Source organism: Orcinus orca, chromosome 1, assembly GCF_937001465.1.
Source record: "Orcinus orca chromosome 1, mOrcOrc1.1, whole genome shotgun sequence".
NCBI lineage: Eukaryota > Metazoa > Chordata > Mammalia > Artiodactyla > Delphinidae > Orcinus > Orcinus orca.
Genome location: NC_064559.1, coordinates 89,019,195 through 89,088,157, shown reverse-complemented (window position 1 = coordinate 89,088,157; position 68,963 = coordinate 89,019,195).

Below are 68,963 nucleotides of genomic sequence, written 5' to 3'. Positions count from 1 at the left end.
GGGTGAGGGGAAGGCTTCGGGGAAGGGTTAGGGTTAGGGTTTGGGGACGGGGACGGTTTAGGGTCCAGGTGAGGGTATGACAACGGTTTAGGGGGAGCGTACGTGTGAGGGCATGCGTTAGTGTTAGCGTACGGGTTAGGATTAGGGGACGTGTGAGGGGAAGGCTTCGGGGAAGTGTTAGGGTTAGGGTTCGGGCTAGGGTTAGGGTTACGGGTCAGGGACGGTTTAGAGTCCAGGTGAGGGTACGACAACGGTTTAGGCGGAGCATACGTCTGAGGGCATGGGTTAGTGTTAGCATACGGGTTAGGATTAGCGGACGGGTGAGGGGAAGGCTTTGAGGAAGGGTTAGGGTTAGGGTTCGGGCTAAGGTTAGGGTTAGGGGACGGGGACGATTTAGGGTCCAGGTGAGGGTATGACAACGTTTTAGGGGGAGCGTACGTGAGAGGGCACGGGTTAGTGTTAGCGTACGGGTTAGGATTAGGGGACGGGTGAGGGGAAGGCTTAGGGGAAGGGTTAAGTTTAGGGTTAGGGCTCAGGTTAGGTTTAGGTGACGGGCACGGTTTAGGGTCCAGGTGAGAGTACGACAACGGTTTAGGGGGAGCGTACTTGTGAGGGCACGGCTTACTGTTAGCATACGGGTTAGGATTAGGGGACGGGTGAAGGGAAGGCTTCGAGGAAGGGTTAGGGTTAGGGTTCGGGCTAGGGTTAGGGTTAGGGGACAGGGACAGTTTAGGGTCCAGGTGAGTGTATGACAACGGTTTAGTGGGAGTGTACGTGTGAGGGCACGGGTTAGTGTTAGCGTACGGGTTAGGATTAGGGGACGGGTGAGGGGAAGGCTTCGGGGAAGGTTTAGGGTTAGGCTTCGGGCTAGGGTTAGGGTTAGGGGACGGGGACGGTTTAGGGTCCAGGTGAGGGTACGACAACGGTTTAGGGGGAGCATACGTGTGAGGGCACATGTTAGTGTTAGCGTACGGTTTAGGATTAGGGGACGGGTGAGGGGAAGGCTTTGGGGAAGTGTTAGGGTTAGGGTTCGGTCTAGGCTTAGGGTTAGGGGACGGGGACGTTTAGGGTCCAGGTGAGGGTACAACAACGGTTTAGAGGGAGGGTACGTGTGAGGGCACGGGTTAGTGTTAACGTACGGGTTAGGATTAGGGGACGGGTGAGGGGAAGGCTTCGGGGAAGGTTTAGGGTTAGGGTTCGGGCTAGGGTTAGGGTTAGGGGACGGGGACGGTTTAGGGTACAAGTGAGGGTACGACAACAGTTTAGGGGGAGCGTACGTGTGAGGGCACGGGTTAGTGTTAGTGTATGGGTTAGGATTAGGGGACGGGTGAGGGGAAGGCTTCGGGGAAGTGTTAAGGTTAGGGTTCGGGCTAGGGTTAGGGTTAGGGTACGGGGACGGTTTAGGGTCCAGGTGAGGGTACGACAACGGTTCATGGGGAGTGTACGTGTGAGGGCACGTGTTAGTTTTAGCATACGGGTTAGGAGTAGGGGACGGGTGAGGGGAAGGTTTCGGGGAAGGGTTAGGGTTAGTGTTCGGGCTAGGGTTAGGGTTAGGGGACGGGGACGATTTAGGGTCCAGGTGAGGGTACGACAATGGTTTAGGGGGAGCGTACGTGTGAGGGCATGGGTTAGTGTTAGCGTAAGGGTTAGGATTAGGGGACGTGTGAGGGGAAGGCTTTGGGGAAGGGTTAGTGTTAGGGTTCAGGCTAGGGTTAGTGTTAGGGGACGGGGACGGTTTAGGGTCCAGGTGAGGGTACGACAACGGTTTAGGGGGAGCGTACGTGTGAGGGCACGGGTTAGTGTTAGCGTACGGGTTAGGATTAGGGGACGGGTGAGGGGAAGGCTTCGGGGAAGGGTTAGGGTTAGTGTTCGGGCTAGGGTTAGGGTTAGGGGACGGGGACGGTTTAGGGTCCAGGTGAGGGTACGACAACGGTTTAGGGGGAGCGTACGTGTGAGGGCACGGGTTAGTGTTAGCGTACGGGTTAGGATTAGGGAACGGGTGAGGGGAAGGCTTTGGGGAAGGGTTAGGGTTAGGGTTCGGTCTAGGGTTAGGGTTAGGGGACGGGGACGGTTTAGGGTCCAGGTGAGGGTATGACAACGGTTTAGGGGGAGTGTACTTGTGAGGGCACGGGTTAGTGTTAGCGTACGGGTTAGGATTAGGGGACGGGTGAGGGGAAGGCTTCGGGGAAGGGTTAGTGTTAGGGTTCGGGCTAGGGTTAGTGTTAGGGGACGGGGACGGTTTAGGGTCCAGGTGAGGGTACGACAACGGTTTAGGGGGAGAGTACGTGTGAGGGCACGGGTTAGTGTTAGCGTACGGGTTAGGATTAGGGGACGGGTGAGGGGAAGGCTTCGGGGAAGGGTTAGGGTTAGTGTTCGGGCTAGGGTTAGGGTTAGGGGACGGGGACGGTTTAGGGTCCATGTCAGGGTACGACAACGGTTTAGGGGGAGCGTACGTGTGAGGGCACGGGTTAGTGTTAGCGTTCGGGTTAGGATTAGGGGACGGGTGAGGGGAAGGCTTTGGGGAAGGGTTAGGGTTAGGGTTCGGTCTAGGGTTAGGGTTAGGGGACGGGGACGGTTTAGGGTCCAGGTGAGGGTACGACAACGGTTTAGGGGGAGCGTACGTGTGAGGGCACGGGTTAGTGTTAACGTACGGGTTAGGATTAGGGGACGGGTGAGGGGAAGGCTTCGGGGAAGGGTTAGGGTTAGGGTTCGGGTTAGGGTTAGGGTTAGGGGATGGGGACGGTTTAGGGTCTAGGAGAGGGTACGACAACGGTTTAGGGGGAGCGTATGTGTGATGGCACGGGTTAGTGTTAGTGTACGGGATAGGATTAGGGGAAGGGTGAGGGGAAGGCTTCGGGGAAGTGTTAGGGTTTGGGTTCCGGCTAGGGTTAGGGTTAGGGGACGGGGACGGTTTATCTTCCAGGTGAGGGTACGACATCGGTTTAGGAGGTGGGTACGTGTGAGGGCACAGGTTAGTGTTAGCATATGGGTTAGGATTAGGGGACGGGTGAGGGGAAGGCTTCGGGGAATTGTTAGGGTTAGGGTTTGGACTAGGGTTAGGGTTAGGGGACGGGGACGGTTTAGGGTCCAGGTGAGGGTACGACAACGGTTTAGGGGGAGTGTACGTGTGAGGGCACGGGTTAGTGTTAGCGTACGCGTTATGATTAGGGGACGGGTGAGGGGAAGGCTTCGTGGAAGGGTTAGGTTTAGGGTTCGGGCTAGGGTTAGGGTTAGGGGAGGGGACTGTTTACGGTCCAGGTGAGGGTACGACAATGGTTTAAGGGGAGCGAACGTGTGAGGGCACGGGTTTGTGTTAGCGTAAGCGTTAGGATTAGGGGACGGGTGAGGGGAAGGCTTCGGGGAAGGGTTAAGGTTAGGGTTCGGGCTAGGGTTAGTGTTAGGGGACGGGGACGATTTAGGGTCCAGGTGAGGGTACGAGAACGTTTCACGGGGAGTGTACGTGTGAGGGCACGGGTTAGTGTTAGCATACGGGTTAGGATTAGGTGACGGGTGAGGGGAAGGCTTCGGGGAAGGGTTAGGGTTAGTGTTCGGGCTAGGGTTAGGTTTAGGGGACCGGGACGGTTTAGGGTCCAGGTGAGTGTACGACAACGGCTTAGGGGGAGCGTACGTGTGAGAGCACGGGTTAGTGTTAGTGTACGTGTTAGGATTAGGGGACGGGTGAGGGGAAGACTTGGGGAAGGGTTAGGTTTAGGGTTCGGGCTAGGGTTAGGGTTAGGGGACGGGGAGGTTTTAGGGTCCAGGTGAGGGTACGACAATGGTTTAGGGTGAGCGTAAGTGTGAGGGCATGGGATAGTGTTAGCGTACGGGTTAGTATTAGGGGACGTGTGCGGGGAGGCTTCGGGGAAATGTTAGGGTTAGGGTTCGGGCTAGGGTTAGGGTTAGGGGTCTGGGACGGTTTAGAGTCCAGGTGAGGGTACGACAACGGTTTAGGGGGAGCGTACGTGAGAGGGCACGGGTTAGTGTTAGCGTACTGGTTAGGATTAGGGGACGGGTGAGGGGAAGGCTTCGGGGAAGGGTTACGGTTAGGGTTAGGGCTACGGTTAGGTTTAGGTGACGGGGACGGTTTAGGGTCCAGGTGAGAGTACGACAACGGTTTAGGGGGAGCGTACTTGTGAGGGCACGGGTTAGTGTTAGCGTACGGGTTAGGATTAGGGAACGTGTGAGGGGAAGGCTTCGAGGAAGGGTTAGGGTTAGGGTTCGGGCTAGGGTTAGGGTTAGGGGACAGGGACAGTTTAGGGTCCAGGTAAGGGTATGACAACGGTTTAGGGGGAGCGTACGTGTGAGGGCATGGGTTAGTGTTAGCGTACGGGTTAGGATTAGGGGACGTGTGAGGGGAAGGCTTTGGGGAAGTGTTAGGTTTAGGGTTCGGGCTAGGGTTAGGCTTAGGGGTCAGGGACGGTTTAGAGTCCAGGTGAGTGTACGACAACGGTTTAGGGGGAGCGTATGTGTGAGGGCACGGGTTAGTGTTAGCGTACGGGTTAGGATTAGGGGACGGGTGAGGGGAAGGCTTCGGGGAAGGGTTAGGGTTAGGGTTTGGGGACGGGGACGGTTTAGGGTCCAGGTGAGGGTATGACAACGGTTTAGGGGGAGCGTACGTGTGAGGGCATGCGTTAGTGTTAGCGTACGGGTTAGGATTAGGGGACGTGTGAGGGGAAGGCTTCGGGGAAGTGTTAGGGTTAGGGTTCGGGCTAGGGTTAGGGTTACGGGTCAGGGACGGTTTAGAGTCCAGGTGAGGGTACGACAACGGTTTAGGCAGAGCATACGTCTGAGGGCACGGGTTAGTGTTAGCATACGGGTTAGGATTAGCGGACGGTTGAGGGGAAGGCTTTGAGGAAGGGTTAGGGTTAGGGTTCAGGCTAAGGTTAGGGTTAGGGGACGGGGATGATTTAGGGTCCAGGTGAGTGTATGACAATGGTTTAGGGGGAGCGTACGTGTGAGGGCACGGGTTAGTGTTAGCGTACGGGTTAGGATTAGGGGACGGGTGAGGGGAAGGCTTGGGGAAGGGTTAGGGTTAGGGTTCGGTCTAGGGTTAGGGTTAGGGGACGGGGACGGTTTAGGGTCCAGGTGAGGGTACGACAACGGTTTAGGGGGAGCGTACGTGTGAGGGCACGGGTTAGTGTTAACGTATGGGTTAGGATTAGGGGAAGGGTGAGGGGAAGGCTTCGGGGAAGTGTTAGGGTTTGGGTTCCGGCTAGGGTTAGGGTTACGGGACGGGGACGGTTTATGTTCCAGGTGAGGGTACGACATCGGTTTAGGAGGTGGGTACGTGTGAGGGCACAGGTTAGTATTAGCGTACGGGTTAGGATTAGGGGACGGGTGAGGGGAAGGCTTTGGGGAAGGGTTAGTGTTAGGGTTCAGGCTAGGGTTAGTGTTAGGGGACGGGGACGGTTTAGGGTCCAGGTGAGGGTACGACAACAGTTTAGGGGGAGCGTACGTGTGAGGGCACGGATTAGTGTTAGCGTACGGGTTAGGATTAGGGGACGGGTGAGGGGAAGGCTTCGGGGAAGGGTTAGGGTAAGTGTTCGGGCTAGGGTTAGGGTTACGGGACGGGGACGGTTTAGGGTCCAGGTGAGGGTACGACAACGGTTTAGGGGGAGCGTACGTGTGAGGGCACGGGTTAGTGTTAGCGTACGGGTTAGGATTAGGGAACGGGTGAGGGGAAGGCTTTGGGGAAGGGTTAGGGTTAGGGTTCGGTCTAGGGTTAGGGTTAGGGGACGGGGACGGTTTAGGGTCCAGGTGAGGGTATGACAACGGTTTAGGGGGAGTGTACTTGTGAGGGCACGGGTTAGTGTTAGCGTACGGGTTAGGATTAGGGGACGGGTGAGGGGAAGGCTTCGGGGAAGGGTTAGTGTTAGGGTTCGGGCTAGGGTTAGTGTTAGGGGACGGGGACGGTTTAGGGTCCAGGTGAGGGTACGACAACGGTTTAGGGGGAGAGTACGTGTGAGGGCACGGGTTAGTGTTAGCGTAAGGGTTAGGATTAGGGGACGGGTGAGGGGAAGGCTTCGGGGAAGGGTTAGGGTTAGTGTTCGGGCTAGGGTTAGGGTTAGGGGACGGGGACGGTTTAGGGTCCATGTCAGGGTACGACAACGGTTTAGGGGGAGCGTACGTGTGAGGGCACGGGTTAGTGTTAGCGTACGGGTTAGGATTAGGGAACGGGTGAGGGGAAGGCTTCGGCGAAGGGTTAGGGTTAGGGTTCGGGTTAGGGTTAGGGTTAGGGGATGGGGACGGTTTAGGGTCCAGGAGAGGGTACGACAACGGTATAGGGGGAGCGTACGTGTGAGTGCACGTGTTAGTGTTAGCGTACGGGTTAGGATTATGGGACGGGTGAGGGGAAGGCTTCAGGGAAGGGATAGGGTTAGTGTTCGAGGTAGGGTTAGGTTTAGGGGACGGGGACGGTTTAGGGTCCAGGTGAGGGTACAACAACGGTTTAGGGGGAGCGTACGTGTGAGGGCACGGGTTAGTGTTAGCGTACGGGTTAGGATTAGGGGACGGGTGAGGGGAAGGCTTCGGGGAAGGTTTAGGGTTAGGGTTCGGGCTAGGGTTAGGGTTAGGGGACGGGGACGGTTTAGGGTCCAGGTGAGGGTACGACAACAGTTTAGTGGGAGCGTACGTGTGAGGGCACGGGTTAGTGTTAGTGTATGGGTTAGGATTAGGGGACGGGTGAGGGGAAGGCTTCGGGGAAGGGTTAAGGTTAGGGTTCGGGCTAGGGTTAGGGTTAGGGTACGGGGACGGTTTAGAGTCCAGGTGAGGGTACGACAACGGTTCATAGGGAGTGTACGTGTGAGGGCAAGTGTTAGTTTTAGCATACGGGTTAGGAGTAGGGGACGGGTGAGCGGAAGGTTTCGGGGAAGGGTTAGGGTTAGTGTTCGGGCTAGGGTTAGTGTTAGGGGACGGGGTCTGTTTAGGGTCCAGGTGAGGGTACGACAATGGTTTAGGGGGAGCGTACGTGTGAGGGCATGGGTTAGTGTTAGCGTACGGGTTAGGATTAGGGGACGGGTGAGGGGAAGGCTTGGGGAAGGGTTAGGTTTAGGGTTCGGGCTAGGGTTAGGGTTAGGGGACGGGGACAGTTTAGGGTCCAGGTGAGGGTATGACAACGATTTAGGGGGAGTGTACTTGTGAGGGCACGGGTTAGTGTTAGCGTACGGGTTAGGATTAGGGGACGGGTGAGGGGAAGGCTTTGGGGAAGGGTTAGTGTTAGGGTTCAGGCTAGGGTTAGTGTTAGGGGACGGGGACGGTTTAGGGTCCAGGTGAGGGCACGACAACGGTTTAGGGGGAGCGTACGTGTGAGGGCATGGGTTAGTGTTAGCGTACGGGTTAGGATTAGGGGACGGGTGAGGGGAAGGCTTCGGGGAAGGGTTAGGGTTAGTGTTCGGGCTAGAGTTAGGGTTAGGGGACGGGGACGGTTTAGGGTCCAGGTGAGGGTACGACAACGGTTTAGGGGGAGCGTACGTGTGAGGGCACGGGTTAGTGTTAGCGTACGGGTTAGGATTAGGGGACGGGTGAGGGGAAGGCTTTGGGGAAGGGTTAGGGTTAGGGTTCGGTCTAGGGTTAGGGTTAGGGGACGGGGACGGTTTAGGGTCCAGGTGAGGGTATGACAACGGTTTAGGGGGAGTGTACTTGTGAGGGCACGGGTTAGTGTTAGCGTACGGGTTAGGATTAGGGGACGGGTGAGGGGAAGGCTTCGGGGAAGCGTTAGTGTTAGGGTTCGGGCTAGGGTTAGTGTTAGGGGACGGGGACGGTTTAGGATCCAGGTGAGGGTACGACAACGGTTTAGGGGGAGAGTACGTGTGAGGGCACGGGTTAGTGTTAGCGTACGGGTTAGGATTAGGGGACGGGTGAGGGGAAGGCTTCGGGGAAGTGTTAGGGTTAGTGTTCGGGCTAGGGTTAGGGTTAGGGACGGGGACGGTTTAGGGTCCAGGTCAGGGTACGACAACGGTTTAGGGGGAGCGTACGTGTGAGGGCACGGGTTAGTGTTAGCGTACGGGTTAGGATTAGGGGACGGGTGAAGGGAAGGCTTCGGGGAAGGGTTAGGGTTAGGGTTCGGGTTAGGGTTAGGGTTAGGGGATGGGGACGGTTTAGGGTCCAGGAGAGGGTACGACAATGGTTTAGGGGGAGCGTACGTGTGATGGCACGGGTTAGTGTTAGCGTACGGGATAGGATTAGGGGACGGGTGAGGGGAAGGCTTCGGGGAAGTGTTAGGGTTTGGGTTCCGGCTAGGGTTAGGGTTAGGGGACGGGGACGGTTTATGTTCCAGGTGAGGGTACGACATCGGTTTAGGAGGTGGGTACGTGTGAGGGCACAGGTTAGTGTTAGCATATGGGTTAGGATTAGGGGACGGGTGAGGGGAAGGCTTCGGGGAATAGTTAGGGTTAGGGTTTGGGCTAGGTTTAGGGTTAGGGGACGGGGACGGTTTAGGGTCCAGGTGAGGGTACGACAACGGTTTAGGGGGAGTGTACGTGTGAGGGCACGGGTTAGTGTTAGCGTACGCGTTATGATTAGGGGACGGGTGAGGGGAAGGCTTCGTGGAAGGGTTAGGTTTAGGGTTCGGGCTAGGGTTAGGGTTAGGGGAGGGGACTGTTTAGGGTCCAGGTGAGGGTACGACAATGGTTTAAGGGGAGCGTACGTGTGAGGGCACGGGTTTGTGTTAGCGTAAGCGTTAGGATTAGGGGACGGGTGAGGGGAAGGCTTCGGGGAAGGGTTAAGGTTAGGGTTCGGGCTAGGGTTAGTGTTAGGGGACGGGGACGATTTAGGGTCCAGGTGAGGGTACGACAACGGTTTAGGGGGAGCGTACGTGTGAGGGCACGGGTTAGTGTTAGCGTACGGGTTAGGATTAGGGGACGGGTGAGGGGAAGGCTTGGGGAAGGGTTAGGGTTAGGGTTCGGTCTAGGGTTAGGGTTAGGGGACGGGGACGGTTTAGGGTCCAGGTGAGGGTACGACAACGGTTTAGGGGGAGCATACGTGTGAGGGCACGGGTTAGTGTTAACGTATGGGTTAGGATTAGGGGACGGGTGAGGGGAAGGCTTCGGGGAAGGGTTAGGGTTAGGGTTCGGGTTAGGGTTAGGGTTAGGGGATGGGGACGGTTTAGGGTCCAGGAGAGGGTACGACAACGGTTTAGGGGGAGCGTATGTGTGATGGCACGGGTTAGTGTTAGCGTACGGGATAGGATTAGGGGAAGGGTGAGGGGAAGGCTTCGGGGAAGTGTTAGGGTTTGGGTTCCGGCTAGGGTTAGGGTTACGGGAACGGGACGGTTTATGTTCCAGGTGAGGGTACGACATCGGTTTAGGAGGTGGGTACGTGTGAGGGCACAGGTTAGTATTAGCGTACGGGTTAGGATTAGGGGACGGGTGAGGGGAAGGCTTTGGGGAAGGGTTAGTGTTAGGGTTCAGGCTAGGGTTAGTGTTAGGGGACGGGGACGGTTTAGGGTCCAGGTGAGGGTACGACAACGGTTTAGGGGGAGCGTACGTGTGAGGGCACGGGTTAGTGTTAGCGTACGGGTTAGGATTAGGGAACGGGTGAGGGGAAGGCTTTGGGGAAGGGTTAGGGTTAGGGTTCGGTCTAGGGTTAGGGTTAGGGGACGGGGACGGTTTAGGGTCCAGGTGAGGGTATGACAACGGTTTAGGGGGAGTGTACTTGTGAGGGCACGGGTTAGTGTTAGCGTACGGGTTAGGATTAGGGGACGGGTGAGGGGAAGGCTTCGGGGAAGGGTTAGTGTTAGGGTTCGGGCTAGGGTTAGTGTTAGGGGACGGGGACGGTTTAGGGTCCAGGTGAGGGTACGACAACGGTTTAGGGGGAGAGTACGTGTGAGGGCACGGGTTAGTGTTAGCGTAAGGGTTAGGATTAGGGGACGGGTGAGGGGAAGGCTTCGGGGAAGGGTTAGGGTTAGTGTTCGGGCTAGGGTTAGGGTTAGGGGACGGGGACGGTTTAGGGTCCATGTCAGGGTACGACAACGGTTTAGGGGGAGCGTACGTGTGAGGGCACGGGTTAGTGTTAGCGTACGGGTTAGGATTAGGGGACGGGTGAGGGGAAGGCTTCGGGGAAGGGTTAGGGTTAGGGTTCGGGTTAGGGTTAGGGTTAGGGGATGGGGACGGTTTAGGGTCCAGGAGAGGGTACGACAACGGTATAGGGGGAGCGTACGTGTGAGTGCACGTGTTAGTGTTAGCGTACGGGTTAGGATTATGGGACGGGTGAGGGGAAGGCTTCAGGGAAGGGATAGGGTTAGTGTTCGAGGTAGGGTTAGGGTTAGGGGACGGGGACGGTTTAGGGTCCAGGTGAGGGTACAACAACGGTTTAGGGGGAGCGTACGTGTGAGGGCACGGGTTAGTGTTAGCGTACGGGTTAGGATTAGGGGACGGGTGAGGGGAAGGCTTCGGGGAAGGTTTAGGGTTAGGGTTCGGGCTAGGGTTACGGTTAGGGGACGGGGACGGTTTAGGGTCCAGGTGAGGGTACGACAACAGTTTAGTGGGAGCGTACGTGTGAGGGCACGGGTTAGTGTTAGTGTACGGGTTAGGATTAGGGGACGGGTGAGGGGAAGGCTTCGGGGAAGGGTTAAGGTTAGGGTTCGGGCTAGGGTTAGGGTTAGGGTACGGGGACGGTTTAGAGTCCAGGTGAGGGTACGACAACGGTTCATGGGGAGTGTACGTGTGAGGGCACGTGTTAGTTTTAGCATACGGGTTAGGAGTAGGGGACGGGTGAGCGGAAGGTTTCGGGGAAGGGTTAGGGTTAGTGTTCGGGCTAGGGTTAGGGTTAGGGGATGGGGTCTGTTTAGGGTCCAGGTGAGGGTACGACAATGGTTTAGGGGGAGCGTACGTGTGAGGGCATGGGTTAGTGTTAGCGTACGGGTTAGGATTAGGGGACGGGTGAGGGGAAGGCTTGGGGAAGGGTTAGGTTTAGGGTTCGGGCTAGGGTTAGTGTTAGGGGACGGGGACGGTTTAGGGTCCAGGTGAGGGCACGACAACGGTTTAGGGGGAGCGTACGTGTGAGGGCATGGGTTAGTGTTAGCGTACGGGTTAGGATTAGGGGACGGGTGAGGGGAAGGCTTCGGGGAAGGGTTAGGGTTAGTGTTCGGGCTAGAGTTAGGGTTAGGGGACGGGGACGGTTTAGGGTCCAGGTGAGGGTACGACAACGGTTTAGGGGGAGCGTACGTGTGAGGGCACGGGTTAGTGTTAGCGTACGGGTTAGGATTAGGGGATGGGTGAGGGGAAGGCTTTGGGGAAGGGTTAGGGTTAGGGTTCGGTCTAGGGTTAGGGTTAGGGGACGGGGACGGTTTAGGGTCCAGGTGAGGGTATGACAACGGTTTAGGGGGAGTGTACTTGTGAGGGCACGGGTTAGTGTTAGCGTACGGGTTAGGATTAGGGGACGGGTGAGGGGAAGGCTTCGGGGAAGGGTTAGTGTTAGGGTTCGGGCTAGGGTTAGTGTTAGGGGACGGGGACGGTTTAGGGTCCAGGTGAGGGTACGACAACGGTTTAGGGGGAGAGTACGTGTGAGGGCACGGGTTAGTGTTAGCGTACGGGTTAGGATTAGGGGACGGGTGAGGGGAATGCTTCGGGGAAGGGTTAGGGTTAGTGTTCGGGCTAGGGTTAGGGTTAGGGACGGGGACGGTTTAGGGTCCAGGTCAGGGTACGACAACGGTTTAGGGGGAGCGTACGTGTGAGGGCACGGGTTAGTGTTAGCGTACGGGTTAGGATTAGGGGACGGGTGAAGGGAAGGCTTCGGGGAAGGGTTAGGGTTAGGGTTCGGGTTAGGGTTAGGGTTAGGGGATGGGGACGGTTTAGGGTCCAGGAGAGGGTACGACAACGGTTTAGGGGGAGCGTACGTGTGATGGCACGGGTTAGTGTTAGCGTACGGGATAGGATTAGGGGAAGGGTGAGGGGAAGGGTTCGGGGAAGTGTTAGGGTTTGGGTTCCGGCTAGGGTTAGGGTTAGGGGACGGGGACGGTTTATGTTCCAGGTGAGGGTACGACATCGGTTTAGGAGGTGGGTACGTGTGAGGGCACAGGTTAGTGTTAGCATATGGGTTAGGATTAGGGGACGGGTGAGGGGAAGGCTTCGGGGAATTGTTAGGGTTAGGGTTTGGGCTAGGTTTAGGGTTAGGGGACGGGGACGGTTTAGGGTCCAGGTGAGGGTACGACAACGGTTTAGGGGGAGTGTACGTGTGAGGGCACGGGTTAGTGTTAGCGTACGCGTTATGATTAGGGGACGGGTGAGGGGAAGGCTTCATGGAAGGGTTAGGTTTAGGGTTCGGGCTAGGGTTAGGGTTAGGGGAGGGGACTGTTTAGGGTCCAGGTGAGGGTACGACAATGGTTTAAGGGGAGCGTACGTGTGAGGGCACGGGTTTGTGTTAGCGTAAGCGTTAGGATTAGGGGACGGGTGAGGGGAAGGCTTCGGGGAAGGGTTAAGGTTAGGGTTCGGGCTAGGGTTAGTGTTAGGGGACGGGGACGATTTAGGGTCCAGGTGAGGGTACGAGAACGGTTCACGGGGAGTGTACGTGTGAGGGCACCGGTTAGTGTTAGCATACGGGTTAGGATTAGGTGACGGGTGAGGGGAAGGCTTCGGGGAAGGGTTAGGGTTAGTGTTCGGGCTAGGGTTAGGTTTAGGGGACGGGGACGGTTTAGGGTCCAGGTGAGTGTACGACAACGGCTTAGGGGGAGCGTACGTGTGAGGGCACGGGTTAGTGTTAGCGTACGTGTTAGGATTAGGGAACGGGTGAGGGGAAGGCTTCGGCGAAGGGTTAGGGTTAGGGTTCACGCTAGGGTTAGGGTTAGGGGACGGGGAGGGTTTAGGGTCCAGGTGAGAGTACGACAATGTTTTAGGGTGAGCGTACGTGTGAGAGCACGGGTTAGTGTTGACGTATGGGTTAGGATTAGGGGACGGGTGAGGGGAAGGCTTGGGGAAGGGTTAGGTTTAGGGTTCGTGCTAGGGTTAGGGTTAGGGGACGGGGACGTTTTAGGGTCCAGGTGAGGGTACGACAATGGTTTAGGGTGAGCGTAAGTGTGAGGGCATGGGTTAGTGTTAGCGTACGGGTTAGGATTAGGGGACGTGTGAGGGGAGGCTTCGGGGAAATGTTAGGGTTAGGGTTCGGGCTAGGGTTAGGGTTAGGGGTCTGGGACGGTTTAGAGTCCAGGTGAGGGTACGACAACGGTTTAGGGGGAGCGTACGAGAGAGGGCACGGGTTAGTGTTAGTGTACGGGTTAGGATTAGGGTACGGGTGAGGGGAAGGCTTCGGGGAAGGGTTAGGTTTAGGGTTAGGGGACGGGGACTGTTTAGGGTCCAGGTGAGGGTACGACAACGTTTTAGGGGGAGCGTACGTGTGAGGGCACGGGTTAGCGTTAGCGTACGGGTTAGGATTAGGGGACGGGTGAGGGGAAGGCTTCGGGGAAGGGTTAGGGTTAGGGTTCGGGCTAGGGTTAGGGTTAGGGGACGGGGACGGTTTAGGGTCCAGGTGAGGGTACGACAACGGTTTAGAGGGAGCGTACGGGTGAGGGCACGGGTTAGTGTTAGCGTACGAGTTAGGATTAGGGGACGGGTGAGGGGAAGGCTTCGGGGAAGGGTTAGGGTTAGGGTACGGGCTATGGTTAGTGTTAGGGGTCGGGGACGGTTTAGGGTCCAGGTGAGGGTACGACAACGGTTTAGGGGGAGCATATGTGTGAGGGCACGGGTTAGTGTTAGCGTACGGGTTAGGATTAGGGGACGGGTGAGGGGAAGGCTTCGGGGAAGGGTTAGGGTTAGGGTTCGGGCTAGGGTTAGGGTTAGGGGATGGGGACTGTTTAGGGTCCAGGTGAGGGTACGACAACGGTTTAGGGGGAGCGAACTGGTGAGGGCACGGGTTACTGTTAGCGTACGGGTTAGGATTAGGGGACGGGTGAGGGGAAGGCTTCGGGGAATGGTTAGGGTTAGGGTTCGGGCTAGGGTTAGGGTTAGGGGATGGGGAGGGTTTAGGGTCCAGGTGAGGGTACGACAACGGTTTAGGGTGAGCGTACGTGTGAGACCATGGGTTAGTGTTAGCGTACGGGTTAGGATTAGGGGACGGGTGAGGGGAAGGCTTCGGGGAAGGGTTAGGGTTAGGGTTCGGTCTAGGGTTAGGGTTAGGGGACGGGGACGGTTTAGGGTCCAGGTGAAGGTACGACAACAGTTTACGGGGAGCGTATGTGTGAGGGCACGGGTTAGTGTTAACGCACGTGTTAGGATTAGGTGACGGGTGAGGGGAAGGCTTCGGGGAAGGGTTAGGGTTACGGTTCGGTCTAGGGTTAGGGTTAGGGGTCGGGGACGTTTTAGGGTCCAGGTGAGGGTACGACAACGGTTCAGGGGGAGCGTACGTGTGAGGGCACGGGTTAGTGTTAGCGTACGGGTTAGGAATAGGGGACGGGTGAGTGGAAGGCTTCGGGGAAGGGTTAGGTTTAGGGTTCGGGCTAGGGTTAGGGTTAGGGACGGGGACGGTTTAGGGTCCAGGTGAGGGTACGACAACTGTTTAGGGGGAGCGTACGTGTGAGGGCACGGGTTAGTGTTAGCGTATGGGTTAGGATTAGGGGACGGGTGAGGGGAAGGCTTCGAGGAATGGTTAGGGTTAGGGTTCGGGCTAGGGTTAGGGTTAGGGGACGGGGACGGTTTAGGGTCCAGGTGAGGGTACGACAACGTTTTAGGGGGAGCGTACGTGTGAGGCCATGTGTTAGTGTTAGCGTACGGGTTAGGATTAGGGGACGGGTGAGGGGAAGGCTTCGGGGAAGTGTTAGGATTAGGGTACGGGCTAGGGTTAGGGTTAGGGGTCGGGGACGGATTAGGGTCCAGGTGAGTGAATAACAAAGGTTTAGGGGGAGCGTACGTGTGAGGGCACAGTTTAGTGTTAGCGTACGGGTTAGGATTAGGGGACGGGTGAGGGGAAGGCTTCGGGGAAGGTTTAGGGTTAGGGTTCGGGGTAGGGTTAGGGTTAGGGGAAGGGGACGGTTTAGGGTCCAAGTGAGGGTACGACAACGGTTTAGGGGGAGCGTACGTGTGAGGGCACGGGTTAGTGTTAGCGTACGGGTTAGGATTAGGGGACGGGTGAGGGGAAGGCTTCGGGGAAGGGTTAGGGTTAGGGTTCGGTCTAGGGTTAGGGTTAGGGGACGGGGACGGTTTAGGGTCCAGGTGAGGGTACGACAACAGTTTAGGGGGAGCGTACGTGTGAGGGCACGGGTTAGTGTTAGCGTATGGTTTAGAATTAGGGGACGGGTGAGGGGAAAGCTTCGGAGAAGGGTTAGGGTTAGGGTTCGGGCTAGGGTTAGGATTAGGGGACGGGGACGGTTTAGGGTCCAGGTGAGGGTACGACAACGGTTTAGGGTGAGCGTACGTGTGAGACCATGGGTTAGTGTTTGGGTACGGGTTAAGATTAGGGGACGGGTGAGGGGAAGGCTTCGGGGAAGGGTTAGTGTTAGGGTTCGGGCTACGGTTAGGGTTAGGGGACGGGGACGGTTTAGGGTCCAGGTGAGGGTACGACAACGGTTTAGAGGGAGCGTACATGTGAGGGCATGGGTTAGTGTTAGCTTACGGGTTAGGATTAGGGGACGGGTGAGGGGAAGGCTTCAGGGAAGGGTTAGGGTTAGTGTTCGGGCTAGGGTTAGGGTTAGGGGACGGGGACGGTTTAGGGTCCAGGTGAGCATATGACAATGGTTTAGGGGGTGCGTACGTGTGAGGGCAAGGGTTAGTGTTAGCGTACGGGTTAGGATTAGGGGACGGGTGAGGGGAAGGCTTCGAGGAAGGGTTAGGGTTAGGGTTCGGGCTAAGGTTAAGGTTAGGCGACGGGGACGGTTTAGGGTCCAGGTGAGGGTAGGGTTAGGGTTAGTGGGAGCGTACGTGTGAGGGCACGGGTTAGTGTTAGCGTACGGGTTAGGATTAGGGGACGGGTGAGGGGAAGGCTTCGGGGAAGGGTTAGGGTTAGGGTTCGGGCTAGGGTTTCGTTTAGGGAACGGGGACAGTTTAGGGTCCAGGTGAGTGTACGACAACGGTTTAGGGGGAGCGTACGTGTGAGGGCACGGGTTAGTGTTAGCATATGGGTTAGGATTAGGGGACGGGTGAGGGAAAGTCTTCGAGGAAGGGTTAGGGTTAGGGTTCGGGCTAGGTTTAGGGTTAGGGGATGGGGACGGTTTAGGGTCCAGGTGAGAGTAAGACAACGGTTTAAGGGGAGCGTACGTGTGAGGGCAAGGGTTAGTGTTAGCGTACGGGTTAGGATTAGGGGACGGGTGAGGGGAAGGCTTCGGGTAAGGGTTAGGGTTAGGGCTCGGGCTAGGGTTAGTCTTAGGTGACGGGGACGGTTTAGGGTCCTGGTGAGGGTACGACAACTGTTTAGGGGCCGCGTACGTGTGAGGGCAAGGGTTAGTGTTAGCATACGGGTTAGAAATAGGGGACGGGTGAGGGGAAGGCTTCGGGGAAGTGTTAGGTTTAGGGTTCGGGCTAGGGTTAGTGTTAGGGGACGGGGACGGTTTAGGGTCCAGGTGAGTGTACGACAACGGTTTAGGTGGAGCGTACGTGTGAGGGCATGGGTTAGTGTTAGTGTACGGATTAGGATTAGGGGACGGGTGGGGGAGGGCTTTGGGGAAAAGTTAGGGTTAGGGTTAGGGTTAGGGGACGGGGATGGTTTAGGGTCCAGGTGAGGGTACGACAACGGTTTAGGGGGAGCGTACGTGTGAGGGCACGGGTTAGTGTTATCGTAAGGGTTAGGATTATGGGACGGGTGAGGGGAAGGCTTCGGGGAAGGGTTAGGGTTAGGGTTCGGGCTAGGGTTAGTGTTAGGGAACGGGGACGGTTTAGGGTCCAAGTTAGGGTATGACAACGGTTTAGGGGGAGGGTACGTGTGAGGGCACGGGTTAGTGTTAGCGTACGGTTTAGGATTAGGGGACGGGTGAGGGGAAGGCTTTGGTGAAGGGTTAGGGATAGTGTTCGGGCTAGGGTTAGGGTTAGGGGACAGGGACGGTTTAGGGTCCAGGTGAGGGTACGACAACGGTTTAGGGGGAGCGTACGTGTGAGGGCACGGGTTAGTGTTATCATAAGGGTTAGGATTAGGGGACGGGTGAGGGGAAGGCTTCAGGGAAGGGTTAGGGTTAGGGTTCGGGCTAGGGTTAGTGATAGGGGACGGGGACGGTGTAGGGTCCAGGTGAGGGTACGACAACGGTTTAGGGGGAGCGTACGTGTGAGGGCACGGGTTAGTGTTAACGTACGGGTTAGGATTAGTGTACGGGTGAGGGGAAGGCTTCGGGGAAGGGTTAGGGTTAGGGTTTGGGCTAGGGTTAGGGTTAGGGCACTGGGACGGTTTACAGTCCAGGTGAGGTTCGACAACGGTTTAGGGGGAGCGTACATGTGAGGGCATGGGTTAGTGTTAGTGTATGGGTTAGGATTAGGGGACGGGTGAGGGGAAGGCTTCGGGGAAGGGTTAAGGTTAGGGTTCGGGCTAGGGTTAGGGTTAGGGAACGGGGACGTTTTAGGGTCCAGGTGAGGGTACGACAACCTTTCACGGGGAGCGTACGTGTGAGGGCATGTGTTAGTTTTAGCATACGAGTTAGGATTAGGGTACAGGTGAGGGGAAGGCTTCAGGGAAGTTTTGGGTTTGTGTAAGGGGTAGGGTTAGGTTTAGGGGACGGGGACGATTTAGGGTCCAGGTGAGGGTACGACAACGGTTTAGGGGGAGCGTACGTGTGAGGGCATAGGTTAGTGTTAGTGTGCGGGTTAGGATTAGGGGACGTGTGAGGGGAAGGCTTCGGGGAAGTGTTAGGGTTAGGGTTCGGGCTAGGGTTAGGGTTAGGTGTCAGGGACGGATTAGAGTCCAGGTGAAGGTACAACAACGGTTTAGGGGGAGCGTACGTGTGAGGGCACGGGTTAGTGTTAGCATACGGGTTAGGATTAGCAGACGGGTGAGGGGAAGGCTTCGGGGAAGGGTTAGGGTTAGGGTTTGGGCTAGGGTTAGGGTTAGGAGACGGGGACGGTTTAGGGTCCATGTGAGTGTACGACAACGGTTTAGGGGGAGCGTACGTGTGAGGGCACGGGATAGTGTTAGCGTACGGGTTAGGATTAGGGGACGGGTGAGGGTAAGCCTTCGGGGAAGTGTTAGGGTTAGGGTTCGGGCTAGGGTTAGTGTTAGGGGACGGGGACGGTTTAGGGTCCAGGTGAGGGTACGACAATGGTTTAGGGGGAGCGTACGTGTTAGGGCATGGGTTAGTGTTACCGTACGGGTTAGGATTAGGGGACGTGTGAGGGGAAGGCTTCGGGGAAATGTTAGGGTTAGGGTTAGGGCTAGGGTTAGGGTTAGGGGTCTGGGACGGTTTAGAGTCCAGGTGAGGGTATGACAACGTTTTAGGGGGAGCGTACGTGAGAGGGCACGGGTTAGTGTTAGCGTACGGGTTAGGATTAGGGGACGGGTGAGGGGAAGGCTTAGGGGAAGGGTTAAGTTTAGGGTTAGGGCTCGGGTTAGGTTTAGGTGACGGGGACGGTTTAGGGTCCAGGTGAGAGTACGACAACGGTTTAGGGGGAGCGTACTTGTGAGGGCACGGGTTAGTGTTAGCATACGGGTTAGGATTAGGGGACGGGTGAGGGGAAGGCTTCGAAGAAGGGTTAGGGTTAGGGTTCGGGCTAGGGTTAGGGTTAGGGGACAGGGACAGTTTAGGGTCCAGGTGAGGGTATGACAACGGTTTAGGGGGAGTATACGTGTGAGGGCACGGGTTAGTGTTAGCGTACGGGTTAGGATTAGGGGACGGGTGAGGGGAAGGCTTCGGGGAAGGGTTAGTGTTATGGTTCGGTCTAGGGTTAGTGTTAGGGGACGGGGACGGTTTAGGGTCCAGGTGAGGGTACGACAACGGTTTAGGGGGAGCGTACGTGTGAGTGCATGGGTTAGTGTTAGCGTACGGGTTAGGATTATGGGACGGGTGAGGGGAAGGCTTCGGGGAAGGGATAGGGTTAGTGTTCGAGCTAGGGTTAGGGTTAGGGGACGGGGACGGTTTAGGGTCCAGGTGAGGGTACAACAACGGTTTAGGGGGAGCGTACGTGTGAGGGCACGGGTTAGTGTTAGCGTACGGGTTAGGATTAGGGGACGGGTGAGGGGAAGGCTTCGGGGAAGGGTTAGGGTTAGGCTTCGGGCTAGGGTTAGGGTTAGGGGACGGGGACGATTTAGGGTCCAGGTGAGGGTACGACAACGGTTTAGGGGGAGCGTACGTGTGAGGGCATGGGTTATTGTTACCGTACGGGTTAGGATTAGGGGATGTGTGAGAAGAAGGCTTCGGGGAAATGTTAGGGTTAGGGTTCGGGCTAGGGTTAGGGTTAGGGGTCTGGGACGGTTTAGAGTCCAGGTGAGGGTATTACAACGTTTTAGGGGGAGCGTACGTGAGAGGGCACGGGTTAGTGTTAGCGTACGGGTTAGGATTAGGGGACGGGTGAGGGGAAGGCTTAGGGGAAGGGTTAAGTTTAGGGTTAGGGCTCAGGTTAGGTTTAGGTGACGGGGACGGTTTAGGGTCCAGGTGAGAGTACGACAACTGTTTAAGGGGAGCGTCCTTGTGAGGGCACGGGTTACTGTTAGCATACGGGTTAGGATTAGGGGACGGGTGAGGGGAAGGCTTCGAGGAAGGGTTAGGGTTAGGGTTCGGGCTAGGGTTAGGGTTAGGGGACAGGGACAGTTTAGGGTCCAGGTGAGGGTATGACAACGGTTTAGGGGGAGTGTACGTGTGAGGGCACGGGTTAGTGTTAGCGTACGGGTTAGGATTAGGGGACGGGTGAGGGGAAGGCTTCGGGGAAGGTTTAGGGTTAGGCTTCGGGCTAGGGTTAGGGTTAGGGGACGGGGACGGTTTAGGGTCCAGGTGAGGGTACGACAACGGTTTAGGGGGAGCATACGTGTGAGGGCACATGTTAGTGTTAGCGTACGGTTTAGGATTAGGGGACGGGTGAGGGGAAGGCTTTGGGGAAGGGTTAGGGTTAGGGTTCGGTCTAGGCTTAGGGTTAGGGGACGGGGACGTTTAGGGTCCAGTTGAGGGTACAACAACGGTTTAGAGGGAGGGTACGTGTGAGGGCACGGGTTAGTGTTAACGTACGGGTTAGGATTAGGGGACGGGTGAGGGGAAGGCTTCGGGGAAGGTTTAGGGTTAGGGTTCGGGCTAGGGTTAGGGTTAGGGGACGGGGACGGTTTAGGGTACAGGTGAGGGTACGACAACAGTTTAGGGGGAGCGTACGTGTGAGGGCACGGGTTAGTGTTAGTGTATGGGTTAGGATTAGGGGACGGGTGAGGGGAAGGCTTCGGGGAAGTTTTAAGGTTAGGGTTCGGGCTAGGGTTAGGGTTAGGGTACGGGGACGGTTTAGGGTCCAGGTGAGGGTACGACAACGGTTCATGGGGAGTGTACGTGTGAGGGCACGTGTTAGTTTTAGCATACGGGTTAGGAGTAGGGGACGGGTGAGGGGAAGGTTTCGGGGAAGGGTTAGGGTTAGTGTTCGGGCTAGGGTTAGGGTTAGGGGACGGGGACGATTTAGGGTCCAGGTGAGGGTACGACAATGGTTTAGGGGGAGTGTACTTGTGAGGGCACGGGTTAGTGTTAGCGTACGGGTTAGGATTAGGGGACGGGTGAGGGGAAGGCTTCGGGGAAGGGTTAGTGTTAGGGTTCGGGCTAGGGTTAGTGTTAGGGGACGGGGACGGTTTAGGGTCCAGGTGAGGGTACGACAACGGTTTAGGGGGAGAGTACGTGTGAGGGCATGGGTTAGTGTTAGCGTACGGGTTAGGATTAGGGGATGGGTGAGGGGAAGGCTTCGGGGAAGGGTTAGGGTTAGTGTTCGGGCTAGGGTTAGGGTTAGGGGACGGGGACGGTTTAGGGTCCATGTCAGGGTACGACAACAGTTTAGGGGGAGCGTACGTGTGAGGGCACGGGTTAGTGTTAGCGTACGGGTTAGGATTAGGGGACGGGTGAGTGGAAGGCTTTGGGGAAGGGTTAGGGTTAGGGTTCGGTCTAGGGTTAGGGTTAGGGGACGGGGACGGTTTAGGGTCCAGGTGAGGGTACGACAACGGTTTAGGGGAAGCGTACGTGTGAGGGCACGGGTTAGTGTTAGCGTACGGGTTAGGATTAGGGGACGGGTGAGGGGAAGGCTTCGGGGAAGGGTTAGGGTTAGGGTTCGGGTTAGGGTTAGGGTTAGGGGATGGGGACGGTTTAGGGTCCAGGAGAGGGTACGACAACGGTTTAGGGGGAGCGTATGTGTGATGGCATGGGTTAGTGTTAGTGTACGGGATAGGATTAGGGGAAGGGTGAGGGGAAGGCTTCGGGAAAGTGTTAGGGTTTGGGTTCCGGCTAGGGTTAGGGTTAGGGGACGGGGACGGTTTATCTTCCAGGTGAGGGTACGACATCGGTTTAGGAGGTGGGTACGTGTGAGGGCACAGGTTAGTGTTAGCATATGGGTTAGGATTAGGGGACGGGTGAGGGTAAGGCTTCGGGGAATTGTTAGGGTTAGGGTTTGGACTAGGGTTAGGGTTAGGGGACGGGGACGGTTTAGGGTCCAGGTGAGGGTACGACAACGGTTTAGGGGGAGCGTACGTGAGAGGGCACGGGTTAGTGTTAGCGTACTGGTTAGGATTAGGGGACGGGTGAGGGGAAGGCTTCGGGGAAGGGTTACGGTTAGGGTTAGGGCTACGGTTAGGTTTAGGTGACGGGGACGGTTTAGGGTCCAGGTGAGAGTACGACAACGGTTTAGGGGGAGCGTACTTGTGAGGGCACGGGTTAGTGTTAGCGTACGGGTTAGGATTAGGGAACGTGTGAGGGGAAGGCTTCGAGGAAGGGTTAGGGTTAGGGTTCGGGCTAGGGTTAGGGTTAGGGGACAGGGACAGTTTAGGGTCCAGGTAAGGGTATGACAACGGTTTAGGGGGAGCGTACGTGTGAGGGCATGGGTTAGTGTTAGCGTACGGGTTAGGATTAGGGGACGTGTGAGGGGAAGGCTTTGGGGAAGTGTTAGGTTTAGGGTTCGGGCTAGGGTTAGGCTTAGGGGTCAGGGACGGTTTAGAGTCCAGGTGAGTGTACGACAACGGTTTAGGGGGAGCGTATGTGTGAGGGCACGGGTTAGTGTTAGCGTACGGGTTAGGATTAGGGGACGGGTGAGGGGAAGGCTTCGGGGAAGGGTTAGGGTTAGGGTTTGGGGACGGGGACGGTTTAGGGTCCAGGTGAGGGTATGACAACGGTTTAGGGGGAGCGTACGTGTGAGGGCATGCGTTAGTGTTAGCGTACGGGATAGGATTAGGGGACGTGTGAGGGGAAGGCTTCGGGGAAGTGTTAGGGTTAGGGTTCGGGCTAGGGTTAGGGTTACGGGTCAGGGACGGTTTAGAGTCCAGGTGAGGGTACGACAACGGTTTAGGCGGAGCATACGTCTGAGGGCACGGGTTAGTGTTAGCATACGGGTTAGGATTAGCGGACGGGTGAGGGGAAGGCTTTGAGGAAGGGTTAGGGTTAGGGTTCGGGCTAAGGTTAGGGTTAGGGGACGGGGACGATTTAGGGTCCAGGTGAGGGTATGACAACGTTTTAGGGGGAGCGTACGTGAGAGGGCACGGGTTAGTGTTAGCGTACGGGTTAGGATTAGGGGACGTGTGTGGGGAAGGCTTAGGGGAAGGGTTAAGTTTAGGGTTAGGGCTCAGGTTAGGTTTAGGTGACGGGGACGGTTTAGGGTCCAGGTGAGAGTACGACAACGGTTTAGGGGGAGCGTACTTGTGAGGGCACGGGTTACTGTTAGCATACGGGTTAGGATTAGGGGACGGGTGAGGGGAAGGCTTCGAGGAAGGGTTAGGGTTAGGGTTCGGGCTAGGGTTAGGGTTAGGGGACAGGGACAGTTTAGGGTCCAGGTGAGGGTATGACAACGGTTTAGGGGGAGTGTACGTGTGAGGGCACGGGTTAGTGTTAGCGTACGGGTTAGGATTAGGGGACGGGTGAGGGGAAGGCTTCGGGGAAGGTTTAGGGTTAGGCTTCGGGCTAGGGTTAGGGTTAGGGGACGGGGACGGTTTAGGGTCCAGGTGAGGGTACGACAACGGTTTAGGGGGAGCATACGTGTGAGGGCACATGTTAGTGTTAGCGTACGGTTTAGGATTAGGGGACGTGTGAGGGGAAGGCTTTGGGGAAGGGTTAGGGTTAGGGTTCGGTCTAGGCTTAGGGTTAGGGGACGGGAACGTTTAGGGTCCAGGTGAGGGTACAACAACGGTTTAGAGGGAGGGTACGTGTGAGGGCATGGGTTAGTGTTAACGTACGGGTTAGGATTAGGGGACGGGTGAGGGGAAGGCTTCGGGGAAGGTTTAGGGTTAGGGTTCGGGCTAGGGTTAGGGTTAGGGGACGGGGACGGTTTAGGGTACAGGTGAGGGTACGACAACGGTTCATGGGGAGTGTACGTGTGAGGGCACGTGTTAGTTTCAGCATACGGGTTAGGAGTAGGGGACGGGTGAGGGGAAGGTTTCGGGGAAGGGTTAGGGTTAGTGTTCAGGCTAGGGTTAGGGTTAGGGGACGGGGACGATTTAGGGTCCAGGTGAGGGTACGACAATGGTTTAGGGGGAGCGTACGTGTGAGGGCATGGGTTAGTGTTAGCGTACGGGTTAGGATTAGGGAACGGGTGAGGGGAAGGCTTTGGGGAAGGGTTAGTGTTAGGGTTCAGGCTAGGGTTAGTGTTAGGGGACGGGGACGGTTTAGGGTCCAGGTGAGGGTACGACAACGTTTTAGGGGGAGCGTACGTGTGAGGGCACGGGTTAGTGTTAGCGTACGGGTTAGGATTAGGGGACGGGTGAGAGGAAGGCTTCGGGGAAGGGTTAGGGTTAGTGTTCGGTCTAGGGTTAGGGTTAGGGGACGGGGACGGTTTAGGGTCCAGGTGAGTGTACGACAACGGTTTAGGGGGAGCGTACGTGTGAGGGCACGGGTTAGTGTTAGCGTACGGGTCAGGATTAGGGGACGGGTGAGGGGAAGGCTTTGGGGAAGGGTTAGGGTTAGGGTTCGGTCTAGGGTTAGGATTAAGGGACGGGGACGGTTTAGGGTCCAGGTGAGGGTACAACAACGGTTAAGGGGGAGCGTATGTGTGAGGGCACGGGTTAGTGTTAGTGTACGGGTTAGGATTAGGGTACGGGTGAGGGGAAGGCTTCGGGGAAGGGTTAGGTTTAGGGTTAGGGGACGGGGACTGTTTAGGGTCCAGGTGAGGGTACGACAACGTTTTAGGGGGAGCGTACGTGTGAGGGCACGGGTTAGTGTTAGCGTACGGGTTAGGATTAGGGGACGGGTGAGGGGAAGGCTTCGGGGAAGGGTTAGGGTTAGGGTTCAGGCTAGGGTTAGTGTAAGGGGACGGGGAGGGTTTAGGGTCCCGGTGAGGGTACGACAACGGTTTAGGGTGAGCGTACGTATGAGACCATGGGTTAGTGTTTGCGTACGGGTTAGGATTAGGGGACGGGTGAGGGGAAGGCTTCGGGGAAGGTTTAGGGTTAGGGTTCGGGCTAGGGTTAGGGTTAGGAGATGGGGACGGTTTAGGGTCCAGGTGAGGGTACGACAACTGTTTATGGGGAGTTTACGTGTGATGACACGGGTTAGTGTTAGCGTACGGGTTATTATTAGGGGACGAGTGAGGGGAAGGCTTCGAGGAAGTGTTAGGGTTAGGGTTCGGGATAGGGTTAGGGTTAGGGGATGGGGATGGTTTAGGGTCCAGGTGAGGGTACGACAATGGTTTAGGAGGAGGGTACGTGAGAGGGCAAGGTTTAGTGTTACCGTACGGATTACGATTAGGGGACTGGTGAGTGGAAGGCTTCGGGGAAGGGTTAGGGTTAGGGTTAGGGGATGGGGAGGCTTTACGATCCAGGTGAGGGTACGACAACAGTTTAGAGTGTGCGTACGTGTGAGAGCACGGGTTCGTGTTAGCGTACGGGTTAGGATTAGGGGACGGGTGAGGGGAAGGCTTCGGGGAAAGGTTAGGGTTAGGGTTCGGGCTAGGGTTAGGGTTAGGCGACGGCGACGGTTTAGTGTCCAGGTGAGGGTACGACAACAGTTTAGGGGAGCGTACGTGTGAGGGCATGGGTTAGTGTTAGCGAATGGGTTAGGATTAGGGGACGGGTGAGGGGAAGGCTTCGGGGAAGGGTTAGGGTTAGGGTTCAGGCTAGGGTTAGGGTTAGGGTACGGGAACGGTTTAGGGTTCAGGTGAGGGTACGACAACGGTTTAGGGGCAGCGTACGTGTGAGGGCACGGGTTAGTGTTAGCGTACGGGTTAGGATTAGGGGACGGGTGAGAGGAAGGCTTCGGGGAAGTGTTAGGTTTAGGGTTCGGGCTAGGGTTAGGGTTTGGGGATGGGGACGATTTAGGGTACAGGTGAGGGTACGACAATGGTTTAGGGGGAGCGTACGTATGAGGGCACGTGTTAGTGTTAGCTTACGACTTAGGATTAGGGGACGGGTGAGGGGAAGGCTTCGGGGAAGGGTTAGGGTTGGGGATCGGGCTAGGGTTAGGATTGGGGACGGGGACGGTTTAGGGTCCTGGTGAGGGTACGACAACGGTTTATGTGAGCGTACGTGTGAGGGCACGGGTTATTTTAGCGTACGGGTTAGGATTAGGGGACGGGTGAGAGGAAGGCTTCGGGGAAGTGTTAGCGTTAGTGTTCGGGCTAGTGTTAGGGTTAGGGGACGGGGACGGTTTAGGGTCCAGGTGAGAGTACGACAACGGTTAGGGGGAGCGTACGTGTGAGGGAACTGGTTAGTGTTAGCGTACGGGTTAGGATTAGGGGACGTGTGATTGGAAGGCTTCGAGGAAGGGTTAGGGTTAGGGTTCGGGCTAGGGTTAGGGTTAGGGGACGGGGACAGTTTAGGGTCCAGATGAGGGTACGACAACGGTTTAGGTGGAGGGTACGTGTGAGGGCAAGTGTTATTGTTAGCATACGGGTTACAATTAGCGGAGTGGTGAGGGGAAGGTTTCGGGGAAGGGTTAGGGTTAGGGTTCGGGCTAGGGTTAGTGTTAGGGGACGGGGAGGTTTTAGGGTCCAGGTGAGGGTACGACAGCAGTTTAGAGTGAGCGTACGTGTGTGAGCACGGGTTAGTGTTAGCGTACGGGTTAGGATTAGGGGACGGGTGATGGGAAGGCTTCGGGGAAGGGTTAGGGTTAGGGGACGGGGACGGTTTAGGGTCCAGGTGAGGGTACGACAACAGTTTAGGGGGAGCGTACGTGTGAGGGCACGGGTTAGTGTTAGCGTACGGGTTAGGATTAGGGGTCGGGTGAGGGGAAGGCTTCGGGGAAGGGTTAGGGTTAGGGTTCGTGCTAGAGTTAGGTTTAGGGTACGGGGACGGTTTAGGGTCCAGGTGAGTGTACGACAAGTGTTTAGGGGGAGCGTATGTTTGAGGGCACGGATTAGTGTTAGCGTACGGGTTAGGATTAGGGGACGGGTGAGCGGAAGGCTTCGGGGAAAGTTTAGGGTTAGGGTTCGGGCTAGGATTAGGTTTAGGGGACGGGGAGGGTTTAGGGTCCAGGTGAGGGTACAACGGTTTAGGGGGAGCGTACGTGTGAGGGCACGGGTTAGTGTTAGCGTACAGGTTAGTAATAGGGGACGGGTGACATGAAGGCTTCGGGGAAGGGTTAGGGTTAGGGTTCGGGCTAGGGTTAAGGTTAGGAGACGGGGTCTGTTTAGGGTCCAGGTGAGGGTACGACAATGGTTCACGGGGAGCGTACGTGTGAGGGCACGGGTTAGTGTTAGCGTATGGGTTAGGATTAGGGGACGGGTGAGGGGAAGGCTTCGGGGAAGGGTTAGGGTTAGGGTTCTGGCTAGGTTTAGGGTTAGGGGACGGGGACGGTTTAGGGTCCAGGTGAGGGTATGACTACGGTTTAAGGGCAGCGTACATGTGAGGGCACGCATTAGTGTTAGAGTACGGGTTAGGATTACGGGACGGGTGAGGGGAAGGCTTCGGGGAAGGGTTAGGGTTAGGGTTCGGTCTAGGGTTAGGATTAGGGGATGGGGAAGGTTTAGGGTCCAGGTGAGGGTACAACAACAGTTTAAGGGGAGCGTACGTGTGAGGGCACGGGTTAGTGTTAGCGTACGGGTTAGGATTAGGGGACGGGTGAGGGGAAGGCTTCGGGGAAGTGTTAGGGTTAGGGCTCGGGCTAGGGTTAGGCTTAGGGGACGGGGTCGGTTTAGGGTCCAGGTGAGGTTACGACAACAGTTTAGGGGGAGCGTACGTTTGAGGGCACGGGTTAGTGTTAGCGTACGGGTTAGGATTAGGGGACGGGTGAGGGGAAGGCTTCGGGGAAGGGTTAGGGTTAGGGTTCGGGCTAGGGTTAGGGTTAGGGGACGGGGATGGTTTACGGTCCAGGTGAGGTTACGACAATGGTTTAGGGGGAGCGTACATGTGAGGGCATGGATTAGTGTTAGTGTACGGGTTAGGATTAGGGGACGGGTGAGTGGAAGGCTTCGGGGAAGTGTTAGGGTTAGGGTTCGGGCTAGGGTTAGAGTTAGGGGACGGGGACAGTTTAGGGTCCAGGTGAGGGTACGACAACGGTTCAGGGTGAGCGTACGTGTGAGAGCACGTTTTAGTGTTAGCGTACTGGTTAGGATTAGGGGACGGGTGAGGGGAAGGCTTCGGGGAAGGTTTAGGGTTAGGGTTCCGGCTAGGGTTAGGGTTAGGGGACGGTTTAGGGTCCAGGTGAGTGTATGACAATGGTTTAGGGGGAGCATACATGTGAGGGCACGGGTTAGTGTTAGCGTACGGGTTAGGATTAGGGGACGGGTGAGTTGAAGGCTTCGGGGAAGGGTTAAGGTTAGGGTTCGGTCTAGGGTTAGGGTTAGGGGATGGGGACGGTTTAGGGTCCAGGTGAGGGTACTACAACGGTTTAGGGGGAGCGTACGTGTGAGGGCATGGGTTAGTGTTAACGTACGTGTTAGGATTAGGGGACGGGTGAGGGGAACGTTTCGGGGAAGGGTTAGGGTTAGGGTTCGGGCTAGGGTTAGGGTTAGGGGACGGGGACGGTTTAGGGTCCAGGTGAGTGTACGACAACGGTTTAGGAGGAGCGTACGTGTGAGGGCACGGGTTAGTGTTAGCGTACGGGTTAGGATTAGGGGACGGGTGAGTGGAAGGCTTCGGGGAAGGGTTAGGGTTAGGGTTCGGGCTAGGGTTAGGGTTAGGGGACGGGGACGGTTTAGGCTCCAGTTGAGGGTATGACAATGGTTTAGGGTGAGCGTACGTGTGAGGGCATGGGTTAGTGTTAGCGTACGGGTTAGGATTAGGGGACGGGTTAGGAGAAGGCTTCAGGGAAGGTTTAGGGTTAGGGTTCGGGCTCGGGTTCGGGTTAGGGGGCGGGGACGGTTTACGGTCCAGGTGAGGTTACGACACCGGTTTAGGGGGAGCGTACATGTGAGGACATGGGTTAGTGTTAGTGTACGGGTTAGGATTAGGGGACGGGTGAGGGGAAGGCTTCGTGGAAGGGTTAAGTTTAGGGTTCGGGCTAGGGTTAGGTTTAGGGAACGGGGACGGTTTAGGGTCCAGGTGAGGGTACGACAACGGTTTAGGGGGAGCTTACGTGTGAGGGCACGGGTTAGTGTTAGCGTACGGTTTAGGATTAGGGGACGGGTGAGGGGAAGAATTCGGGGAAGGGTTAGGGTTAGGGTTCGGGCTAGTGTTAGGCGTAGGGTACGGGGACGGTTTAGGGTCCAGGTGAGGGTACGACAACGGTTTAGGGGGAGCGTACGTGTGAGGGCACGGGTTAGTGTTAGCATACGGGTTAGGATTAGGGGACAGGTGAGAGGAAGGCTTTGGGGAAGGGTTAGGGTTAGTGTTCGGGCTAGGGTTAGGGATAGGGTACGGGGAAACTTTAGGGTCCAGGTGAGGGTACGACAACGGTTTAGGAGGAGCGTACATGTGAGGGCACAGGTTAGTGTTAGCGTACGGGTTAGCATTAGGGGACGGTTGAGGGGAACGCTTCGAGGAAGGGTTAGGGTAATGTTCGGGATAGGGTTAGGGTTAAGGGAAGGGGACGGTTTAGGGTCCAGGTGAGGGTATGACAACGTTTTAGGGGGAGCGTACGTGTGAGGCCATGGGTTAGTGTTAGCGTACGGGTTAGGATTAGGGGACGGGTGAGGGGAAGGCTTCGAGGAAGTGTTAGGGTTAGGGTTCGTCTAGGGTTAGGGTTAGGGGACCTGGAGGGTTTAGGGTCCAGGTGAGGGTACGACAACGGTTTAGGATGAGCGTACGTGTGAGACCATGGGTTAGTGTTAGCGTACGGGTTAGGATTAAGGGACGGGTGAGGGGTAGGCTTCGGGAAGGGTTAGGGTTAGGGTTCGGGCTAGGGTTAGAGTTAGGAGACGGGGTCTGTTTAGGGTCCAGGTGAGGGTACGACAACGGTTCACGGGGAGCGTACGTGTGAGGGCACGGGTTAGTGTTAGCGTATGGGTTAGGATTAGGGGACGGGTGAGGGGAAGGCTTCGGGGAAGGGTTAGGGTTAGGGTTCGGGCTAGGGTTAGGGTTAGGGGATGGGGACGGTTTTGGGTCCAGGTGGGGGTACAACAACGGTTTAGGGGGAGCGTACGTGTGAGGGCACGGGTTAGTTTTAGCGTACGGGTTAGGATTAGGGGACGGGTGAGGGGAAGGCTTCGGGGAAGTGTTAGGATTAGGGTTCGGGCTAGGGTTAGGGTTAGGGGACGGGGACGGTTTAGGGTCCAGGTGAGGGTATGACAACGGTTTAAGGGCAGCGTACATGTGAGGCCACGCATTAGTGTTAGCGTACGGGTTAGGATTACGGGACGGGTGAGGGGAAGGCTTCGGGGAAGGGTTAGGGTTAGGGTTCGGGCTAGGGTTAGGATTAGGGGATGGGGAAGGTTTAGGGTCCAGTTGAGGGTACGACAACGGTTTTAGGGGAGCGTACGTATGAGGGCACGGGTTAGTGTTAGCGTACGGGTTAGGATTAGGCGACGGGTGAGGGGAAGGCTTCGGGGAAGGGTTAGGGTTAGGGCTCGGGCTAGGGTTAGGCTTAGGGGACGGGGACGGTTTAGGGTCCAGGTGAGGTTACGACAACGGTTTAGGGGGAGCGTACGTTTGAGGGCACGGGTTAGTGTTAGCGTACGGGTTAGGATTAGGGGACGGGTGAGGGGAAGGCTTCGGGGAAGGGTTAGGGTTAGGGTTCGGGCTAGGGTTAGGGTTAGGGGACGGGGACGGTTTACGGTCCAGGTGAGGTTACGACAACGGTTTAGGGGGAGCGTACATGTCAGGACATGGATTAGTGTTAGTGTACGGGTTAGGATTAGGGGACGGGTGAGGGGAAGGCTTCGGGGAAGGGTTAGGGTTAGGGTTCGGGCTAGGGTTAGGATTAGGGGATGGGGAAGGTTTAGGGTCCAGGTGAGGGTACGAGAACGGTTTTAGGGGAGCGAACGTGTGAGGGCACGAGTTAGTGTTAGCGTACGGGTTAGGATTAGGGGACGGGTGAGGGGAAGGCTTCGGGGAAGGGTTAGGGTTCGGGCTAGGGTTAGGGTTAGGGAACGGGGACGGTTTACGGTCCAGATGAGGTTACAACAACGGTTTAGGGGGAGCGTACATGTGAGGGCATGGGTTAGTGTTAGTGTACGGGTTAGGATTAGGGGACGGGTGAGGGGAAGGCTTTGGGGAAGGGTTAAGGTTAGGGTTCGGGACAGGGTTAGGGTTAGGGGACAGGGACGGTTTAGGGTCCAGGTGAGGGTACGACAACGGTTTAGGGGGAGCGTACGTGTGAGGGCACGGGTTAGTGTTAGCGTATGGGATAGGATTAGGGGACGGGTGAGGTGAAGGCTTTGGGGAAGTGTTAGGGTTAGGGTTCGGGCTAGGGTTAGGGTTAGGGGACGGAGACTGTTTAGGGTCCAGGTGAGGGTACGACAACGGTTCACGGGGAGCGTGCGTGTGAGGTCACGGGTTAGTGTTAATGTATGGGTTAGGATTAGGAGACGGGTGAGGGGAAGGCTTCGGGGAAGGGTTAGGTTTAGGGTTCGGGCTAGGGTTAGGGTTAGGGGACGGGGACGGTTTAGGGTCCAGTTGAGGGTACGACAACGGTTTAGTGGGAGCGTACGTGTGAGGGCACGGGTTAGTGTTAGCGTACGGGTTAGGATTACGGGACGGGTGAGGGGAAGGCTTCGGGGAAGGGTTAAGGTTAGGGTTTGGGCTAGGGTTAGGTTTAGGGAACGGGGACGGTTTAGGGTCCAGGTGAGGGTATGACAACGGTTTTAGGGGAGCGTACGTGTGAGGGCACGGGTTAGTGTTAGCATACGGGTTAGGATTAGGGGACGGGTGAGGGGAAGGCTTCGGGGAAGGGTTAGGGTTAGGGCTCGGGCTAGGGTTAGGCTTAGGGGACGGGGACGGTTTAGGGTCCAGGAGAGGATACGACAACGGTTTATGGGGAGCGTACGTGTGAGGGCACGGGTTAGTGTTAGCGTACGGGTTAGGATTAGGGGACGGGTGAGGGGAAGGCTTTGGGGAAGGGTTAAGGTTAGGGTTCGGGCTAGGGTTAGGGTTAGGGGACAGGGACGGTTTAGGGTCCAGGTGAGGGTACGACAAGGGTTTAGGATGAGCGTACGTGCGAGACCATGGGTTAGTGTTAGCGTACGGGTTAGGATTAGGGGACGGGTGAGGGGAAGGCTTTGGGGAAGGGTTAAGGTTAGGGTTCGGGCTAGGGTTAGGGTTAGGGGACAGGGACGGTTTAGGGTCCAGGTGAGGGTACGACAACTGTTCACGGGGAGCGTACGTGTGAGGGCATCGGTTAGTGTTAGCATACGGGTTAGGATTAGGGGACGGGTGAGGGGAAGGCTTCGGGGAAGGGTTAAGGTTAGGGTTCGGGTTAGGGTTAGGGTTAGGGGACGGGGACGGTTTAGGGTTCAGGTGAGGGTACAACATCGGATTAGGAGGAGGGTACGTGAGAGGGCACGGGTTAGTGTTAGCGTACGGTTTAGGATTAGGGGACGGGAAAAGGGAAGGCTTCGGGGAAGGGTTACGGTTAGGGTTCTGGCTAGGGTTAGGGTTAGGGGACGGGGACGGTTTAGGGTCCAGGTGAGGGTACGACAACGGTTTAGGGGGAGCGTACGTGTGAGGGCACGGGTTAGTGTTAGCGTATGGGATAGGATTAGGGGACGGGTGAGGGGAAGGCTTCGGGGAAGTGTTAGGGTTAGGGTTCGGGCTAGGGTTAGGGTTAGGGGACGGGGACTGTTTAGGGTCCAGGTGAGGGTACGACAACGGTTCACGGGGAGCGTGCGTGTTAGGTCACGGGTTAGTGTTAATGTATGGGTTAGGATTAGGAGACGGGTGAGGTGAAGGCTTCGGGGAAGGGTTAGGTTTAGGGTTCAGGCTAGGGTTAGGGTTAGGGGACGGGGACGGTTTAGGGTCCAGTTTAGGGTACGACAACGGTTTAGGGGGAGCGTACGTGTGAGGGCACGGGTTAGTGTTAGCGTACGGGTTAGGATTACGGCACGGGTGAGGGGAAGGCTTCGGGGAAGGGTTAAGGTTAGGGTTTGGGCTAGGGTTAGGTTTAGGGAACGGGGACGGTTTAGGGTCCAGGTGAGGGTATGACAACGGTTTAAGGGCAGCGTACGTGTGAGGACACGCATTAGTGTTAGAGTACGGGTTAGGATTAGGGGACGGGTGAGGGGAAGGCTTCGGGGAAGGGTTAGGGTTAGGGCTCGGGCTAGGGATAGGCTTAGGGGACGGGGACGGTTTAGGGTCCAGGAGAGGATACGACAACTGTTTATGGGGAGCGTACGTGTAAGGGCACGGGTTAGTGTTAGCGTACGGGTTAGGATTAGGGGACAGGTGAGGGGAAGGCTTTGGGGAAGGGTTAAGGTTAGGGTTCGGGCTAGGGTTAGGGTTAGGGGACAGGGACGGTTTAGGGTCCAGGTGAGGGTATGACAACGGTTTAGGATGAGCGTACGTGCGAGACCATGGGTTAGTGTTAGCGTACGGGTTAGGATTAGGGGACGGGTGAGGGGAAGGCTTTGGGGAAGGGTTAAGGTTAGGGTTCGGGCTAGGGTTAGGGTTAGGGGACAGGGACGGTTTAGGGTCCAGGTGAGGGTACGACAACTGTTCACGGGGAGCGTACGTGTGAGGGCATGGGTTAGTGTTAGCATACGGGTTAGGATTAGGGGACGGGTGAGGGGAAGGCTTCGGGGAAGGGTTAAGGTTAGGGTTCGGGTTAGGGTTAGGGTTAGGGGACGGGGACGGTTTAGGGTTCAGGTGAGGGTACAACATCGGATTAGGAGGAGGGTACGTGAGAGGGCACGGGTTAGTGTTAGCGTACGGTTTAGGGTTAGGGGACGGGAAAAGGGAAGGCTTCGGGGAAGGGTTAGGGTTAGGGTTCTGGCTAGGGTTAGGGTTAGGGGACGGGGACGGTTTAGGGTCCAGGTGAGGGTACGACAACGGTTTAGGGGCAGCGTATGTGTGAGGGCACGGGTTAGTGTTATCGTACGGGTTAGGATTAGGGGACGGGTGAGTGGAAGGCTTCGGGGAAGTGTTAGGGTTAGGGTTCAGGCTAGGGTTAGGTTTAGGGAAAGGGGACGGTTTAGGGTCCAGTTGAGGGTACGACAACGGTTTAGGGGGAGCGTACGTGTGAGGGCATGGGTTAGTGTTAGCGTATGGGATAGGATTAGGGGACGGGTGAGGTGAAGGCTTCGGGGAAGTGTTAGGGTTAGGGTTCGGGCTAGGGTTAGGGTTAGGGGACGGGGACTGTTTAGGGTCCAGGTGAGGGTACGACAACGGTTCACGGGGAGCGTGCGTGTGAGGTCACGGGTTAGTGTTAATGTATGGGTTAGGATTAGGAGACGGGTGAGGGGAAGGCTTCGGGGAAGGGTTAGGTTTAGGGTTCGGGCTAGGGTTAGGGTTAGGGGACGGGGACGGTTTAGGGTCCAGTTGAGGGTACGACAACGGTTTAGGGGGAGCGTACGTGTGAGGGCACGGGTTAGTGTTAGCGTACGGGTTAGGATTACGGGACGGGTGAGGGGAAGGCTTCGGGGAAGGGTTAAGGTTAGGGTTTGGGCTAGGGTTAGGTTTAGGGAACGGGGACGGTTTAGGGTCCAGGTGAGGGTATGACAACGGTTTAAGGGCAGCGTACGTGTGAGGACACGCATTAGTGTTAGAGTACGGGTTAGGATTAGGGGACGGGTGTGGGGAAGGCTTCGGGAAGGTTTAGGGTTAGGGTTCGGGCTAGCATTAGAGTTAGGAGACGAGGTCTGTTTAGGGTCCAGGTGAGGGTACGACAACATGTCACGGGGAGCGTACGTGTGAAGGCACGGGTTAGTGTTAGCGTACGGGTTAGGATTAGGGGACGGGTGAGGGGAAGGCTTCGGGGAAGGGTTAGGGTTAGGGTTCGGGCTAGGGTTAGGGTTAGGGGATGGGGACCGTTTTGGGTCCAGGTGAGGGTACAACAACGATTTAGGGGGAGCGTACGTGTGAGGGCACGGGTTAGTGTTAGCGTATGGGTTAGGATTAGGGGATGGGTGAGGGGAAGGCTTCGGGGAAGTGTTAGGGTTAGGGTTCGGGCTAGGGTTAGGGTTAGGGGACGGGGACGGTTTAGGGTCCAGGTGAGGGTATGACAACGGTTTAAGGGCAGCGTACATGTGAGGCCACGCATTAGTGTTAGCGTACGGGTTAGGATTACGGGACGGGTGAGGGGAAGGCTTCGGGGAAGGGTTAGGGTTAGGGTTCGGGCTAGGGTTAGGATTAGGGGATGGGGAAGGTTTAGGGTCCAGGTGAGGGTACGACAACGGTTTTAGGGGAGCGTACGTGTGAGGGCACGGGTTAGTGTTAGCGTACGGGTTAGGATTAGGGGACGGGTGAGGGGAAGGCTTCGGGGAAGGGTTAGGGTTAGGGCTCGGGCTAGGGTTAGGCTTAGGGGACGGGGACGGTTTAGTGTCCAGGTGAGGTTACGACAACGGTTTAGGGGGAGCGTACATGTGAGGGCATGGGTTAGTGTTAGTGTACGGGTTAGGATTAGGGGACGGGTGAGGGGAAGGCTTTGGGGAAGGGTTAAGGTTAGGGTTCGGGCTAGGGTTAGGGTTAGGGGACGGGGACTGTTTAGGGTCCAGGTGAGGGTACGACAACGGTTCACGGGGAGCGTGCGTGTGAGGTCACGGGTTAGTGTTAATGTATGGGTTAGGATTAGGAGACGGGTGAGGGGAAGGCTTCGGGGAAGGGTTAGGTTTAAAGTTCGGGCTAGGGTTAGGGTTAGGGGACGGGGACGGTTTAGGGTCCAGTTGAGGGTACGACAACGGTTTAGGGGGAGCGTACGTGTGAGGGCATGGGTTAGTGTTAGCGTACGGGTTAGGATCACGGGACGGGTGAGGGGAAGGCTTCGGGGAAGGGTTAAGGTTAGGGTTTGGGCTAGGGTTAGGTTTAGGGAACGGGGACGGTTTAGGGTCCAGGTGAGGGTATGACAACGGTTTAAGGGCAGCGTACGTGTGAGGACACGCATTAGTGTTAGAGTACGGGTTAGGATTAGGGGACGGGTGAGGGGAAGGCTTCGGGGAAGGGTTAGGGTTAGGGCTCGGGCTAGGGTTAGGCTTAGGGGACGGGGACGGTTTAGGGTCCAGGTGAGGTTACGACAACGGTTTAGGGGGAGCATACGTTTGAGGGCACGGGTTAGTGTTAGCGTACGGGTTAGGATTAGGGGACGGGTGAGGGGAAGGTTTTGGGGAAGGGTTAAGGTTAGGGTTCGGGCTAGGGTTAGGGTTAGGGGACAGGGACGGTTTAGGGTCCAGGTGAGGGTACGACAACTGTTCACGGGGAGCGTACGTGTGAGGGCATGGTTTAGTGTTAGCATACGGGTTAGGATTAGGGGACGGGTGAGGGGAAGGCTTCGGGGAAGGGTTAAGGTTAGGGTTCGGGTTAGGGTTAGGGTTAGGGGACGGGGACGGTTTAGGGTTCAGGTGAGGGTACAACATCGGATTAGGAGGAGGGTACGTGAGAGGGCACGGGTTAGTGTTAGCGTATGGTTTAGGATTAGGGGACGGGAAAAGGGAAGGCTTCGGGGAAGGGTTAGGGTTAGGGTTCTGGCTAGGGTTAGGGTTAGGGGACGGGGACGGTTTAGGGTCCAGGTGAGGGTACGACAACGGTTTAGGGGCAGCGTATGTGTGAGGGCACGGGTTAGTGTTATCGTACGGGTTAGGATTAGGGGACGGGTGAGTGGAAGGCTTCGGGGAAGTGTTAGGGTTAGGGTTCAGGCTAGGGTTAGGTTTAGGGAAAGCGGACGGTTTAGAGTCCAGTTGAGGGTACGACAACGGTTTAGGGGGAGCGTACGTGTGAGGGCACGGGTTAGTGTTAGCGTATGGGATAGGATTAGGGGACGGGTGAGGTGAAGGCTTCGGGGAAGTGTTAGGGTTAGGGTTCGGGCTAGGGTTAGGGTTAGGGGACGGGGACTGTTTAGGGTCCAGTTGAGGGTACGACAACGGTTCACGGGGAGCGTGCGTGTGAGGTCACGGGTTAGTGTTAGCGTATGGGATAGGATTAGGGGATGGGTGAGGGGAAGACTTCGGGGAAGTGTTAGGGTTAGGGTTCGGGCTAGGGTTAGTGTTAGGGGACGGGGACGGTTTAGGGTCAAGGTGAGGGTATGACAACGGTTTAAGGGCAGCGTACATGTGAGGCCACGCATTAGTGTTAGCGTACGGGTTAGGATTACGGGACGGGTGAGGGGAAGGCTTCGGGGAAGGGTTAGGGTTAGGGTTTGGGCTAGGGTTAGGATTAGGGGATGGGGAAGGTTTAGGGTCCAGGTGAGGGTACGACAACGGTTTTAGGGGAGCGTAGGTGTGAGGGCACGGGTTAGTGTTAGCGTACTGGTTAGGATTAGGGGACGGGTGAGGGGAAGGCTTCGGGGAAGGGTTAGGGTTAAGGCTCGGGCTAGGGTTAGGCTTAGGGGACGGGGACGGTTTAGGGTCCAGGTGAGGTTACGACAACGGTTTAGGGGGAGCGTACGTTTGAGGGCACGGGTTAGTGTTAGCGTACGGGTTAGGATTAGGGGACGGGTGAGGGGAAGGCTTTGGGGAAGGGTTAAGGTTAGGGTTCGGGCTAGGGTTAGGGTTAGGGGACAGGGACGGTTTAGGGTCCAGGTGAGGGTACGACAACTGTTCACGGGGAGCGTACGTGTGAGGGCATGGGTTAGTGTTAGCATACGGGTTAGGATTAGGGGACGGGTGAGGGGAAGGCTTCGGGGAAGGGTTAAGGTTAGGGTTCGGGTTAGGGTTAGGGTTAGGGGACGGGGACGGTTTAGGGTTCAGGTGAGGGTACAACATCGGATTAGGAGGAGGGTACGTGAGAGGGCACGGGTTAGTGTTAGCGTACGGTTTAGGATTAGGGGACGGGAAAAGGGAAGGCTTCGGGGAAGGGTTAGGGTTAGGGTTCTGGCTAGGGTTAGGGTTAGGGGACGGGGACGGTTTAGGGTCCAGGTGAGGGTACGACAACGGTTTAGGGGCAGCGTATGTGTGAGGGCACGGGTTAGTGTTATCGTACGGGTTAGGATTAGGGGACGGGTGAGAGGAAGGCTTCGGGGAAGTGTTAGGGTTAGGGTTCAGGCTAGGGTTAGATTTAGGGAAAGGGGACGGTTTAGGGTCCAGTTGAGGGTACGACAACGGTTTAGGGGGAGCGTACGTGTGAGGGCATGGGTTAGTGTTAGCGTATGGGATAGGATTAGGGGACGGGTGAGGTGAAGGCTTCGGGGAAGTTTTAGGGTTAGGGTTCGGGCTAGGGTTAGGGTTAGGGGACGGGGACTGTTTAGGGTCCAGGTGAGGGTACGACAACGGTTAACGGGGAGCGTGCGTGTGAGGTCACGGGTTAGTGTTAATGTATGGGTTAGGATTAGGAGACGGGTGAGGGGAAGGCTTCGGGGAAGTGTTAGGGTTAGGTTTCGTCTAGGGTTAGGGTTAGGGGACCGGGAGGGTTTAGGGTCCAGGTGAGGGTATGACAACGGTTTAGGATGAGTGTACGTGCGAGACCATGGGTTAGTGTTAGCGTACGGGTTAGGATTAGGGGACGGGTGAGGGGAAGGCTTCGGGAAGGGTTAGGGTTAGGGTTCGGGCTAGCGTTAGAGTTAGGAGACGAGGTCTGTTTAGGGTCCAGGTGAGGGTACGACAACAGTTCACGGCTAGCGTACGTGTGAAGGCACGGGTTAGTGTTAGCGTATGGGTTAGAATTAGGGGACGGGTGAGGGGAAGGCTTCGGGGAAGGGTTAGGTTTAGGGTTCGGGCTAGGGTTAGGGTTAGGGGATGGGGACCGTTTTGGGTCCAGGTGAGGGTACAACAACGATTTAGGGGGAGCGTACGTGTGAGGGCACGGGTTAGTGTTAGCGTATGGGTTAGGATTAGGGGATGGGTGAGGGGAAGGCTTCGGGGAAGTGTTAGGGCTAGGGTTCGGGCTAGGGTTAGGGTTAGGGGACGGGGACGGTTTAGGGTCCAGGTGAGGGTATGACAACGGTTTAAGGGCAGCGTACATGTGAGGCCACGCATTAGTGTTAGCGTACGGGTTAGGATTACGGGACGGGTGAGGGGAAGGCTTCGGGGAAGGGTTAGGGTTAGGGTTCGGGCTAGGGTTAGGATTAGGGGATGGGGAAGGTTTAGGGTCCAGGTGAGGGTACGACAACGGTTTTAGGGGAGCGTACGTTTGAGGGCACGGGTTAGTGTTAGCGTACGGGTTAGGATTAGGGGACGGGTGAGGGGAAGGCTTCGGGGAAGGGTTAGGGTTAGGGTTCGGGCTAGGGTTAGGGTTAGGGAACGGGGACGGTTTACGGTCCAGATGAGGTTACAACAACGGTTTAGGGGGAGCGTACATGTTAGGGCATGGGTTAGTGTTAGTGTACGGGTTAGGATTACGGGACGGGTGAGGGGAAGGCTTCGGGGAAGGGTTAGGGTTAGGGTTCGGGCTAGGGTTAGGATTAGGGGATGGGGAAGGTTTAGGGTCCAGGTGAGGGTACGACAACGGTTTTAGGGGAGCGTACGTGTGAGGGCACGGGTTAGTGTTAGCGTACGGATTAGGATTAGGGGACGGGTGAGGGGAAGGCTTCGGGGAAGGGTTAGGGTTAGGGCTCGGGCTAGGGTTAGGCTTAGGGGACGGGGACGGTTTAGGGTCCAGGTGAGGTTACGACAACGGTTTAGGGGGAGCGTACGTTTGAGGGCACGGGTTAGTGTTAGCGTACGGGTTAGGATTAGGGCACGGGTGAGGGGAAGGCTTTGGGGAAGGGTTAAGGTTAGGGTTCGGGCTAGGGTTAGGGTTAGGGGACAGGGACGGTTTAGGGTCCAGGTGAGGGTACGACAACTGTTCACGGGGAGCGTACGTGTGAGGGCATGGGTTAGTGTTAGCATACGGGTTAGGATTAGGGGACGGGTGAGGGGAAGGCTTCGGGGAAGGGTTAAGGTTAGGGTTCGGGTTAGGGTTAGGGTTAGGGGACGGGGACGGTTTAGGGTTCAGGTGAGGGTACAACATCGGATTAGGAGGAGGGTACGTGAGAGGGCACGGGTTAGTGTTAGCGTACGGTTTAGGATTAGGGGACGGGAAAAGGGAAGGCTTCGGGGAAGGGTTAGGGTTAGGGTTCTGGCTAGGGTTAGGGTTAGGGGACGGGGACGGTTTAGGGTCCAGGTGAGGGTACGACAACGGTTTAGGGGCAGCGTATGTGTGAGGGCACGGGTTAGTGTTAGCGTACGGGTTAGGATTAGGGGACGGGTGAGTGGAAGGCTTCGGGGAAGTGTTAGGGTTAGGGTTCAGGCTAGGGTTAGGTTTAGGGAAAGGGGACGGTTTAGGGTCCAGTTGAGGGTACGACAACGGTTTAGGGGGAGCGTACGTGTGAGGGCACGGGTTAGTGTTAGCGTATGGGATAGGATTAGTGGACGGGTGAGGTGAAGGCTTCGGGGAAGTGTTAGGGTTAGGGTTCGGGCTAGGGTTAGGGTTAGGGTACGGGAACTGTTTAGGGTCCAGGTGAGGGTACGACAACGGATCACGGGGAGCGTGCGTGTGAGGTCACGGGTTAGTGTTAATGTATTGGTTAGGATTAGGAGACGGGTGAGGGGAAGGCTTCGGGGAAGGGTTAGGTTTAGGGTTCGGGCTAGGGTTAGGGTTAGGGGACGGGGACGGTTTAGGGTCCAGTTGAGGGTACGACAACGGTTTAGGGGGAGCGTACGTGTGAGGGCACGGGTTAGTGTTAGCGTACGGGTTAGGATTACGGGACGGGTGAGGGGAAGGCTTCGGGGAAGGGTTAAGGTTAGGGTTTGGGCTAGGGTTAGGTTTAGGGAACGGGGACGGTTTAGGGTCCAGGTGAGGGTATGACAACGGTTTAAGGGCAGCGTACGTGTGAGGACACGCAGTAGTGTTAGAGTACGGGTTAGGATTAGGGGACGGGTGAGGGGAAGGCTTCGGGGAAGGGTTAGGGTTAGGGTTCGGGCTAGGGTTAGGGTTAGGGGACGGAGACGGTTTACGGTCCAGGTGAGGTTACGACAACGGTTTAGGGGGAGCGTACATGTGAGAGCATGGGTTAGTGTTAGTGTACGGGTTAGGATTAGGGGACAGGTGAGGGGAAGGCTTCGGGGAAGGGTTAAGTTTAGGGTTCGGGCTAGGGTTAGGGTTAGGGGACAGGGATGGTTTAGGGTCCAGGTGAGAGTACGACAGCGGTTCACGGGGAGCGTACGTGTGAGGGCACGGGTTAGTGTTAGCATACGGGTTAGGATTAGGGGACGGGTGAGGGGAAGGCTTCGGAGAAGTGTTAAGGTTAGGGTTCGGGTTAGGGTTAGGGTTAGGGGATGGGGACGGTTTAGGGTCCAGGTGAGGGTACGACATCGGATTAGGAGGAGGGTACGTGAGAGGGCACGGGTTAGTGTTAGCGTACGGTTTAGGATTAGGGGATGGGAAAAGGGAAGGCTTTCGGGAAGGGTTAGGGTTAGGGTTCTGGCTAGGGTTAGGGTTAGGGGACGGGGACGGTTTAGGGTCCAGTTGAGGGTACAACAACGATTTAGGGGGAGCGTACGTGCGAGACCATGGGTTAGTGTTAGCGTACGGGTTAGGATTAGGGGACGGGTGAGGGGAAGGCTTCGGGAAGGGTTAGGGTTAGGGTTCGGGCTAGCGTTAGAGTTAGGAGACGAGGTCTGTTTAGGGTCCAGGTGAGGGTACGACAACAGTTCACGGGGAGCGTACGTGTGAAGGCACGGGTTAGTGTTAGCGTATGGGTTAGGATTAGGGGACGGGTGAGGGGAAGGCTTCGGGGAAGGGTTAGGGTTAGGGTTCGGGCTAGGGTTAGGGTTAGGGGACGGGGACGGTTTAGGGTCCAGTTGAGGGTACAACAACGATTTAGGGGGAGCGTACGTGCGAGACCATGGGTTAGTGTTAGCGTACGGGTTAGGATTAGGGGACGGGTGAGGGGAAGGCTTCGGGAAGGGTTAGGGTTAGGGTTCGGGCTAGCGTTAGAGTTAGGAGACGAGGTCTGTTTAGGGTCCAGGTGAGGGTACGACAACAGTTCACGGGGAGCGTACGTGTGAAGGCACGGGTTAGTGTTAGCGTATGGGTTAGGATTAGGGGACGGGTGAGGGGAAGGCTTCGGGGAAGGGTTAGGGTTAGGGTTCGGGCTAGGGTTAGGGTTAGGGGATGGGGACCGTTTTGGGTCCAGGTGAGGGTACAACAACGATTTAGGGGGAGCGTACGTGTGAGGGCACGGGTTAGTGTTAGCGTATGGGTTAGGATTAGGGGATGGGTGAGGGGAAGGCTTCGGGGAAGTGTTAGGGCTAGGGTTCGGGCTAGGGTTAGGGTTAGGGGACGGGGATGGTTTAGGGTCCAGGTGAGGGTATGACAACGGTTTAAGGGCAGCGTACATGTGAGACCACGCATTAGTGTTAGCGTACGGGTTAGGATTACGGGACGGGTGAGGGGAAGGATTCGGGGAAGGGTTAGGGTTAGGGTTCGGGCTAGGGTTAGGATTAGGGGATGGGGAAGGTTTAGGGTCCAGGTGAGGGTATGACAACGGTTTTAGGGGAGCGTATGTGTGAGGGCACGGGTTAGTGTTAGCGTACGGGTTAGGATTAGGGGACGGGTGAGGGGAAGGCTTCGGGGAAGGGTTAGGGTTAGGGTTCGGGCTAGGGTTAGGGTTAGGGAACGGGGACGGTTTACGGTCCAGATGAGGTTACAACAACGGTTTAGGGGGAGCGTACATGTGAGGGCATGGGTTAGTGTTAGTGTACGGGTTAGGATTAGGGGACGGGTGAGGGGAAGGCTTTGGGGAAGGGTTAAGGTTAGGGTTCGGGCTAGGGTTAGGGTTAGGGGACAGGGACGGTTTAGGGTCCAGGTGAGGGTATGACAACGGTTTAAGGGCAGCGTACATGTGAGGCCATGCATTAGTGTTAGCGTACGGGTTAGGATTACGGGACGGGTGAGGGGAAGGCTTCGGGGAAGGGTTAGGGTTAGGGTTCGGGCTAGGGTTAGGATTAGGGGATGGGGAAGGTTTAGGGTCCAGGTGAGGGTACGACAACGGTTTTAGGGGAGCGTACGTGTGAGGGCACGGGTTAGTGTTAGCGTACGGGTTAGGATTAGGGGACGGGTGAGGGGAAGGCTTCGGGGAAGGGTTAGGGTTAGGGTTCGGGCTAGGGTTAGGGTTAGGGAACGGGACGGTTTACGGTCCAGATGAGGTTACAACAACGGTTTAGGGGGAGCGTACATGTGAGGGCATGGGTTAGTGTTAGTGTACGGGTTAGGATTAGGGGACGGGTGAGGGGAAGGCTTTGGGGAAGGGTTAAGGTTATGGTTCGGGCTAGGGTTAGGGTTAGGGGACAGGGACGGTTTAGGGTCCAGGTGAGGGTATGACAACGGTTTAAGGGCAGCGTACATGTGAGGCCACGCATTAGTGTTAGCGTACGGGTTAGGATTACGGGACGGGTGAGGGGAAGGCTTCGTGGAAGGGTTAGGGTTATGGTTCGGGCTAGGGTTAGGATTAGGGGATGGGGAAGGTTTAGGGTCCAGGTGAGGGTACGACAACGGTTTTAGGGGAGCGTACGTGTGAGGGTATGTGTTAGTGTTAGCGTACGGGTTAGGATTAGGGGACGGGTGAGGGGAAGGCTTCGGGGAAGGGTTAGGGTTAGGGTTCGGGCTAGGGTTAGGGTTAGGGAACGGGGACGGTTTACGGTCCAGATGAGGTTACAACAACGGTTTAGGGGGAGCGTACATGTGAGGGCATGGGTTAGTGTTAGTGTACGGGTTAGGATTAGGGGACGGGTGAGGGGAAGGCTTTGGGGAAGGGTTAAGGTTAGGGTTCGGGCTAGGGTTAGGGTTAGGGGACAGGGACGGTTTAGGGTCCAGGTGAGGGTACTACAACGGTTTAAGGGCAGCGTACATGTGAGGCCACGCATTAGTGTTAGCGTACGGGTTAGGATTACGGGACGGGTGAGGGGAAGGCTTCGGGAAGGGTTAGGGTTAGGGTTCGGGCTACTGTTAGAGTTAGGAGATGAGGTCTGTTTAGGGTCCAGGTGAGGGTACGACAACAGTTCACGGGGAGCGTACGTGTGAAGGCATGGGTTAGTGTTAGCGTATGGGTTAGGATTAGGGGACGGGTGAGGGGAAGGCTTCGGGGAAGGGTTAGGGTTAGGGTTCGGGCTAGGGTTAGGGTTAGGGGATGGGGACGGTTTACGGTCCAGGTGAGGTTACGACAACGGTTTAGGGGGAGCGTACATGTGAGAGCATGGGTTAGTGTTAGTGTACGGGTTAGGATTAGGGGACAGGTGAGGGGAAGGCTTCGGGGAAGGGTTAAGGTTAGGGTTCGGGCTAGGGTTAGGGTTAGGGGACAGGGATGGTTTAGGGTCCAGGTGAGGGTACGACAGCGGTTCACGGGGAGCGTACGTGTGAGGGCACGGGTTAGTGTTAGCATACGGGTTAGGATTAGGGGACGGGTGAGGGGAAGGCTTCGGGGAAGTGTTAAGGTTAGGGTTCGGGTTAGGGTTAGGGTTAGGGGATGGGGACGGTTTAGGGTCCAGGTGAGGGTACGACATCGGATTAGGAGGAGGGTACGTGAGAGGGCACGGGTTAGTGTTAGCGTACGGTTTAGGATTAGGGGATGGGAAAAGGGAAGGCTTTCGGGAAGGGTTAGGGTTAGGGTTCGGGCTAGGGTTAGGGTTAGGGGACCTGGAGGGTTTAGGGTCCAGGTGAGGGTATGACAACGGTTTAGGATGAGCGTACGTGCGAGACCATGGGTTAGTGTTAGCGTACGGGTTAGGATTAGGGGACGGGTGAGGGGAAGGCTTCGGGAAGGGTTAGGGTTAGGGTTCGGGCTAGGGTTAGGGTTAGGGGACGGGGACGGTTTAGGGTCCAGTTGAGGGTACGACAACGGTTTAGGGGGAGCGTACGTGTGAGGGCACGGGTTAGTGTTAGCGTACGGGTTAGGATTACGGGACAGGTGAGGGGAAGGCTTCGGGGAAGGGTTAAGGTTAGGGTTTGGGCTAGGGTTAGGTTTAGGGAACGGGGACGGTTTAGGGTCCAGGTGAGGGTATGACAACGGTTTAAGGGCAGCGTACGTGTGAGGACACGCATTAGTGTTAGAGTACGGGTTAGGATTAGGGGACGGGTGAGGGGAAGGCTTCGGGGAAGGTTTAGGGTTAGGGCTCGGGCTAGGGTTAGTCTTAGGGGACGGGGACGGTTTAGGGTCCAGGAGAGGATACAACAACGGTTTATGGGGAGCGTACGTGTGAGGGCATGGGTTAGTGTTAGCGTACGGGTTAGGATTAGGGGACGGGTGAGGGGAAGGCTTCGGGGAAGGGTTAGGGTTAGGGTTCGGGCTAGGGTTAGGGTTAGGGAACGGGGACGGTTTACGGTCCAGATGAGGTTACAACAACGGTTTAGGGGGAGCGTACATGTGAGGGCATGGGTTAGTGTTAGTGTACGGGTTAGGATTAGGGGACGGGTGAGGGGAAGGCTTTGGGGAAGGGTTAAGGTTAGGGTTCGGGCTAGGGTTAGGGTTAGGGGACAGGGACGGTTTAGGGTCCAGGTGAGGGTATGACAACGGTTTAAGGGCAGCGTACATGTGAGGCCACGCATTAGTGTTAGCGTACGGGTAAGGATTACGGGACGGGTGAGGGGAAGGCTTCGGGGAAGGGTTAGGGTTAGGGTTCGGGCTAGGGTTAGGATTAGGGGATGGGGAAGGTTTAGGGTCCAGGTGAGGGTACGACAACGATTTTAGGGGAGCATACGTGTGAGGGCACGGGTTAGTGTTAGCGTACGGGTTAGGATTAGGGGACGGGTGAGGGGAAGGCTTCGGGGAAGGGTTAGGGTTAGGGTTCGGGCTAGGGTTAGGGTTAGGGAACGGGGACGGTTTACGGTCCAGATGAGGTTACAACAACGGTTTAGGGGGAGCGTACATGTGAGGGCATGGGTTAGTGTTAGTGTACGGGTTAGGATTAGGGGACGGGTGAGGGGAAGGCTTTGGGGAAGGGTTAAGGTTAGGGTTCGGGCTAGGGTTAGGGTTAGGGGACAGGGACGGTTTAGGGTCCAGGTGAGGGTATGACAACGGTTTAAGGGCAGCGTACATGTGAGGCCACGCATTAGTGTTAGCGTACGGGTTAGGATTACGGGACGGGTGAGGGGAATGCTTCGGGGAAGGGTTAGGGTTAGGGTTCGGGCTAGGGTTAGGATTAGGGGATGGGGAAGGTTTAGGGTCCAGGTGAGGGTACGACAACGGTTTTAGGGGAGCGTACGTGTGAGGGCACGGGTTAGTGTTAGCGTACGGGTTAGGATTAGGGGACGGGTGAGGGGAAGGCTTCGGGGAAGGGTTAGGGTTAGGGTTCGGTCTAGGGTTAGGGTTAGGGAACGGGGACGGTTTACGGTCCAGATGAGGTTACAACAACGGTTTAGGGGGAGCGTACATGTGAGGGCATGGGTTAGTGTTAGTGTACGGGTTAGGATTAGGGGACGGGTGAGGGGAAGGCTTCGGGGAAGTGTTAGGGTTAGGGTTCGTCTAGGGTTAGGGTTAGGGGACCTGGAGTGTTTAGGGTCCAGGTGAGGGTATGACAACGGTTTAGGATGAGCGTACGTGCGAGACCATGGGTTAGTGTTAGCGTACGGGTTAGGATTAGGGGACGGGTGAGGGGAAGGCTTCGGGGAAGGGTTAGGGTTAGGGTTTGGGCTAGGGTTAGGGGACGGGGACGGGGACGGTTTAGGGTCCAGTTGAGGGTATGACAACGGTTTAAGGGGAGCGTACCTGTGAGGGCACGGATTAGTGTTAGCGTACGGGTTAGAAATAGGGGACGGGTGAGGGGAAGGCTTCGGGGAAGGGTTAGGGTTAGGGTTCAGGCTAGGGTTAGAGTTAGGGGATGGGGACGGTTTAGGGTCCAGGTGAGGTTACGACAACGGTTTAAGGGGAGCGTACGAGTGAGGCCACGGGTTAGTGTTAGTGTACGGGTTAGGATTAGGGGACGGGTGAGGGGAAGGCTTCGGGGAAGTGTTAGGGTTAGTGTTCAGGCTAGGGTTAGGTTTAGGGAAAGGGGATGGTTTAGGGTCCAGTTGAGGGTATGACAACAGTTTAGGGGGAGCGTACGTGTGAGGGCACCGGTTAGTGTTAGCTTATGGGTTAGGATTAGGGGACGGGTGAGAGGAAGGCTTCGGGGAAGGGTTAGGGTTAGGGTTCGGGCTAGGGTTAGTGTTAGGGGACGGGGACGGTTTAGGGTCCAGGTGAGGGTACGACATCGGATTAGGAGGAGGGTACGAGAGAGGGCATGGGTTAGTGTTAGCGTACGGGTTAGGATTATGGGACGGGTGAAGGGAAGGCTTCGGGGAAGGGTTAGGTTTAGGGTTCGGGCTAGGGTTACGGTTAGGGGACGGGGACGGTTTAGGGTCCAGGTGAGGGTACGACAACGGTTTAGGGGGAACGTATGTGTGAGGGCACGGGTTAGTGTTAGCGTACGGGTTAGGATTAGGGGACGGGTGAGGGGAAGGCTTCGGGGAAGGATTAGGGTTAGGGTTCGGGCTAGGGTTAGGGTTAGGGGACGGGGACGGTTTAGGGTCCAGGTGAGGGTATGACAACGGTTTAAGGGGAGCGTACGTGTGAGGGCACAGATTAGTGTTAGCGTACGGGTTAGAAATAGGGGACGGGTGAGGGGAAGGCTTTGGGGAAGGGTTAGGGTTAGGGTTCAGGCTAGGGTTAGTGTTAGGGGATGGGGACGGTTTAGGGTCCAGGTGAGGGTACGACAACGGTTTAAGGGGAGCGTACGTGTGGGGGCACAGGTTAGTGTTAGCGTACGGGTTAGGATTAGGGGACTGGTGAGGGGAAGGCTTTGTGGAAGGGTTAGGGTTAGTGTTCGGGCTAGGGTTAGGGTTAGGGGACGGGGACGGTTTAGGGTCCAGGTGAGGGTATGACAACGGTTTAGGGGGAGCGTACGTGTGAGGGCACGGGTTAGTGTTAGCGTACGGGTTAGGATTAGGGGACGGGTGAGGGGAAGGCTTCGAGGAAGGGTTAGGGTTAGGGTTCGGGCTAGGGTTAGGGTTAGGGGAAGGGGACGGTTTAGGGTCCAGGTGAGGGTATGACAACGGTTTAAGGGCAGCGTACATGTGAGACCACGCATTAGTGTTAGCGTACGGGTTAGGATTACGGGACGGGTGAGGGGAAGGATTCGGGGAAGGGTTAGGGTTAGGGTTCGGGCTAGGGTTAGGATTAGGGGATGGGGAAGGTTTAGGGTCCAGGTGAGGGTATGACAACGGTTTTAGGGGAGCGTATGTGTGAGGGCACGGGTTAGTGTTAGCGTACGGGTTAGGATTAGGGGACGGGTGAGGGGAAGGCTTCGGGGAAGGGTTAGGGTTAGGGTTCGGGCTAGGGTTAGGGTTAGGGAACGGGACGGTTTACGGTCCAGATGAGGTTACAACAACGGTTTAGGGGGAGCGTACATGTGAGGGCATGGGTTAGTGTTAGTGTACGGGTTAGGATTAGGGGACGGGTGAGGGGAAGGCTTTGGGGAAGGGTTAAGGTTATGGTTCGGGCTAGGGTTAGGGTTAGGGGACAGGGACGGTTTAGGGTCCAGGTGAGGGTATGACAACGGTTTAAGGGCAGCGTACATGTGAGGCCACGCATTAGTGTTAGCGTACGGGTTAGGATTACGGGACGGGTGAGGGGAAGGCTTCGGGGAAGGGTTAGGGTTATGGTTCGGGCTAGGGTTAGGATTAGGGGATGGGGAAGGTTTAGGGTCCAGGTGAGGGTACGACAACGGTTTTAGGGGAGCGTACGTGTGAGGGTATGTGTTAGTGTTAGCGTACGGGTTAGGATTAGGGGACGGGTGAGGGGAAGGCTTCGGGGAAGGGTTAGGGTTAGGGTTCGGGCTAGGGTTAGGGTTAGGGAACGGGGACGGTTTACGGTCCAGATGAGGTTACAACAACGGTTTAGGGGGAGCGTACATGTGAGGGCATGGGTTAGTGTTAGTGTACGGGTTAGGATTAGGGGACGGGTGAGGGGAAGGCTTTGGGGAAGGGTTAAGGTTAGGGTTCGGGCTAGGGTTAGGGTTAGGGGACAGGGACGGTTTAGGGTCCAGGTGAGGGTACTACAACGGTTTAAGGGCAGCGTACATGTGAGGCCACGCATTAGTGTTAGCGTACGGGTTAGGATTACGGGACGGGTGAGGGGAAGGCTTCGGGAAGGGTTAGGGTTAGGGTTCGGGCTAGCGTTAGAGTTAGGAGATGAGGTCTGTTTAGGGTCCAGGTGAGGGTACGACAACAGTTCACGGGGAGCGTACGTGTGAAGGCACGGGTTAGTGTTAGCGTATGGGTTAGGATTAGGGGACGGGTGAGGGGAAGGCTTCGGGGAAGGGTTAGGGTTAGGGTTCGGGCTAGGGTTAGGGTTAGGGGATGGGGACGGTTTACGGTCCAGGTGAGGTTACGACAACGGTTTAGGGGGAGCGTACATGTGAGAGCATGGGTTAGTGTTAGTGTACGGGTTAGGATTAGGGGACAGGTGAGGGGAAGGCTTCGGGGAAGGGTTAAGGTTAGGGTTCGGGCTAGGGTTAGGGTTAGGGGACAGGGATGGTTTAGGGTCCAGGTGAGGGTACGACAGCGGTTCACGGGGAGCGTACGTGTGAGGGCACGGGTTAGTGTTAGCATACGGGTTAGGATTAGGGGACGGGTGAGGGGAAGGCTTCGGGGAAGTGTTAAGGTTAGGGTTCGGGTTAGGGTTAGGGTTAGGGGATGGGGACGGTTTAGGGTCCAGGTGAGGGTACGACATCGGATTAGGAGGAGGGTACGTGAGAGGGCACGGGTTAGTGTTAGCGTACGGTTTAGGATTAGGGGATGGGAAAAGGGAAGGCTTTCGGGAAGGGTTAGGGTTAGGGTTCGGGCTAGGGTTAGGGTTAGGGGACCTGGAGGGTTTAGGGTCCAGGTGAGGGTATGACAACGGTTTAGGATGAGCGTACGTGCGAGACCATGGGTTAGTGTTAGCGTACGGGTTAGGATTAGGGGACGGGTGAGGGGAAGGCTTCGGGAAGGGTTAGGGTTAGGGTTCGGGCTAGGGTTAGGGTTAGGGGACGGGGACGGTTTAGGGTCCAGTTGAGGGTACAACAACGGTTTAGGGGGAGCGTACGTGTGAGGGCACGGGTTAGTGTTAGCGTACGGGTTAGGATTACGGGACGGGTGAGGGGAAGGCTTCGGGGAAGGGTTAAGGTTAGGGTTTGGGCTAGGGTTAGGTTTAGGGAACGGGGACGGTTTAGGGTCCAGGTGAGGGTATGACAACGGTTTAAGGGCAGCGTACGTGTGAGGACACGCATTAGTGTTAGAGTACGGGTTAGGATTAGGGGACGGGTGAGGGGAAGGCTTCGGGGAAGGTTTAGGGTTAGGGCTCGGGCTAGGGTTAGTCTTAGGGGACGGGGACGGTTTAGGGTCCAGGAGAGGATACAACAACGGTTTATGGGGAGCGTACGTGTGAGGGCACGGGTTAGTGTTAGCGTACGGGTTAGGATTAGGGGACGGGTGAGGGGAAGGCTTCGGGGAAGGGTTAGGGTTAGGGTTCGGGCTAGGGTTAGGGTTAGGGAACGGGGACGGTTTACGGTCCAGATGAGGTTACAACAACGGTTTAGGGGGAGCGTACATGTGAGGGCATGGGTTAGTGTTAGTGTACGGGTTAGGATTAGGGGACGGGTGAGGGGAAGGCTTTGGGGAAGGGTTAAGGTTAGGGTTCGGGCTAGGGTTAGGGTTAGGGGACAGGGACGGTTTAGGGTCCAGGTGAGGGTATGACAACGGTTTAAGGGCAGCGTACATGTGAGGCCACGCATTAGTGTTAGCGTACGGGTTAGGATTACGGGACGGGTGAGGGGAAGGCTTCGGGGAAGGGTTAGGGTTAGGGTTCGGGCTAGGGTTAGGATTAGGGGATGGGGAAGGTTTAGGGTCCAGGTGAGGGTACGACAACGGTTTTAGGGGAGCGTACGTGTGAGGGCACGGGTTAGTGTTAGCGTACGGGTTAGGATTAGGGGACGGGTGAGGGGAAGGCTTCGGGGAAGGGTTAGGGTTAGGGTTCGGGCTAGGGTTAGGGTTAGGGAACGGGGACGGTTTACGGTCCAGATGAGGTTACAACAACGGTTTAGGGGGAGCGTACATGTGAGGGCATGGGTTAGTGTTAGTGTACGGGTTAGGATTAGGGGACGGGTGAGGGGAAGGCTTCGGGGAAGTGTTAGGGTTAGGGTTCGTCTAGGGTTAGGGTTAGGGGACCTGGAGTGTTTAGGGTCCAGGTGAGGGTATGACAACGGTTTAGGATGAGCGTACGTGCGAGACCATGGGTTAGTGTTAGCGTACGGGTTAGGATTAGGGGACGGGTGAGGGGAAGGCTTCGGGGAAGGGTTAGGGTTAGGGTTTGGGCTAGGGTTAGGGGACGGGGACGGGGACGGTTTAGGGTCCAGTTGAGGGTATGACAACGGTTTAAGGGGAGCGTACCTGTGAGGGCACGGATTAGTGTTAGCGTACGGGTTAGAAATAGGGGACGGGTGAGGGGAAGGCTTCGGGGAAGGGTTAGGGTTAGGGTTCAGGCTAGGGTTAGAGTTAGGGGATGGGGACGGTTTAGGGTCCAGGTGAGGTTACGACAACGGTTTAAGGGGAGCGTACGTGTGAGGCCACGGGTTAGTGTTAGTGTACGGGTTAGGATTAGGGGACGGGTGAGGGGAAGGCTTCGGGGAAGTGTTAGGGTTAGTGTTCAGGCTAGGGTTAGGTTTAGGGAAAGGGGATGGTTTAGGGTCCAGTTGAGGGTATGACAACAGTTTAGGGGGAGCGTACGTGTGAGGGCACCGGTTAGTGTTAGCTTATGGGTTAGGATTAGGGGACGGGTGAGAGGAAGGCTTCGGGGAAGGGTTAGGGTTAGGGTTCGGGCTAGGGTTAGTGTTAGGGGACGGGGACGGTTTAGGGTCCAGGTGAGGGTACGACATCGGATTAGGAGGAGGGTACGAGAGAGGGCATGGGTTAGTGTTAGCGTACGGGTTAGGATTATGGGACGGGTGAAGGGAAGGCTTCGGGGAAGGGTTAGGTTTAGGGTTCGGGCTAGGGTTACGGTTAGGGGACGGGGACGGTTTAGGGTCCAGGTGAGGGTACGACAACGGTTTAGGGGGAACGTATGTGTGAGGGCACGGGTTAGTGTTAGCGTACGGGTTAGGATTAGGGGACGGGTGAGGGGAAGGCTTCGGGGAAGGATTAGGGTTAGGGTTCGGGCTAGGGTTAGGGTTAGGGGACGGGGACGGTTTAGGGTCCAGGTGAGGGTATGACAACGGTTTAAGGGGAGCGTACGTGTGAGGGCACAGATTAGTGTTAGCGTACGGGTTAGAAATAGGGGACGGGTGAGGGGAAGGCTTTGGGGAAGGGTTAGGGTTAGGGTTCAGGCTAGGGTTAGTGTTAGGGGATGGGGACGGTTTAGGGTCCAGGTGAGGGTACGACAACGGTTTAAGGGGAGCGTACGTGTGGGGGCACAGGTTAGTGTTAGCGTACGGGTTAGGATTAGGGGACTGGTGAGGGGAAGGCTTTGTGGAAGGGTTAGGGTTAGTGTTCGGGCTAGGGTTAGGGTTAGGGGACGGGGACGGTTTAGGGTCCAGGTGAGGGTATGACAACGGTTTAGGGGGAGCGTACGTGTGAGGGCACGGGTTAGTGTTAGCGTACGGGTTAGGATTAGGGGACGGGTGAGGGGAAGGCTTCGAGGAAGGGTTAGGGTTAGGGTTCGGGCTAGGGTTAGGGTTAGGGGAAGGGGACGGTTTAGGGTCCAGGTGAGGGTATGACAACGGTTTAAGGGCAGCGTACATGTGAGACCACGCATTAGTGTTAGCGTACGGGTTAGGATTACGGGACGGGTGAGGGGAAGGATTCGGGGAAGTGTTAGGGTTAGGGTTCGGGCTAGGGTTAGGATTAGGGGATGGGGAAGGTTTAGGGTCCAGGTGAGGGTATGACAACGGTTTTAGGGGAGCGTATGTGTGAGGGCACGGGTTAGTGTTAGCGTACGGGTTAGGATTAGGGGACGGGTGAGGGGAAGGCTTCGGGGAAGGGTTAGGGTTAGGGTTCGGGCTAGGGTTAGGGTTAGGGAACGGGGACGGTTTACGGTCCAGATGAGGTTACAACAACGGTTTAGGGGGAGCGTACATGTGAGGGCATGGGTTAGTGTTAGTGTACGGGTTAGGATTAGGGGACGGGTGAGGGGAAGGCTTTGGGGAAGGGTTAAGGTTAGGGTTCGGGCTAGGGTTAGGGTTAGGGGACAGGGACGGTTTAGGGTCCAGGTGAGGGTATGACAACGGTTTAAGGGCAGCGTACATGTGAGGCCATGCATTAGTGTTAGCGTACGGGTTAGGATTACGGGACGGGTGAGGGGAAGGCTTCGGGGAAGGGTTAGGGTTAGGGTTCGGGCTAGGGTTAGGATTAGGGGATGGGGAAGGTTTAGGGTCCAGGTGAGGGTACGACAACGGTTTTAGGGGAGCGTACGTGTGAGGGCACGGGTTAGTGTTAGCGTACGGGTTAGGATTAGGGGACGGGTGAGGGGAAGGCTTCGGGGAAGGGTTAGGGTTAGGGTTCGGGCTAGGGTTAGGGTTAGGGAACGGGACGGTTTACGGTCCAGATGAGGTTACAACAACGGTTTAGGGGGAGCGTACATGTGAGGGCATGGGTTAGTGTTAGTGTACGGGTTAGGATTAGGGGACGGGTGAGGGGAAGGCTTTGGGGAAGGGTTAAGGTTATGGTTCGGGCTAGGGTTAGGGTTAGGGGACAGGGACGGTTTAGGGTCCAGGTGAGGGTATGACAACGGTTTAAGGGCAGCGTACATGTGAGGCCACGCATTAGTGTTAGCGTACGGGTTAGGATTACGGGACGGGTGAGGGGAAGGCTTCGGGGAAGGGTTAGGGTTATGGTTCGGGCTAGGGTTAGGATTAGGGGATGGGGAAGGTTTAGGGTCCAGGTGAGGGTACGACAACGGTTTTAGGGGAGCGTACGTGTGAGGGTATGTGTTAGTGTTAGCGTACGGGTTAGGATTAGGGGACGGGTGAGGGGAAGGCTTCGGGGAAGGGTTAGGGTTAGGGTTCGGGCTAGGGTTAGGGTTAGGGAACGGGGACGGTTTACGGTCCAGATGAGGTTACAACAACGGTTTAGGGGGAGCGTACATGTGAGGGCATGGGTTAGTGTTAGTGTACGGGTTAGGATTAGGGGACGGGTGAGGGGAAGGCTTTGGGGAAGGGTTAAGGTTAGGGTTCGGGCTAGGGTTAGGGTTAGGGGACAGGGACGGTTTAGGGTCCAGGTGAGGGTACTACAACGGTTTAAGGGCAGCGTACATGTGAGGCCACGCATTAGTGTTAGCGTACGGGTTAGGATTACGGGACGGGTGAGGGGAAGGCTTCGGGAAGGGTTAGGGTTAGGGTTCGGGCTAGCGTTAGAGTTAGGAGATGAGGTCTGTTTAGGGTCCAGGTGAGGGTACGACAACAGTTCACGGGGAGCGTACGTGTGAAGGCACGGGTTAGTGTTAGCGTATGGGTTAGGATTAGGGGACGGGTGAGGGGAAGGCTTCGGGGAAGGGTTAGGGTTAGGGTTCGGGCTAGGGTTAGGGTTAGGGGATGGGGACGGTTTACGGTCCAGGTGAGGTTACGACAACGGTTTAGGGGGAGCGTACATGTGAGAGCATGGGTTAGTGTTAGTGTACGGGTTAGGATTAGGGGACAGGTGAGGGGAAGGCTTCGGGGAAGGGTTAAGGTTAGGGTTTGGGCTAGGGTTAGGGTTAGGGGACAGGGATGGTTTAGGGTCCAGGTGAGGGTACGACAGCGGTTCACGGGGAGCGTACGTGTGAGGGCACGGGTTAGTGTTAGCATACGGGTTAGGATTAGGGGACGGGTGAGGGGAAGGCTTCGGGGAAGTGTTAAGGTTAGGGTTCGGGTTAGGGTTAGGGTTAGGGGATGGGGACGGTTTAGGGTCCAGGTGAGGGTACGACATCGGATTAGGAGGAGGGTACGTGAGAGGGCACGGGTTAGTGTTAGCGTACGGTTTAGGATTAGGGGATAGAAAAGGGAAGGCTTTCGGGAAGGGTTAGGGTTAGGGTTCGGGCTAGGGTTAGGGTTAGGGGACCTGGAGGGTTTAGGGTCCAGGTGAGGGTATGACAACGGTTTAGGATGAGCGTACGTGCGAGACCATGGGTTAGTGTTAGCGTACGGGTTAGGATTAGGGGACGGGTGAGGGGAAGGCTTCGGGAAGGGTTAGGGTTAGGGTTCGGGCTAGGGTTAGGGTTAGGGGACGGGGACGGTTTAGGGTCCAGTTGAGGGTACGACAACGGTTTAGGGGGAGCGTACGTGTGAGGGCACGGGTTAGTGTTAGCGTACGGGTTAGGATTACGGGACGGGTGAGGGGAAGGCTTCGGGGAAGGGTTAAGGTTAGGGTTTGGGCTAGGGTTAGGTTTAGGGAACGGGGACGGTTTAGGGTCCAGGTGAGGGTATGACAACGGTTTAAGGGCAGCGTACGTGTGAGGACACGCATTAGTGTTAGAGTACGGGTTAGGATTAGGGGACGGGTGAGGGGAAGGCTTCGGGGAAGGTTTAGGGTTAGGGCTCGGGCTAGGGTTAGTCTTAGGGGACGGGGACGGTTTAGGGTCCAGGAGAGGATACAACAACGGTTTATGGGGAGCGTACGTGTGAGGGCACGGGTTAGTGTTAGCGTACGGGTTAGGATTAGGGGACGGGTGAGGGGAAGGCTTCGGGGAAGGGTTAGGGTTAGGGTTCGGGCTAGGGTTAGGGTTAGGGAACGGGGACGGTTTACGGTCCAGATGAGGTTACAACAACGGTTTAGGGGGAGCGTACATGTGAGGGCATGGGTTAGTGTTAGTGTACGGGTTAGGATTAGGGGACGGGTGAGGGGAAGGCTTTGGGGAAGGGTTAAGGTTAGGGTTCGGGCTAGGGTTAGGGTTAGGGGACAGGGACGGTTTAGGGTCCAGGTGAGGGTATGACAACGGTTTAAGGGCAGCGTACATGTGAGGCCACGCATTAGTGTTAGCGTACGGGTTAGGATTACGGGACGGGTGAGGGGAAGGCTTCGGGGAAGGGTTAGGGTTAGGGTTCGGGCTAGGGTTAGGATTAGGGGATGGGGAAGGTTTAGGGTCCAGGTGAGGGTACGACAACGATTTTAGGGGAGCATACGTGTGAGGGCACGGGTTAGTGTTAGCGTACGGGTTAGGATTAGGGGACGGGTGAGGGGAAGGCTTCGGGGAAGGGTTAGGGTTAGGGTTCGGGCTAGGGTTAGGGTTAGGGAACGGGGACGGTTTACGGTCCAGATGAGGTTACAACAACGGTTTAGGGGGAGCGTACATGTGAGGGCATGGGTTAGTGTTAGTGTACGGGTTAGGATTAGGGGACGGGTGAGGGGAAGGCTTTGGGGAAGGGTTAAGGTTAGGGTTCGGGCTAGGGTTAGGGTTAGGGGACAGGGACGGTTTAGGGTCCAGGTGAGGGTATGACAACGGTTTAAGGGCAGCGTACATGTGAGGCCACGCATTAGTGTTAGCGTACGGGTTAGGATTACGGGACGGGTGAGGGGAAGGCTTCGGGGAAGGGTTAGGGTTAGGGTTCGGGCTAGGGTTAGGATTAGGGGATGGGGAAGGTTTAGGGTCCAGGTGAGGGTACGACAACGGTTTTAGGGGAGCGTACGTGTGAGGGCACGGGTTAGTGTTAGCGTACGGGTTAGGATTAGGGGACGGGTGAGGGGAAGGCTTCGGGGAAGGGTTAGGGTTAGGGTTCGGTCTAGGGTTAGGGTTAGGGAACGGGGACGGTTTACGGTCCAGATGAGGTTACAACAACGGTTTAGGGGGAGCGTACATGTGAGGGCATGGGTTAGTGTTAGTGTACGGGTTAGGATTAGGGGACGGGTGAGGGGAAGGCTTCGGGGAAGTGTTAGGGTTAGGGTTCGTCTAGGGTTAGGGTTAGGGGACCTGGAGTGTTTAGGGTCCAGGTGAGGGTATGACAACGGTTTAGGATGAGCGTACGTGCGAGACCATGGGTTAGTGTTAGCGTACGGGTTAGGATTAGGGGACGGGTGAGGGGAAGGCTTCGGGGAAGGGTTAGGGTTAGGGTTTGGGCTAGGGTTAGGGGACGGGGACGGGGACGGTTTAGGGTCCAGTTGAGGGTATGACAACGGTTTAAGGGGAGCGTACCTGTGAGGGCACGGATTAGTGTTAGCGTACGGGTTAGAAATAGGGGACGGGTGAGGGGAAGGCTTCGGGGAAGGGTTAGGGTTAGGGTTCAGGCTAGGGTTAGAGTTAGGGGATGGGGACGGTTTAGGGTCCAGGTGAGGTTACGACAACGGTTTAAGGGGAGCGTACGTGTGAGGCCACGGGTTAGTGTTAGTGTACGGGTTAGGATTAGGGGACGGGTGAGGGGAAGGCTTCGGGGAAGTGTTAGGGTTAGTGTTCAGGCTAGGGTTAGGTTTAGGGAAAGGGGATGGTTTAGGGTCCAGTTGAGGGTATGACAACAGTTTAGGGGGAGCATACGTGTGAGGGCACCGGTTAGTGTTAGCTTATGGGTTAGGATTAGGGGACGGGTGAGAGGAAGGCTTCGGGGAAGGGTTAGGGTTAGGGTTCGGGCTAGGGTTAGTGTTAGGGGACGGGGACGGTTTAGGGTCCAGGTGAGGGTACGACATCGGATTAGGAGGAGGGTACGAGAGAGGGCATGGGTTAGTGTTAGCGTACGGGTTAGGATTATGGGACGGGTGAAGGGAAGGCTTCGGGGAAGGGTTAGGTTTAGGGTTCGGGCTAGGGTTACGGTTAGGGGACGGGGACGGTTTAGGGTCCAGGTGAGGGTACGACAACGGTTTAGGGGGAACGTATGTGTGAGGGCACGGGTTAGTGTTAGCGTACGGGTTAGGATTAGGGGACGGGTGAGGGGAAGGCTTCGGGGAAGGATTAGGGTTAGGGTTCGGGCTAGGGTTAGGGTTAGGGGACGGGGACGGTTTAGGGTCCAGGTGAGGGTATGACAACGGTTTAAGGGGAGCGTACGTGTGAGGGCACAGATTAGTGTTAGCGTACGGGTTAGAAATAGGGGACGGGTGAGGGGAAGGCTTTGGGGAAGGGTTAGGGTTAGGGTTCAGGCTAGGGTTAGTGTTAGGGGATGGGGACGGTTTAGGGTCCAGGTGAGGGTACGACAACGGTTTAAGGGGAGCGTACGTGTGGGGGCACAGGTTAGTGTTAGCGTACGGGTTAGGATTAGGGGACTGGTGAGGGGAAGGCTTTGTGGAAGGGTTAGGGTTAGTGTTCGGGCTAGGGTTAGGGTTAGGGGACGGGGACGGTTTAGGGTCCAGGTGAGGGTATGACAACGGTTTAGGGGGAGCGTACGTGTGAGGGCACGGGTTAGTGTTAGCGTACGGGTTAGGATTAGGGGACGGGTGAGGGGAAGGCTTCGAGGAAGGGTTAGGGTTAGGGTTCGGGCTAGGGTTAGGGTTAGGGGAAGGGGACGGTTTAGGGTCCAGGTGAGGGTACAACAACGTTTTAGGGGGAGCATACGTGTGAGGCCACGGGATAGTGTTAGCGTACGGGTTAGGATTAGGGGACGGGTGAGGGGAAGGCTTCGGGGAAGGGTTAGGGTTAGGGTTAGGGCTAGGGTTAGGGTTAGGGGACGGGGTCTGTTTAGGGTCCAGGTGAGGGTATGACAACGGTTCACGGGGAGCGTACGTGTGAGGGCACGGGTTAGTGTTAGCGTATGGGTTAGGATTAGGGGACGAGTGAGGGGAAGGCTTCGGGGAAGGGTTAGGGTTAGGGTTCGGGCTAGGGTTAGGGTTAGGGGATGGGGACGGTTTTGGGTCCAGGTGAGGGTACAACAACGGTTTAGGGGGAGTGTACGTGTGAGGGCACGGGTTAGTGTTAGCGTACGGGTTAGGATTAGGGGATGGGTGAGGGGAAGGCTTTGGGGAAGTGTTAGGGTTAGGGTTCGGTCTAGGGTTAGGGTTAGGGGACGGGACGGTTTAGGGTCCAGGTGAGGGTACGACAACGGTTTAGGGGGAGCGTACGTGTGAGGGCACGGGTTAGTGTTAACGTACGGGTTAGGATTAGGGGACGGGTGAGGGGAAGGCTTCGGGGAAGTGTTAGGGTTAGGGTTCGTCTAGGGTTAGGGTTAGGGGACCTGGAGGGTTTAGGGTCCAGGTGAGGGTATGACAACGGTTTAGGATGAGCGTACGTGCGAGACCATGGGTTAGTGTTAGCGTACGGGTTAGGATTAGGGGACAGGTGAGGGGAAGGCTTCGGGGAAGTGTTAAGGTTAGGGTTCGGGTTAGGGTTAGGGTTAGGGGACGGGGACGGTTTAGGGTCCAGGTGAGGGTACGACATCGGATTAGGAGGAGGGTACGTGAGAGGGCACGGGTTAGTGTTAGTGTACGGTTTAGGATTAGGGGATGGGAAAAGGGAAGGCTTTCGGGAAGAGTTAGGGTTAGGGTTCGGGCTAGGGTTAGGGTTAGGGGACGGGGACGGTTTAGGGTCCAGGTGAGGGTACGACAACGGTTTAGGGGGAGCGTATGTGTGAGGGCACGGGTTAGTGTTAGCGTACGGGTTAGGATTAGATGACGGGTGAGTGGACGGCTTCGGGGAAGTGTTAGGGTTAGGGTTCAGGCTAGGGTTAGGTTTAGGGAAAGGGGACGGTTTAGGGTCCAGTTGAGGGTACGGCAACGGTTTAGGGGGAGCGTACGTGTGAGGGCACGGGTTAGTGTTAGCGTATGGGTTAGGATTAGGGGACGGGTGAGGGGAAGGCTTCGGGGAAGGGTTAGGGTTAGGGTTCGGGCTAGGGTTAGGGTTAAGGGACGGGGACTGTTTAGGGTCCAGGTGAGGGTACGGCAACGGTTCACGGGGAGCGTACGTGTTAGGCCACGGGTTAGTGTTAGCGTATGGGTTAGGATTAGGAGACGGGTGAGGGGAAGGCTTCGAGGAAGGGTTAGGTTTAGGGTTCGGGCTAGGGTTAGGGTTAGGGGACGGGGACGGTTTAGGGTCCAGGTGAGGGTACGACAACGGTTTAGGGGGAGCGTACGTGTGAGGGCACAGGTTAGTGTTAGCGTACGGGTTAGGATTAGGGGACGGGTGACGGGAAGGCTTCGGGGAAGGGTTAGGGTTAGGGTTCGGGCTAGGGTTAGGGTTAGGGGATGGGGACGGTTTAGGTTCCACGTGAGGGTACAACATCGGTTTAGGAGGCGGGTACATTTGAGGGCACGAGTAAGTGTTAGCGTACGGGTTAGGATTAGGGGACGGGTGAGGGGAAGGCTTCGAGGAAGGGTTAGGGTTAGGGTTCGTCTAGGGTTATGGTTAGGGGACCTGGAGGGTTTAGAGTCCAGGTGAGTTTAAGACAATGGTTTAGGATGAGCGTACATGTGAGACCATGGGTTAGTGTTAGCGTACGGGTTAGGATTAGGGGACGGGTGAGGTGAAGGCTTCGGGGAAGGGTTAGGGTTAGGGTTCAGGCTAGGTTTAGGGTTAGGGGACGGGGACGGTTTAGGGTCCAGTTGAGGGTATGACAACGGTTTAAGGGGAGCGTACCTGTGAGGGCACGGATTAGTGTTAGCGTACGGGTTAGAAATAGGGGACGGGTGAGGGGAAGGCTTCGGGGAAGTGTTAGGGTTAGGGTTCAGGCTAGGGTTAGAGTTAGGGGATGGGGACGGTTTAGGGTCCAGGTGAGGGTACGACAACGGTTTAAAGGGAGCGTACGTGTGAGGCCACGGGTTAGTGTTAGTGTACGGGTTAGGATTAGGGGACGGGTGAGGGGAAGGCTTCGGGGAAGTGTTAGGGTTAGTGTTCAGGCTAGGGTTAGGTTTAGAGAAAGGGGACGGTTTAGGGTCCAGTTGAGGGTATGACAACAGTTTAGGGGGAGCGTACATGTGAGGGCACCGGTTAGTGTTAGCTTATGGGTTAGGATTAGGGGACGGGTGAGGGGAAGGATTCGGGGAAGTGTTAGGGTTAGGGTTCGGGCTAGGGTTAGTGTTAGGGGACGGGGACGGTTTAGGGTCCAGGTGAGGGTACGACATCGGATTAGGAGGAGTGTACGTGAGAGGGCACGGGTTAGTGTTAGCGTACGGTTTAGGATTAGGGGATGGGAAAAGGGAAGGCTTTGGGGAAGGGTTAGGGTTAGGGTTCGGGCTAGGGTTTGGGTTAGGGGACGGGGACTGTTTAGGGTCCAGGTGAAGGTACGACAACGGTTCACGGGGAGCGTACGTGTTAGGCCACGGGTTAGTGTTAGCGTATGGGTTAGGATTAGGAGACGGGTGAGGGGAAGGCTTCGGGGAAGGGTTAGGTTTAGGGTTCGGGCTAGGGTTAGGGTTAGGGGACGGGGACGGTTTTGGGTCCAGGTGAGGGTACGACAACAGTTTAGGGGGAGCGTACGTGTGAGGGCACGGGTTAGTGTTAGCGTACGGGTTAGGATTAGGGGACGGGTGAGGGGAAGGCTTCGGGGAAGTGTTAGGGTTAGGGTTCGGGCTAGGGTTAGGGTTAGGGGATGGGGATGGTTTAGGTTCCAGGTGAGGGTACAACAACGGTTTAGGGGGAGCGTATGTGTGAGGGCACGGGTTAGTGTTAGCGTACGGGTTAGGATTAGGGGACGGGTGAGGGGAAGGCTTCGGGGAAGGGTTAGGGTTAGGGTTCGGGCTAGGGTTAGGGTTAGGGGATGGGGACGCTTTTGGGTCCAGGTGAGGGTACGACAACGGTTTAGGGGGAGCGTACGTGTGAGGGCACAGGTTAGTGTTAGCGTACGGGTTAGGATTAGGGGACGGGTGAGTGGAAGGCTTCGGGGAAGGGTTAGGGTTAGGGTTCGGGCTAGGGTTAGGGTTACGGGACGGGGACGGTTTAGGTTCCAGGTGAGGGTACGACATCGGTTTAGGAGGCGGGTACGTTTGAGGGCACGGGTAAGTGTTAGCGTACGGGTTAGGATTAGGGGACGGGTGAGGGGAAGGCTTCGGGGAAGGGTTAGCGTTAGGATTCTGGCTAGGGTTATGGTTAGGGGGTGGGGACGGTTTTGTGTCCAGGTGAGGGTACGACAACGGTTTAGGGGGAGCGTACGTGTGAGGGCACGGGTTAGTGTTAGCGTATGGGTTAGGATTAGGGGACGGGTGAGGGGAAGGCTTCGGGGAAGGGTTAGGGTTAGGGTTCGGGCTAGGGTTAGTGTTAGGGGACGGGGACGGTTTAGGGTCCAGGTGAGGGTACGACATCGGATTAGGAGGAGGGTACAAGAGAGGGCACGGGTTAGTGTTAGCGTACGGGTTAGGATTATGGGACGGGTGAAGGGAAGGCTTCGGGGAAGGGTTAGGTTTAGGGATCGGGCTAGGGTTACGGTTAGGGGACGGGGACGGTTTAGGGTCCAGGTGAGGGTACGACAACGGTTTAGGGGGAGCGTATGTGTGAGGGCATGGGTTAGTGTTAGCGTACGGGTTAGGATTAGGGGACGGGTGAGGGGAAGGCTTCGAGGAAGGGTTAGGGTTAGGGTTCGGGCTAGGGTTAGGGTTAGGGGAAGGGGACGGTTTAGGGTCCAGGTGAGGGTACAACAACGTTTTAGGGGGAGCATACGTGTGAGGCCACGGGATAGTGTTAGCGTACGGGTTAGGATTAGGGGACGGGTGAGGGGAAGGCTTCGGGGAAGGGTTAGGGTTAGGGTTAGGGCTAGGGTTAGGGTTAGGGGACGGGGTCTGTTTAGGGTCCAGGTGAGGGTATGACAACGGTTCACGGGGAGCGTACGTGTGAGGGCACGGGTTAGTGTTAGCGTATGGGTTAGGATTAGGGGACGAGTGAGGGGAAGGCTTCGGGGAAGGGTTAGGGTTAGGGTTCGGGCTAGGGTTAGGGTTAGGGGATGGGGACGGTTTTGGGTCCAGGTGAGGGTACAACAACGGTTTAGGGGGAGTGTACGTGTGAGGGCACGGGTTAGTGTTAGCGTACGGGTTAGGATTAGGGGATGGGTGAGGGGAAGGCTTTGGGGAAGTGTTAGGGTTAGGGTTCGGTCTAGGGTTAGGGTTAGGGGACGGGACGGTTTAGGGTCCAGGTGAGGGTACGACAACGGTTTAGGGGGAGCGTACGTGTGAGGGCACGGGTTAGTGTTAACGTACGGGTTAGGATTAGGGGACGGGTGAGGGGAAGGCTTCGGGGAAGTGTTAGGGTTAGGGTTCGTCTAGGGTTAGGGTTAGGGGACCTGGAGGGTTTAGGGTCCAGGTGAGGGTATGACAACGGTTTAGGATGAGCGTACGTGCGAGACCATGGGTTAGTGTTAGCGTACGGGTTAGGATTAGGGGACAGGTGAGGGGAAGGCTTCGGGGAAGTGTTAAGGTTAGGGTTCGGGTTAGGGTTAGGGTTAGGGGACGGGGACGGTTTAGGGTCCAGGTGAGGGTACGACATCGGATTAGGAGGAGGGTACGTGAGAGGGCACGGGTTAGTGTTAGCGTACGGTTTAGGATTAGGGGATGGGAAAAGGGAAGGCTTTCGGGAAGAGTTAGGGTTAGGGTTCGGGCTAGGGTTAGGGTTAGGGGACGGGGACGGTTTAGGGTCCAGGTGAGGGTACGACAACGGTTTAGGGGGAGCGTATGTGTGAGGGCACGGGTTAGTGTTAGCGTACGGGTTAGGATTAGATGACGGGTGAGTGGACGGCTTCGGGGAAGTGTTAGGGTTAGGGTTCAGGCTAGGGTTAGGTTTAGGGAAAGGGGACGGTTTAGGGTCCAGTTGAGGGTACGGCAACGGTTTAGGGGGAGCGTACGTGTGAGGGCACGGGTTAGTGTTAGCGTATGGGTTAGGATTAGGGGACGGGTGAGGGGAAGGCTTCGGGGAAGGGTTAGGGTTAGGGTTCGGGCTAGGGTTAGGGTTAGGGGACGGGGACTGTTTAGGGTCCAGGTGAGGGTACGGCAACGGTTCACGGGGAGCGTACGTGTTAGGCCACGGGTTAGTGTTAGCGTATGGGTTAGGATTAGGAGACGGGTGAGGGGAAGGCTTCGAGGAAGGGTTAGGTTTAGGGTTCGGGCTAGGGTTAGGGTTAGGGGACGGGGACGGTTTAGGGTCCAGGTGAGGGTACGACAACGGTTTAGGGGGAGCGTACGTGTGAGGGCACAGGTTAGTGTTAGCGTACGGGTTAGGATTAGGGGACGGGTGACGGGAAGGCTTCGGGGAAGGGTTAGGGTTAGGGTTCGGGCTAGGGTTAGGGTTAGGGGACGGGGACGGTTTAGGTTCCACGTGAGGGTACAACATCGGTTTAGGAGGCGGGTACATTTGAGGGCACGAGTAAGTGTTAGCGTACGGGTTAGGATTAGGGGACGGGTGAGGGGAAGGCTTCGAGGAAGGGTTAGGGTTAGGGTTCGTCTAGGGTTATGGTTAGGGGACCTGGAGGGTTTAGAGTCCAGGTGAGTTTAAGACAATGGTTTAGGATGAGCGTACATGTGAGACCATGGGTTAGTGTTAGCGTACGGGTTAGGATTAGGGGACGGGTGAGGTGAAGGCTTCGGGGAAGGGTTAGGGTTAGGGTTCAGGCTAGGTTTAGGGTTAGGGGACGGGGACGGTTTAGGGTCCAGTTGAGGGTATGACAACGGTTTAAGGGGAGCGTACCTGTGAGGGCACGGATTAGTGTTAGCGTACGGGTTAGAAATAGGGGACGGGTGAGGGGAAGGCTTCGGGGAAGTGTTAGGGTTAGGGTTCAGGCTAGGGTTAGAGTTAGGGGATGGGGACGGTTTAGGGTCCAGGTGAGGGTACGACAACGGTTTAAGGGGAGCGTACGTGTGAGGCCACGGGTTAGTGTTAGTGTACGGGTTAGGATTAGGGGACGGGTGAGGGGAAGGCTTCGGGGAAGTGTTAGGGTTAGTGTTCAGGCTAGGGTTAGGTTTAGAGAAAGGGGACGGTTTAGGGTCCAGTTGAGGGTATGACAACAGTTTAGGGGGAGCGTACATGTGAGGGCACCGGTTAGTGTTAGCTTATGGGTTAGGATTAGGGGACGGGTGAGGGGAAGGATTCGGGGAAGTGTTAGGGTTAGGGTTCGGGCTAGGGTTAGTGTTAGGGGACGGGGACGGTTTAGGGTCCAGGTGAGGGTACGACATCGGATTAGGAGGAGTGTACGTGAGAGGGCACGGGTTAGTGTTAGCGTACGGTTTAGGATTAGGGGATGGGAAAAGGGAAGGCTTTGGGGAAGGGTTAGGGTTAGGGTTCGGGCTAGGGTTTGGGTTAGGGGACGGGGACTGTTTAGGGTCCAGGTGAAGGTACGACAACGGTTCACGGGGAGCGTACGTGTTAGGCCACGGGTTAGTGTTAGCGTATGGGTTAGGATTAGGAGACGGGTGAGGGGAAGGCTTCGGGGAAGGGTTAGGTTTAGGGTTCGGGCTAGGGTTAGGGTTAGGGGACGGGGACGGTTTTGGGTCCAGGTGAGGGTACGACAACAGTTTAGGGGGAGCGTACGTGTGAGGGCACGGGTTAGTGTTAGCGTACGGGTTAGGATTAGGGGACGGGTGAGGGGAAGGCTTCGGGGAAGTGTTAGGGTTAGGGTTCGGGCTAGGGTTAGGGTTAGGGGATGGGGATGGTTTAGGTTCCAGGTGAGGGTACAACAACGGTTTAGGGGGAGCGTATGTGTGAGGGCACGGGTTAGTGTTAGCGTACGGGTTAGGATTAGGGGACGGGTGAGGGGAAGGCTTCGGGGAAGGGTTAGGGTTAGGGTTCGGGCTAGGGTTAGGGTTAGGGGATGGGGACGCTTTTGGGTCCAAGTGAGGGTACGACAACGGTTTAGGGGGAGCGTACGTGTGAGGGCACAGGTTAGTGTTAGCGTACGGGTTAGGATTAGGGGACTGGTGAGTGGAAGGCTTCGGGGAAGGGTTAGGGTTAGGGTTCGGGCTAGGGTTAGGGTTACGGGACGGGGACGGTTTAGGTTCCAGGTGAGGGTACGACATCGGTTTAGGAGGCGGGTACGTTTGAGGGCACGGGTAAGTGTTAGCGTACGGGTTAGGATTAGGGGACGGGTGAGGGGAAGGCTTCGGGGAAGGGTTAGCGTTAGGATTCTGGCTAGGGTTATGGTTAGGGGGTGGGGACGGTTTTGTGTCCAGGTGAGGGTACGACAACGGTTTAGGGGGAGCGTACGTGTGAGGGCACGGGTTAGTGTTAGCGTATGGGTTAGGATTAGGGGACGGGTGAGGGGAAGGCTTCGGGGAAGGGTTAGGGTTAGGGTTCGGGCTAGGGTTAGTGTTAGGGGACGGGGACGGTTTAGGGTCCAGGTGAGGGTACGACATCGGATTAGGAGGAGGGTACAAGAGAGGGCACGGGTTAGTGTTAGCGTACGGGTTAGGATTATGGGACGGGTGAAGGGAAGGCTTCGGGGAAGGGTTAGGTTTAGGGATCGGGCTAGGGTTACGGTTAGGGGACGGGGACGGTTTAGGGTCCAGGTGAGGGTACGACAACGGTTTAGGGGGAGCGTATGTGTGAGGGCATGGGTTAGTGTTAGCGTACGGGTTAGGATTACGGGACGGGTGAGGGGAAGGCTTCGGGGAAGGGTTAGGGTTAGGGTTCTGGCTAGGGTTAGGTTTAGGGAAAGGGGACGGTTTAGGGTCCAGTTGAGGGTATGACAACGGTTTAGGGGGAGCGTACGTGTGAGGGCACGGGTTAGTGTTAGCGTATGGGTTAGGATTAGGGGACGGGTGAGGGGAAGGCTTCGGGGAAGGGTTAGTGTTAGGGTTTGGGCTAGGGTTAGGGTTAGGGGACGGGGACTGTTTAGGGTCCAGGTGAGGGTACGACAACGGTTCACGGGGAGCGTACGTGTTAGGGAACGGGTTAGTGTTAGCGTATGGGTTAGGATTAGGAGACGGGTGAGGGGAAGGCTTCGGGGAAGGGTTACGTTTAGGGTTCCGGCTAGGGTTAGGGTTAGGAGACGGGGACGGTTTTGGGTCCAGGTGAGGGTACGACAACGGTTTAGGGGGAGCGTACGTTTGAGGGCACGGGTTAGTGTTAGCGTACGGGTTAGGATTAGGGGACGGGTGAGGGGAAGGCTTCGGGGAAGTGTTAGGTTTAGGGTTCGGGCTAGGGTTAGGGTTAGGGGATGGGGACGGTTTAGGTTCCAGGTGAGGGTACGACAACGGTTTAGGGGGAGCATATGTGTGAGGGCACGGGTTAGTGTTAGCGTACGGGTTAGGATTAGGGGACGGGTGAGGGGAAGGCTTCGGGGAAGGGTTAGGGTTAGGGTTCGGGCTAGGGTTAGGGTTAGGGGATGGGGACGCTTTTGGGTCCAGGTGAGGGTACGACAACGGTTTAGGGGGAGCGTACGTGTGAGGGCACAGGTTAGTGTTAGCGTACGGGTTAGGATTAGGGGACGGGTGAGTGGAAGGCTTCGGGGAAGGGTTAGGGTTAGGGTTCGGGCTAGGGTTAGGGCTACGGGACGGGGACGGTTTAGGTTCCAGGTGAGGGTACGACATCGGTTTAGGAGGCGGGTACGTTTGAGGGCACGGGTAAGTGTTAGCGTACGGGTTAGGATTAGGGGACGGGTGAGGGGAAGGCTTCGGGGAAGGGTTAGGGTTAGGGTTCGGGCTAGGGTTAGGGTTAGGGGATGGGGACGGTTTTGGGTCCAGGTGAGGGTACGACAACGGTTTAGGGGGAGCGTACGTGTGAGGGCACGGGTTAGTGTTAGCATATGGGTTAGGATTAGGGGAAGGGTGAGGGGAAGGTTTCGGGGAAGGGTTAGGGTTAGGGTTCGGGCTAGGGTTAGTGTTAGGGGACGGGGACGGTTTAGGGTCCAGGTGAGGGTACGACATCGGATTAGGAGGAGGGTACAAGAGAGGGCACGGGTTAGTGTTAGCGTACGGGTTAGGATTATGGGACGGGTGAAGGGAAGGCTTCGGGGAAGGGTTAGGTTTAGGGTTCGGGCTAGGGTTACGGTTAGGGGACGGGGACGGTTTAGGGTCCAGGTGAGGGTACGACAACGGTTTAGGGGGAGCGTATGTGTGAGGGCACGGGTTAGTGTTAGCGTACGGGTTAGGATTAGGGGACGGGTGAGGGGAAGGCTTCGGGGAAGGCTTCGGGGAAGGGTTAGGGTTAGGGTTCGGGCTAGGGTTAGGTTTAGGGAACGGGGACTGTTTAGGGTCCAGGTGAGGGTACGACAACGGTTTAGGGGGAGCGTACGTGTGAGGGCACGGGTTAGTGTTAGCGTATGGGTTAGGATTAGGGGACGGCTGAGGGGAAGGCTTCGGGGAAGGGTTAGGGGTTAGGGTTCGGGCTAGGGTTACGGTTAGGGGACGGGGACGGTTTAGGGTCCAGGTGAGGGTACGACATCGGATTAGGAGGAGGGTACGTGAGAGGGCACGGGTTAGTGTTAGCGTACGGGTTAGGATTATGGGACGGGTGAAGGGAAGGCTTCGGGGTAGGGTTAGGGTTAGGGTTCGGGCTAGGGTTACGGTTAGGGGACAGGGATCGTTTAGGGTCCAGGTGAGGGTACGACAACGGTTTAGGGGGAGCGTACGTGTAAGGGCACGGGTTAGTGTTACTGTACGGGTTAGGATTAGGGGAGAGGTGAGGGGAAGGCTTCGGGGAAGGGTTACTGTTAGGGTTCGGGCTAGGGTTAGGGTTAGGGGACGGGGACGGTTTAGGGTCCAGGTGAGGGTATGACAACGGTTTCAGGGAAGCGTACGTGTGAGGGCACGCATTAGTGTTAGCGTACGGGTTAGGATTAGGGGACGGGTGAGGGGAAGGCTTCGGGGAAGTTTTACGTTTAGGGTTCAGGCTAGGGTTAGGTTTAGGGGACGGGGACGGTTCACGGTCCAGGTGAGGTTACGACAACAGTTTAGGGGGAGCGTACATGTGAGGGCATGGGTTAGTGTTAGTGTACGCGTTAGGATTAGGGGACGGGTGAGGGGAAGGCTTCGGGGAGGGGTTAAGGTTAGGGTTCGGGCTAGGGTTAGGGTTAGGGGACGGGGACGGTTTAGGGTCCAGGTGAGGGTACGACAACGGTTTAGGGGGAGCGTATGTGTGAGGGCACGGGTTAGTGTTAGCGTACGGGTTAGGATTAGGGGACGGGTGAGGGGAAGGCTTCGGGGAAGGGTTAGGGTTAGGGTTCGGGCTACGGTTAGGTTTAGGGAACGGGGACTGTTTAGGGTCCAGGTGAGGGTACGACAACGGTTTAGGGGCAGCGTACGTGTGAGGGCACGGGTTAGTGTTAGCGTATGGGTTAGGATTAGGGGACGGGTGAGGGGAAGGCTTCGGGGAAGGGTTAGGGTTAGGGTTCGGGCTAGGGTTAGGGTTAGGGGACGGGGACGGTTTAGGGTCCAGGTGAGGGTACGACAACGGTTTAGGGGGAGCGTACGTGTGAGGGCACGGGTTAGTGTTAGCGTACGGGTTAGGATTAGGGGACGGGTGAGGGGAAGGCTTCGGGGAAGGATTAGGGTTAGGGTTCGGGCTAGGGTTAGGGTTAGGGGACGGGGACGGTTTAGGGTCCAGGTGAGGGTATGACAACGGTTTAAGGGGAGCGTACGTGTGAGGGCACATATTAGTGTTAGCGTACGGGTTAGAAATAGGGGACGGTAGAGGGGAAGGCTTCGGGGAAGGGTTAAGGTTAGGGTTCGGGTTAGGGTTAGGGGAAGGGGACGGTTTAGGGTCCAGGTGAGCGTACGACATCGGATTAGGAGGAGGGTAC